At 36.0% G+C, this 60,948-nt stretch overlaps 5 protein-coding genes and 1 long non-coding RNA gene across 27 annotated transcripts; 3 read left to right on the top strand and 3 right to left on the bottom strand.

The window, feature by feature from the left end:
* Nucleotides 1–7,845: 7,845 nt before the first annotated feature.
* LOC112293835 (pentatricopeptide repeat-containing protein At1g11290, chloroplastic) lies at nucleotides 7,846–15,026 on the bottom strand. Of its 6 annotated transcripts, none has more exons than XR_012219300.2 (6): nucleotides 14,406–15,026; nucleotides 11,038–14,117; nucleotides 10,806–10,885; nucleotides 10,318–10,523; nucleotides 8,379–10,174; nucleotides 7,846–8,167 (listed from the first exon to the last, which is right to left on the bottom strand). XR_012219300.2 is itself a non-coding variant. In XM_073539889.2 (6 exons), the coding sequence occupies exons 3-6, from the start codon at nucleotides 11,213–11,215 to the stop codon at nucleotides 8,596–8,598; spliced, it is 2,043 nt and encodes a 680-aa protein (XP_073395990.1). In that variant the 5' UTR covers nucleotides 11,216–13,254; nucleotides 13,696–14,117; nucleotides 14,406–15,013; the 3' UTR covers nucleotides 7,846–8,595. The 6 variants fall into 6 exon arrangements, 5 of the variants coding, with proteins under 5 accessions (XP_073395990.1, XP_024399509.1, XP_024399510.1 ...); XM_073539889.2 differs by having other exon boundaries at nucleotides 7,846–10,174; nucleotides 11,038–13,254; nucleotides 13,696–14,117; nucleotides 14,406–15,013; XM_024543741.3 differs by having other exon boundaries at nucleotides 7,846–10,174; nucleotides 11,038–13,254; nucleotides 14,071–14,117; nucleotides 14,406–15,013.
* Nucleotides 15,027–16,901: 1,875 nt separating this feature from the next.
* On the bottom strand, nucleotides 16,902–17,899 carry LOC112293838 (uncharacterized). The gene is made up of 2 exons (XR_002973121.3): nucleotides 17,786–17,899; nucleotides 16,902–17,495 (listed from the first exon to the last, which is right to left on the bottom strand). It is a non-coding gene; the product is annotated as an uncharacterized LOC112293838 (long non-coding RNA).
* Nucleotides 17,900–18,636: 737 nt separating this feature from the next.
* Nucleotides 18,637–27,573, top strand: LOC112293837 (E3 ubiquitin-protein ligase UPL7-like). Its single transcript, XM_024543745.3, is given in 15 exon segments — nucleotides 18,637–19,859; nucleotides 20,311–20,433; nucleotides 20,530–20,791; nucleotides 21,167–21,834; nucleotides 22,033–22,367; nucleotides 22,574–23,660; nucleotides 23,867–24,201; nucleotides 24,472–24,747; nucleotides 24,876–25,128; nucleotides 25,334–25,504; nucleotides 25,700–25,792; nucleotides 26,093–26,200; nucleotides 26,316–26,432; nucleotides 26,603–26,692; nucleotides 27,056–27,573. Coding segments are annotated over 15 exon segments (4,053 nt in total). The 5' UTR covers nucleotides 18,637–19,808; the 3' UTR covers nucleotides 27,140–27,573.
* Nucleotides 27,574–38,048: 10,475 nt separating this feature from the next.
* On the bottom strand, nucleotides 38,049–40,361 carry LOC112293271 (uncharacterized). Of its 17 annotated transcripts, none has more exons than XR_002972948.3 (6): nucleotides 39,798–40,361; nucleotides 39,503–39,660; nucleotides 39,219–39,350; nucleotides 39,024–39,073; nucleotides 38,679–38,863; nucleotides 38,049–38,289 (listed from the first exon to the last, which is right to left on the bottom strand). XR_002972948.3 is itself a non-coding variant. In XM_073539514.2 (6 exons), the coding sequence occupies exons 1-5, from the start codon at nucleotides 39,835–39,837 to the stop codon at nucleotides 38,723–38,725; spliced, it is 480 nt and encodes a 159-aa protein (XP_073395615.1). In that variant the 5' UTR covers nucleotides 39,838–40,361; the 3' UTR covers nucleotides 38,049–38,289; nucleotides 38,679–38,722. The 17 variants fall into 17 exon arrangements, 10 of the variants coding, with proteins under 10 accessions (XP_073395615.1, XP_073395616.1, XP_073395617.1 ...); XR_002972950.3 differs by having other exon boundaries at nucleotides 38,679–38,830; XR_002972949.3 differs by having other exon boundaries at nucleotides 39,024–39,067.
* LOC112293270 (uncharacterized) lies at nucleotides 39,982–41,595 on the top strand. Its single transcript, XM_073539771.1, has 3 exons — nucleotides 39,982–40,108; nucleotides 40,358–40,861; nucleotides 41,380–41,595. The coding sequence occupies exons 1-3, from the start codon at nucleotides 39,982–39,984 to the stop codon at nucleotides 41,559–41,561; spliced, it is 813 nt and encodes a 270-aa protein (XP_073395872.1). The 3' UTR covers nucleotides 41,562–41,595.
* A 5,881-nt stretch (nucleotides 41,596–47,476) lies between these two features.
* On the top strand, nucleotides 47,477–49,498 carry LOC112293609 (early light-induced protein, chloroplastic). Its single transcript, XM_024543249.3, has one exon. The coding sequence runs from the start codon at nucleotides 48,538–48,540 to the stop codon at nucleotides 49,237–49,239; it is 702 nt and encodes a 233-aa protein (XP_024399017.1). The 5' UTR covers nucleotides 47,477–48,537; the 3' UTR covers nucleotides 49,240–49,498.
* Nucleotides 49,499–60,948: the final 11,450 nt, after the last annotated feature.

Raw genomic sequence — 60,948 nt, 5'->3', positions numbered from 1 at the left:
AAGAAATGACACAATCACAAAATGAGGAGTATGGCTATGAAAGAAGATAATATGTCGGAAAACCAGTTTGTCCAGCTACAATAGGGACCGTGCGGCTGGAACCTTGCACAACATCTAGTAAAGGTCTTATTCTTTCCTCGGAGCCTTCTCCTTGTTTTACATTAAAAGTAATTTTAGGACCTAAACATTACAAAGTCTCTGCCTTGTTAGATTCAGGAGCCTCAGCGTGTTTTTTAGATGAAGAATTTACTAAAAGACATAGCATATCTTTAGTAAAGAAAAGTAAACCTGTTCATGTAGATGTCATAGATGGTCGTCCATTATCTTTTGGAGATATTACTCATGAAACCCTTCCTATAGAAGTAATAATCAATGGTCATAATAATTTTGTAGTATTTAATATCATTAGATCTTCCTCTAATCCAGTCATTTTAGGTTTATCGTGGTTAGAAAAATACAACCCTCAAATAGATTGGATTTTCCAAACTCTTACTTTCTCTAAAAGTATAACTAATAGTGTAGTTAATCAAGTAGAGAGTCATAAGTCCAGTTCAATTAAACCTGTATTTATAGATGCAAAAGCTTTCTTGCATACTGCTATGAAAGAATCACCATATATTATTTATGCCACACCCGTTTTTACTGGTGAAAAGACTTCAAGTGGCATTCCAAGCCAATATCAAGAATTTTAAGATGTATTCGAAAAAAAGAATGTGGATACACTCCCAAAACATCGTCCCTATGATTGCTCAATTGACCTTCAAGAAGGAGCACAACTGCCATTCGGACCAATCTATGGTTTATCACAAAATGAGTTGACTGAACTCAAGGAGTATATTGAAGAAAATCTAGCCAAGAATTTCATATGCCTTTCTAAATCTCCGGTAGGAGCTCCAATTCTATTTGTGAAGAAAAAAGATGGATCATTGTTGATGTGTGTTGATTATCGAGGACTCAACAAGATTACCATCAAGAACAAGTATCCACTAGTTTTAATATCTGGACTTCTTGATCAGCTGAATCAAGCTAAGTTCTATACAAAAATAGATCTTCGGAGAGCTTACAATCTAGTACGCATTAAAGAAAGAGATGAATAGAAGAGTGCGTTTCAAACTAGGTATGAACATTTTGAATACAACGTCATGCCTTTTGGACTTACAAATACACCAGCAGCTTTTCAACATCTAATGAATGATGTTTTTTGAGAGTTTTTGGACGATTTTGTGGTCTGTTATCTAGATGACATCTTCACTATTCTAAGAATCCAGACGAACATGAACTTCATCTTCGTCGTGTGTTACAAAAATTAAGAGATGCAGGACTCTATGCCAAGATAGAAAAGTGTGTATTCTACACTACTCAAGTCGATTTCTTAGGTTACATCATTTCAAATGATGGACTTATGATGGATCCTAAGAAAGTTCAAATTATTATAAACTGGAAGATCCCTAAAACGGTAAGAGATGTCCAATGTTTTTTGGGATTTGCCAACTACTATCAGATCTTCATCAAAGACTTCTCTTGAGTTACAGCTCTACTTACACGTTTGACTTGTAAAGACAAACTCCAATGGAATCAAGAAGCAAAAGTTACTTTTTAATCTTTGAAGATAGCGTTTGTTTCTACACCAATCTTATATCATGTTGATTTTTCCAAAGCATTCTTTATGGAAATAGATGCATCAGACTTTGCTCTAGGTGTGGTTTTATCACAAATGGGAACAGATGACAAATTTCATCCAGTAGCCTTTCATTCAAGAAAATTCTCAGCAGTAGAAATCAATTATGGGATCCACGACAAAGAACTTCTTACAATTGTGGATTCTTTTTAAAAATAGCATCATTATCTAGAAGGCGCTTCCAATCCAGTCATCGTGTATATGGATCACAAGAACCTCAAATATTTTATGTCAGCACGCATATTAAATCATCGTCAAGCTCGTTAGAGCATGTTTTTTTCAAGATTCGAGTTCATCATCACTTATCGGCCAGAAAAACAACAAGATTTGTCCAATGCCTTGTCTAGATGTTCTTATCTTGCACCAAAAGAAGGAGATGCAGCTTTTGAGCAAGAAAGAACGGTTCTCTTGAAGCTTGAGTAATTTCATCTTCGAGCAATAAAATCAACATTGACTGTTGATTTAACTTTTTTTGGGCAAGTCCAGTTAAGTATGTCTTCAGACCTTCTTGTTCATGATATCAAGAATAATTCTTCTAAATCTCATGATCCCTCTAAATTTGAATTCAAGAACAACCTACTCTATTTCGAAGGACGCCTATATGTTCCAAAAGGAGAAGCATGTTTACATGTTCTTCAAGCTCGTCCCGACTTCCCTACAGCATGACATTTTAGATATAATAAGACTTCGGAGGTGATATGTAGGGATTTTTGGTGGCCTCAAATGTGGAAGGCAGTCAAAGATTTTGTACAATCATGTGATGTTTGCTCAAGATCGAAAACTCCTCATCATCGACCTTTTGGACTTCTTCAGCCATTACCCATTCTAGAACAACTATGGTCTTTTGTTTCTATGGACTTCATCAAGGATCTTCCAATCTCAGGTTCTTATGATTCTATATTCATGATAGTAGATCATTTTACCAAGATGGCACATTTCGTACCATGTACAAAATCTATCACAAGTGAAGAAACAGTTAAGCTCTTTCTTGACAATACCTATCGCTATCATGGATTACCCAAGGATATTATATCAGATAGTGGAACTCAATTTGTATCAAGATTTTAGCAGACTCTTTTCAAGATTCTTAAAGTGGATATAAAACTATCTTCGGCATTCCATCTTCAAACTGATGGACAAACGGAGCGTGTTAATCAAGTTTTGGAGCAATATTTAAGATGTACCATTAACTACCAACAAGTTGATTGGACAATTGTTTTGCCATTGGCAGAGTTTGCTTACAATAACACGGTACATTCTTCTACAAAATAAACACCTTTCTTTGTTAATTATGGTTATCATCCACGACTTGATACTTTTGACTTTTCAAAAGTTGATAATCCTACTACGAAAGATTTGGCGATTCATTTATCAGAGCTACATGTAATGATGAAGGCATAGTTAAAAGACGCTCAAGAACAACAAAAGGTCAATGCGGATGTGTATCGAAAGGAACAACCACTATTCCTCTTGGGTGGTAAAGTATGGTTACTTTGTCGCAATATCAAGACCACTCGTCCTTGTGACAAGTTGGACTATTGAAGGCTGGGACCATTTTTTATTTTTGCACAAATCAATTCAATTACATATTGTTTACATCTACCGGAGTCAATGAAAATCCATCTAGTATCCCACGTATCTCTTCTTGAACCATACAAGACAGTGGACATACCAAGAAGACGACAAGCTCCACCTCCTCCTATAGAAGTGGACAATAATGAAGAGTTTGAAGTAGAAGAAGTCTTAGATTCAAGGCGGCGCCAAAATAAATTGGAATATCTTGTCCATTGGCACGGATATGGTATTAGTGAATGCACATAGGAGCCAATAAATAATCTTGCAAATGCAACAAAGGTGGTGGAGGCTTTTCATTGACGACATCTATCAAAATCAAGATAAAAATCTTCTTTATAAAAGAAACAACATCTAGGCAAGATAACATTGTACTTTTAATCCTTGTTCGTAGCTTCTTTGTAGTTGTGACGTTCAGGAGATGGAGAACCAACAACTAGTAGATTCGACTCAAGAACCTTCATTTGTTGACCTGCTAGATGAGACATTACGATTGTCACAACCTTCAAGACGATGCAATCGAGATGAAGATCTTCAAGAACGACATGTTCTTCCTCGAATAGATGGCGAGATACAACGTGTTTGGTATCACGATTTGGGAAGGGACTCCCGATGTTTGGTGATTTTACTAGAGGTAGGAACAACTCCTGATGGTGTTCCAAATGTTCTATTCAAAGGAAGTTATGAAGGCCTCAACAATGATCAAATAACTAGGTGGTCTTCCCGCCCTGGTATGGGACACTACCGATGGTTGAGAGGCCCTATCAATCATCTTCGAAGAGAACAAAGATTAGAGTATGTGGCGAATATAAATTGTCGCATCATAGATTTTCTCAACATATGATGACCACTCCTCGTGGAACTCATCCCTAAAAGGGGGGGTAATGTCACGGACATACTCATGTAAGCTAGTAATTACATATACAAATAGGTAGAAGTAAGTAAAAGTAAATAAAAGTAAGTTAATTCTATAGTATTTAATATGAAAGCTTCCTAGAAGCTTCATAGATGCTGCTTTGACTTCATAGGTGTCTTTAATTGACTTTTTGGATTAAAAACGTGGTCAAAAAGTTGGCCATGTGCCACACATGTTGTTAGCTTGAAGATCAAGCTAACAATGTGGCCCACACGTAGAAAAACTTGCCTTGTAAGTCAAGGCATGTGTCCTACAAAGTCAATACATATTGGAGGTTCTATAGAACGTCACCACGTAGCCTTTAGTTAGATAGTATATATAGAGACAAGAATGAAGCCTTCTTCACTCTTGTCAACTCCTTTCTTGCTTCTAGTCTAGTTTCAAGGGTCTCTAGTTTTCTTGTCTTTTGGCAATAGCCATTCCAGCTTTTCTTTTAATATATATATTTATTTATATATATTTTGTTACCTCTCTTTGAGTGAAGGCTCACTTGTCTGAATTGTTTTTTCATCGAGTTCTTGTCCTTGACAACTACATGCTCTTCAAACTTGTCACAATTGTCCATTTGTAAAATTTTAGTTTTTATGTACTCTATGCTAGCAAAATTTAATATCCTAATAGTAAATTTTTATAGTTAGTATTCACAACTTTTTAAAGATTTTTATAGTGTTAACTTAAAAACTATTACGTATTTATGTTTTAACTTAGCTTGAAAGTTACAAATGTATATTTAAATAAGCATAGAAGTTTTATTTTTTAATCAATGGTACATCTTTCTATATAGACAATTATTATGAATATTGTCATATAAAAAATATTAATTAATGTTTGTTGTAACAAAGATGAGAGTTAATACATCATTATATGTGTGCATGTTTTTACAAAATTCTTTAGTTTTGTAGCTAGTACCTTCTAATCTAGATGCACAAAGCTTCTAAAAGAGGGTTGAAAGATTAAAATAGTAACTTTTCTATTAATCCAGCATATTCTAAAGTGTGGATTCATCTACAAAGTATCAATTTTATGTTCTTTTATCTAGGGAAGAATTCAACAATTTTTGTAAGGAATAGTTAACATTTCAAGTGAATGATAAAGATTACAAACTTGCATATCAAAAATATAGTATACAAGAAACACTTTATATATTATATATTTTGCTACAATACATGCTTTTGTATTTGCTTATGATTCTTATTGGTCTTACATCTTTTTATAAGATTTACAATAACCAATAATCAATTCAAGGCCTACTTCAAGGATTTGAGCACGTTGTATTTCATTTGTAGCATTGTGTTATAGGATTTTTTGCATTTCACATACTAAATTCTTTCATTTTCATTAAGATGTTATGTGTATTTCATGTTATCCATTAATCAATTGATTCTTAATATTGAAGTTAGTGATCCAAAGATTCAAGTTAAGTTTAATCTCAACCTAATATTTTGAATAAAATAATTAAATTACTAAAGCAAATATTGATCATTTGTTCATAAGTAACTAACAAAACAAAGTCTTAAAAAATAAAAGTTATTAAGAATTATTAACCTCAAAATTTTTAAATATGTATATATTAAAAAAGTATGTATTAAAAAGAAAATAAATTATATTCCTTCCAACAAAAAAACTAATTTATTTGCAATAGTAGAATCTTCTAAATATTTAACCTTGTTTGTATGTTTAGTAAGATTTTTCAATGGATTATTTTGACTTAGATTATTGTACAAAATATAACTCACAAAAAATTCGTTGGAAATTCAGGACTTTAATTTCTACATTAATAAATTATATACAACATAATAAAATAAGAAAAAAAAGAAAAGATAGAGAATGTAATTACTTTTTTTAAAAAATAACTTGTAAATAAAGTTGGCATACAAATTCTATTCTTGAATCATTAGAAAGTATGTGATTCCTATTAAGCAACATGTAGATTTATTCTATATACAAGTTGCAATAATAATTAAGCTTGAATTACTATGTAGCCACTTGGTTCTTGTTCATTACATGAACTTAAGTTATAACTTAATTTTTTCTCTTAATAAACCAATCTTGTTATATTTAGGCTTAAAAAATTGAAGATCTAGCTAATAACTTTTAAACTATTATATAAGAATGTTATACTGTTGTTGATAAGATGGAACTCATCAAATCTCAATAAATGGTTGAGTATTTGCGTGTTGCATTAGCAATCAATTGTCTTTCAATTAGGTGTTTTGATGATAGGTGAGTTGTATAGTGGACCATCTAGTGAACAATGTTAAAATTGCTTATAACTTTATCTTTAGCAAGATGAAGGAGCTAAAGGTGCTAATATCAATTTTGATAAAATCAAAAACTTTGTATTTAATAAATACAAAGTTTTTGTTGATTGGTAAATAGAACTACTTAAGCACAATGTAATTGCTCTTGTTGTCGTTACATTCCTTCAAATCTAGAAGCAACAAGCTTTGATGGAATATAATCAAAGTGAGTTAGAATAAAAAAATTCTTGCTTTGATAGATGTTAGAACTTTAAATTTTATTGTTTACAAATTTTGGAGCTAAATATTAGAATTATTATAAAATAATATTTACCAAACGGACACATATCTATTATATTATAAAAAAAATTCTTATGTAAATAATTATAATAAGAATTAACATATATTAATATGTATATTTATTGAATTAACATCACAATATTCTTTGTTGTCATTTTGATTGTAATTTTGATTTATATTATTTTATAATTGATATATATTTTAATTTTTTTATAGTTATTGAAGTATAGAATTTAATGCATAATTGCCACATATTAAATACATACTTGAACTTAATATACTTTTATATTAATAATTTGAGTCACCATTATATTATACTTAAATAAGAAGTACGTGTAATTAAAGTTTGATTTTTTTATTTAATTATATTTTTTAGAGCTTTTATAAAACTTATAAAATATATTTAAATGTAAATTTAATCATATATGCATACATACATACATACATACATACATACATGATAGAATTCAAGGATTTACTATAATTCTAGTAGCACTGAATTAAAAAATCACGAATCATATAAAAATTCAAAAATCTATATATTTTTTTAATACACATATAACTTATGTAATTCTTTTATTGAGTTAAACCAATCTGTTAGTTGCTAAAAATATTAATTAATCTAGTTGCATAAAATCTAAACTTGTTGAAATAATATTAAATATTAAAATTCCATGTGACAATAAATACACATGTGTAATTTTAAAAATTGACATGGAAATTTTTTTATATTACTTATTTAATGTACTATAGCCATTGATGCAAAAATGAAATTACCCCCCCCCCCAAATACATTTCTATTAAATACACTCATCTCATATATACATAATTACTATAAAAAATAACATTGATTTAAATATAACTTTTATTAAAGATATATGGATGCACATAACATACATTTACTTGTTTATTCAATTAATACCAGATTATTGTCGTTTGTGCATCACATCACATCCTTCACAAATATTAAACAAATCACAACAACAAACAAAGTCATTACTAGAAAATTTTAAAAATCATTGAACTTTCCCAACATCTTCACCATTCGTCCTGCACCAGCATTAAGGAATTTAACTTGCATAGAATAATGTTTTGGAATGAGATATCATCAAAACAGCACTTCAACACCCTTGTGCAACTTTTAGAGGAAACTACAAATTGAATCCTTGTCATATTAATGTGAAGGCATTTGAGTGAATCTTCTTTAAAAAATTCCACTTCTCTACAAAATTGAACTACAGCTACAGGCGAAGGAAACAACTGAAATGGGATAGTCTACAAATCACCTTCATTCTTGACTAATCAAATTAGAAACGCAATGACACTTGCTCCTATCTAGATAAAATGTATCTTGGTGCAAGAGTATTTTCAGCTTCAAAAGCAATTAAACAGCAGTCGATAACATTGTAAGCTTGGGGCTGCTTGCAATGTGTTTGGCAAGAGATATGCATGTTTGCTAGCCTGCATTGACTGCAACAATTGCCCGTATTAAAACGCAGCTAATACACAGATTAGCAAGCTTAAGAACTGATCACTGATTCAACTTGAGTTGAAATTTTATAGCCGCCATAGGTCACAATTGTGAATAAAAGCTGCAGCTTCAAACAGTCAACAGTATATATATATATATATATATATATATATATATATTGTTTTTGGCTTTTGCATCGACCTCCAAACCAACTCGAAGATGCTTCGCTCTGTCCTCGCGTCAACGATTCAATCCCACTCAATTCAATAATCAGAGATCATCCAGGTTGCATGTCACTGAGTCGAACCGAGAGAGAAACAAATGCCGACTATGGAATGCATCTTGAGCACATAACCCTTTCCAAAAGAAACCAGTCCAAACTGGAGAACATAGCGCTTCGAGGTTTCCAGAAATCACATCATGCATAAGCACCCACTTCTTGAGCATCGGTCCAGCTAGAACACTTCGCATACATATCAGCGAGAGCGTATTTGAGGCTGGAATCTTGAGCCAATCCAGCTTTAATAATGCTGGCATGAATTCGTCTGCCTTCTACAAGAGATCCTAAACCGGTGCATGCTTTGAGGACACCAACGAAAGTCACCGTGTTTGGCAGCACACCATCTCGTTGCATGCTACTAAAAGTTTGAAGAGCCTCCTGAAACCGACCCTGCCGAACATGCCCAACTATAAGTGCAGTATACGAGACCACATCTCGCTCATCCATAATTTCAAGTAGTTGGTGCGCAATGTCCGTTCTCCCACACTTGGCATACATATCAATTAGGGTACTATCCAAAATCTGATCTGTTGCAATGCCACTTTTGACCATGTGGTCATGTACTTGCTTTCCCTTCTCCAAGTCTCCCATAGTAGCACAGACATGTAAAACAGTTGTATATGCAAACTTGTCAGCCACTATGCCTTCTTTGAGCATCTTCTCATAAAAGATCCAAGCCTTCTCAGGTATACCAGCTTGAGCATACGCTGCGATCACTGAAGTCCAGGTTACTAAATTCCGCTCAGGGAGCTTCTCAAAGATTTGGAGTGCATCCTCTAGGCTCCGACAATTTGAGTACATGTTAAGCAGAGCAGTCCCCACCCATAAGTCAAGCTCGAGACCTGCTTCAATGATGTACGAATGTAGAATCCTTCCCTGCTCGAGTGATGAACACACATTAAGAACACACACATAAGTCACCTTGTCTGGCTTCAAGCCTGCTTCTCGCATTGCTTCAAACAGCTCAAAAGCCTCGTCGAAGTAGCCGTTTCGGGCTGCTCCAGCAATAATTATATTCCAAGTCACGACATCACGGTCCTTCATTTCTGTAAACATCGTGTGTCCCTGCCTTATATTGCCACATTTTGCATACATGTCGATCAGGGTGTTCCCTAGTATTCTATCTGAGTGTATTCCCGCTTTAATCATATCACAGTGTACCTTCTTGCCTTTCTCCAGCGACCTCAAGCTTGCACAAACGGAGAGAATAGTCGTGAATGTTACCCCGTCAAGTGGCAAACGCTCCTCAAGCATCTGCTCGTAAACTCTGTATGCTTCCTCAAGATGGCCTAACCTCGCATACCCCGTCAACATCATGGTCCAAGTGAACATATCTCGTTCTCGCATGTTGTCAAACACCTGACGAGCATCCGTAATACTACCGCACTTCATATACATGTTCAACAGTGCATTAAGTACAAAGGTGCTGGGGACAAACCCACTGTTTTCCATGTGTGCATGCACGTACTTCCCTTCAGCGAGGTCTTTAATGTTGGTACACCTCCTCAGCAGGCAAACATAAGCATAAGAACCAGGGTCGACTCCTCGTTTGTCTAAAACATGAAGAGCATGCTTAGGTCGACCATTTAAGCAAAGCTCCCTGATACTGTCATCGCCCCTAACAACGGTACGTATTCTCGGCTTTTTCATAGGATAAGAAGTTCCTGTTGAGACATCATCAAAGCGCTCTGCATGTGGAGCCCTGGTCTGCATCTCCCTGCAACGCACTCCAGATTCAGTTCCAATAATTCGTCGCAACACATTTTCGGCGAATTTGTAAGAATTGCATATACGAAGAAAGCTGAAATCATGCAAAAAATACTCACTCCAATCAAACCTGAGCTAGGGGTAGAACATCACATTGTTTTAATTGTTTCCGACTCCTGTAAGACATGATCCCCGGCAACGACTTCGTCATTCTCTACATTTATGATTCCATCTGGTGATGCACGGCCTGGAGATATTGCTGCTAACTTCTTCCGCACCCAAGCTGGATTGGACGCACTCTTCATCCAGAGGCGTTCTTTTGTTTTCATATGTATCCAATCTGGCTGCTTTGATTTGACCTGCAATTGCGTCCCAGTGGCGATGGAATGTCAGGTGGAAAGTCTTTCGAATCGCTCAGATAGAGACTCCTGTCGACTAAACAATTCTCTGCTGCACGTGAATTCCGCTTAACAAACCTCACAAATGTAGAAGCCAGACCTTCAGTTTTTCTCTGAATACGCAATGAACAATCCTCAATAAAACTCAAAATTAAACCTTTAAAGTTCAAGCCATCCCCTAAAATCTATTCTACGACAAGGACGGCTAATCCGCAACGATACTCAGAGGTAAAACGGCTGAACCTTTTGTGCTCTAACATCCGCCCATTGCGACGGATCAGAAAAGAACTTCCGCCACAGCCTTTCAGCCTTCACTATCTGGCCTGAACTCGACATAGAAAGTACTCCATTAGTATAGTGCAATCCACAAATTGTACACACAAACAGTATGCTTCTTCAACAATGTAGCTGCGTCCGCAATCTCCCCCACACCTTAGGCTAAGCACATCCAGGGGCCATTTACCCCAAAACGCACCTCTCTTCTTCGGCCAGGGCAAGTTCGAAAGCGGCACTTTCTCAAGGATTATCACTTTCTCGGCTCCAACCTGCAACTCTCCCAGGCCCAATGCGGCAAAATTTCTAGACCCAGCATAAGAGAAATGCCTTAAGCTCCGCAGGTGCCGGCTGGATTCGCCCAGCATCGCAACAGCCATAAGTACATCTCATGTATAGACATCACGAGCCTCGACCAAAAAACCTCTCAGACAACATGACCCAGATCACAAAACTCACGCACAGCATGGCCATGAATAACCGTGACCAACAGACTTCACTACGTTCGCTCCGAAGTGCGGAGTAGCAGCTACCGACATTGACTCAAAACCCTAATCCTGTTCCCTTCAGGCAAACACATTCATCCAATCTCGAGGACCTCAAGCATTTAATTGTTGCGCATGGATCTCTGAACTCCACACTTCTGCGAAGAGTTGGACCCGTGCACGCTGACTTCAATTACATCGCCCTCTTTCACTTGTATCTATAGTCTCTCCATGCACGTATTGACTAACCCAGCAGTCTGGGAGTAATGAATCATCAGTAGCAGAGGGGTAGCGACCAGGGAATGTATCTGAACTTGCACAATTAGGGCTAATGCTCTGTAAGCTTGGCATTCCCTGCTTTTAGTTGTGCGATTCCGAGCACGGCCACGGGAAGAGTCTGCAAGGAAGCGCAAGTTTGTAGGCAATCTTCAAATTCAGGGGGTAACAGATTGAGACGTTTTGATTCATATCACAGATCATGGTCGATAATCTTACAGAGGAATAGTGCAATGGTTCGTATCCATCAAGGATATTCAAAACACGTAAATTCTTCACCTTGTATCGAAGGGCTAGAATAACGATCATCGAAGTTCAAGTGTGCATGGCTCGAGTGTAACCTGCGAAACAGAATGCAATGGTCCAAGAGGTTTGCATTCGGAACAAACCTCAACCCATGGACTCAAACACTGTAGAGAGCGAATATGCGAAAGAGAGTATGCATAGTGTGATGATTTATATGGGGTGTACTTCGAGAGTGGAAAGGTGTGAAGGATGCGAATTGGGAGTCCGCTAGACAGCGTGAAGGACGCCCACACAGAGGGATGGGAGTGAAACAGGAAAAGCTTAAGGACGTCATGAAGCTCGGGGAAAATTCAGAGGAGAGTCGCGTTTCAAGCTTTGAAAAAGATTATCTCTCATATGTGTGTTTTTCTGTTCAATTGCATCATGAGCAACCTTCGTCATCTAAGTCAGAATTTGAAAAGGGTCACGACACTCAGGGATACGTTATGAAAGTGAGCGGAAATGAATCATGAAGATAGAGCTCCCACACCCTAGGTCAGGTACCACTAAGAAGTATGTGATGTTCACATAACTTATTCTTCCACAGACTTCAGAATCTTCTCACTTGTCCAGGTTCAGCAGTTATGATGCAGGTTGCGGCTGTTTGGGGAATAACTGCACCACCTGTAGAAGTGTTCAAGTGCACACCACCAACATGGTCGAAGAAGTTGTTGATGCTAGTCTCTCTTGATTCTGTTGCCATAAATTAACTGTAACGAATTCACTGCTATGGGAAATCAAATATTGAATGAATTGGATTTGAACAATACAACTTGCAGATGTAGGTCTCAGGGAGACAATGTGAGTGCTAGAAACGAATTCCTCCAAAGTTTCTGCAGGGTTATGCCACTTATGCTCTGTGACAAATAAGTCGTGGAACACATCAGCGAGAGCTTCACTCAACAAATATTCCGGATAGAAGAACAAATTGTTTGAATGGTCTTGTTCGCAAGTTCTATCTATGATGATCAAGTTCAATATTATCCAAGAACTACTTGCAACTGCAGCAGTATCCGATGCAGCTTCATCCATCTCCTCTTGAAATAAACAAAAAAGTCCATGCATTTTCAGAAACAATGCTGCACACATTCCTTATGTGGTAGAAGCACATACGCATAAACTCGCATCCTCAAGAGTTTTTACCCATAATCTGATTGTAACAGGATTCCGTAAAGAACTGATGAAAGAACGCTACCAACACACCCTGGAATCTATAGAGACAACAGAAATGTGTATAGATTGGCCAAAACCAAGTGATGACATGTTGCAATTCGTCTCCCTGGCAACCTCATGGAATAATGGACGTTTCGTCTGTATGAATTATTCAAAAGGGTGTATGCTCCAGAATGACTTTGTACACTGTAATCCATCGACTGCAAGATAGGAACCTAATTTCAGTAAAAAAGGACAATTAAGAGAGTTTAGAGTTTAGGGTTTACCTACACATACGCCTCAGACACCATATAATAACTTATTGCTGTTCCATAATGTTGGATCAGGAAAGACATTTACATCTATAGCAGTTGTTGAATCTCATAAATCATGCAAAGGGAGAGCACTCGTGCTCGTAAGAGGTAACATCTGCTGATAACTTCAAGGATCAGATTCGTAAGTGGCCAGGTGGAGAAGTAAAAGACTATGAAATAAAAAAGTATATATCTTTTGCAAATAAGCTAAAGAGATTAGACGATAATCAAGTAATGTCAAGCTTTAGCAATAGGATAATGATAATGGATGAAATTCATAACTTGAAACATTCTATGTCGGACCTTGATGCGGAGACTGTATATGGTCAAATGTGGAGATTATCTCACCTTGCTAGGAACTGTAAGATACTTCTTTTGAGTGCAACTCCTATGATAGACAAAGCTGAAGAGATCCTATCTATTCTTAATTTAATACTTGATGTTGATCATCAATTTGATACATCATTCTTTCCTACTGAAGATGACTTTAGAAGAAGCATAATGGGTAGAATATCATATCTCAACAGTAACCAACACATGGCAAAAGTAATAGAAGAAGGAGTAACTCTAGAAGGTTGTTCGGTCAAGGTCGTTCCGTCTTACATGGATGGATATCAGCTTGAAGCATATAAGAAAATAGATATTAACAATCTCGATGACAGTGTGTACAGAAAGCTCTTTAATGACCTTCTGGGATGGAACATATGGTTTGGATGAACTCACTCAATTGAATAATCCTTGGGTAAATAATTTAGGGCCGCAGAAAAAACCTACAAGCAATCAAGCAAAAAATAGCTTGAGAGATTGCTCCCACCTAAACTCTTCACATTGTGCAGAAGTTCAATACCTACTTCCAACAAGATCACTTTAATTCACTTCGTATTCAACATACGAGCAAAAGAGAACTCAGCAAGGGAAGAAATCGATCCCTACAGGATCAACAAAATTTAAACCCTTCAGAAACTTTGTCTTGTAATTTGACTATATAACTATACGTTGTTCATCATTAGTGGAATGGAAAATGAAGGAAACAAAAAGGACGAGCTCTGCAATCTCACCAACGCATGATGATGTGAATTCTGAATTGTCAGTGAGAACTGTAACGATAAAGCACGTGATAGATACTTGAAGTGACCAACGATTCCATCAGAGGCGCAAATGAGGATGAGACGTCTCTTTCCCCTCACAACATTCTCGAAAGACACAGCATATTCGAGGAGCAAACTCACATGTAGTCACGGCATGCAATGATTCAAACACGGCCGCCAGCCTCCAGCGTAAAAGAATGGAGACCTTTCTTTCAAACCGAGAGTACTTTTATCACTTCTAACCCGTCGGGGAGATTTCAACAACTCATCGCGATCGCCCGAGCAGCTCACTCTGCGACAAAGCGCTTAAACCCTAGCGACGAACTCCTAAACGATTGCCGAAACCAGATCAAGTCAAAAATTTCCTACCATTGCAACAGCATGTAGTGCGTGGAAGCTTTTACAATGCGACACGAACGATCCACGCACTGACGTGAATCCTGGCACGCACTGTGCCCTCTCGATCTGTCGGTCATTGATCCGCACTGACATCCCACGCCGATGGTCATGGCTCGTTCCGCACGAAGTGTAGGACCTGGGAGAAACTATTGGCGGGAACTCACAAAGGCGCGGGGTAAGAATGGCGCGAACAGACAGCCAAGTGGACACATCAGTGAAAGTGGCTGTCGCTCATTCATGACACGAAGGCTGGTGACGTGCCTGTATCAAGAGACGTGGCAGCCTCAATAGCTCGGGTAGAGAGGTGGTGATATGAGATGGCCAAGAATTTGTTAAAGTAAATAAAAGTGAAATAAGTTATTTTGTAGAGGATATTACTTTAAGTAAGTTGCTAATAGTCAAAGGATTGATTTTTGATGAATGAAAAGGGCTTCCTTTGGATGTAGGATGAGATCAAGGACCAAGAATCAAAGTCAAGAGGATAAAGTATTAATTAGTGAATATTTGAAGATTAAGTAAAGTAATTAGTGTTAAGCATAGAATACTCTTGTGATTAGTAAGATGCCAAAGGATCCTAAGACTATGTGTGCATAAATCAAAGAATGGAAGTTGTCATTTAGGGCAGCAACCACTACTTAAAAGTAATGGATATTGGAAGTGAGAAATATCTTATTCTATACTCTTTTGTATGCATCATTATTGATGCTATGTGTTGTGACTTCAAAGTTCTTTTTTTTCAATAGAATTGATGGAGTCAGTGATAGGAAGTGAAGCAATCACTCCACCTCAGCTCCAAGCAAATCATCATAAGTGGTATTTGAAATGGTATATAATATGGATATAATTAGTATACTTTAAATTAACTTCATGTTTGTTTAGTTGAGTTTGGGCTTCTCTTCAAATTCTGAATTTATTTTTCAATTGATTTTGGAAAAAATGGCATTTTCATATTTGAAAAAGAATAAAGAGGACTATGTTACCTAATGAATTAATCAGTAGAAGACTCTACTTCTTAGATTCAGATATTTCAAATATACATATATATATATATATATATATCACCAACGAAAAACATTGACAACAATGCGCTATAGTAATGAGAAGGATAGATTGCTAAAGATTCAATTTAAAGATTATAATGTTTCTCACCTAAATTTGTTTGATTCTTGAGAAATAACATATGTAATCTTTTTTTCTTTTTCTTTTTTTTTTTTTTCCCTCTTCTTTTTAATTTTGTTTTTAGTGATTATTAGGAAAAAAGAAAAAAGAAAAAAATCATTTTTATCCCGCTTTTTTTTGTTTCTTTTAATTTTCTAAATACATTAACATAATTTTCTTTGTTTTGTTTCTATTGATCAATACAAAATTTGAAATTCATAAATGATAATAAGATGGAAAAGAGAATACTCCAAACATTGAACTGAAATGTCAAAGACAAAATGATACATGTTTAATCATTCTAGAGTGTTTTTCACATATTGTATCAAGTTATGACAATTTTAAAAATTATATGTATTTCCTTCTAATAAATGCATTCAAAAGTTGAATGTTCATTACTAACAATACAATTAATCCTGAAAAAAACAATCATCCAATTTAAATCAGAGCAATTTCATGTAATAATAATAATATAAATAAAATAAACACAGAAGAAATGAAAAAATTATATAAAATATTTCACCTTTTTCTATGGTTAATCAGAAAATGGTAAAGGTTTCATTAAATACATTTCAATGCCATCTACATACTTTTCAAACATACATTAAAATACATTAAAGCATTATTATTATTATTATTATTATTTAATTTCTAAATAAATACATGTGTGTGTGTGTGTGTGTGTGTAGATATAAATATATATACAAATGGGCATCTAATAAGACCAAAGGCAAAAAAACAGTATATATATATACATATACATATGGGCATCTAATAAGACTGAAGGCAAAAAAACAATAGAGCGCAAGAAAGATAGAAGAATGGACAGGAGCAGGTACAGTGGAAGTCAAAAAGTGATTGAGACAAGGGAAGGCAACAAAGGAATCAGAAACACAAGGCAGAAGGGTATACACTTCAAAGCCATATTTTGAAATTCCTTGCAAAATTCTTCACCAGAACAGTAAACCCTAATGCTGAACCCAATTGCTATTTGGTGTTACTTTGTGTTTTCCCTTCACATTGCTCCTCCATTGCTTCTCACCAGCTCTTGACACACTCGTTTTCCATGTATTCCTACAGATTTTCGCTGTTGGAAACCTCAACCAATCCATACGGCAATTCAAGGAACTCAATCAGTACATGGCTACAACCAACAGCCATCTACAATGCACACATGGGTTCACACGAAATACAGTCAACCACTCAAACTTCGTTCAGCTACCGAGCTCCATGACATATCAGCGATCGCAATCTTAGATGCTTACTGAGTTTCATCACAAAGCCTCAGTCAGAAGCCAAAAAACTGATGTGAGATTCATGATTGCAAGCCCATTCGTAAAGAAAGCTCCAGCACAACAATCCATCAATGACAACCCATCAACATGGCTCCAGCAGAGTTTCTGTCTCGAAAAGTGGATGGTCAATTAATGTCAGCACCACCACAGCGCACTGATCACGTGGTTGTACCGGACAACGACCGCTTCCCTCACAATTAATCGCTCGCTGGTCATAACACAAACCGAGCTCTATCAGATCGCCTTCATCGCACTCACTAAACAATATCAATGACAAGGTTTGTCTAGATACGATCACATTCGTGGACTTTGAAACAGTGCTAGCCTAATCATGCGTACTACGTGGAACCATGCAAACATCGATTCATGCCACCCGTTCTTTTATGTTTTGCACAATTCTCTAGACCAAGACTCCGGAACTCACGATTTATAATTCAATTTGGAAGCCCAACAGCAGTCAAATCATTCTGACGATTCAAAATGATTCAATAAACTCACAATGGGCGTCCTCGCAAGTATCATGGCACGCTGACAGTCCATAGTGACTCATCACTTCGACATGACTAAGAGAATTCTGAGCCCATAGAACAGTATAGAAGAAATCAGCACTGCAGTGCTCTAACTGCGCTGCTTGCAGTAAATGGCATCATTTATAGCTCCTCAAACTTACAACCTAGTTGGGACCGACTTTGGCTACATACATGATCGCTTACTGCTCCCTTCAACCTCCTGTGCTGCTCCCGGACCGTAGCTGGGCACAGTAGGGGGTGGGGGTTTACAGGGTTCAATGCACTTGGTTGCTGCTCAGACAATCTACATTTAATCCCTTCCAGAGCTTTATAAGAGGGAGTTACAGAAACTTTGGCTTTTCTCAGTCCAATCAGCGGCAATTACCCAGGGCAGAGAATAAGGCATTGACTTTGGGAGGGAACCGAAAATGATTCGGTTCATTGACTTTATACGCCTTTTGTGGAGTTGAGGTGGTGGCCTTATCAAACCAATCTCCTAAAAAGAAAGATCTGATAAAACATCCACAGTTTCCGAAATTGGGCCTAATCTCACTTTGTGTCGAGACTCGGTCATAAAGTAACAGTGGGCGGAAAGATCGAAACGGCGAAGCTGTGCGTCTGCGAGGGTACGCGTCGGGATTCGATACCTCGTCGATCCAAACAATGTTTCAATCTGAGCCGTTCGTTCAAACCTGGATCCCAGGGAATCGACGGACGTCCCAAGATTCTGTGTAAACTTTGAACGTCGTTGCGTGGATGCAGGGACAGGCTTTCTCTGGAAACGTCACTCGCTGAAGGCTGGGTTGGATTAGCCCCATGAAATCGACCCTCCGCCCAGTGGAAGGACTGGTCACAAGCAAGGGAGAGCCAAAGGAAAGAGAAGTGCGCTCGTGCGCCGTCTTTCCCAAGCAGTTGGAATCGCTGTTTTCGGCCGTCGATTGTTGATTTCGATTCGCCGGAGCTCAAAGGTCGCGCTTCATGTGGTTCAGTCTCTTCCCTACCTCGGTGTCCTATTTTGTCGCTGGCTTTCTTCATCCTCGTTGTGGTGGCGGCCTCGCATTTTGCACGTCCAGCTTTGTCGCCATGGCCGAGTAGATGAAACGATTCTCTTGGCAGCATTAAGCTTTTGCAGCATGTGACCGAGGTTCGTTGGACTCGCCTCCAGCTTTTCCCAACAGAGAGAGAGACGCAGGGAAACAACACGACAGCCTAGTGTTGGATTGCGTTGCCGATTGATGCGTTGAAGTCCGGAGGGTGCTCTTTCTGCGTTGCTTCGTCGGCGAATTTTAGTATTTTATTTAGTACTTTTTGGGTGAGCTGATCTTGTGTTGCCTTTTTGGCGTTGCCGGGCATTGCGTTCTGTTGGCGAGTGCGTCTATTGCCTCGTTCGGACTTCTCGGATTCGCTGGACTTTGGAGAGGTTGTCGTTGTGCGCCAGTGTGCGCTGTGAGGGTAGTGCTTCATTTCTGCTTTCGGGTGTTTTTGTGAAGATTCAGAGGTTCGGGAAGTATATGATGGCACTGCACCGTCATGTTAAGGTGCATAGTGACGTTTAGGAGGCCCATTGGCGATGAATATATTTAGCATTGGCTCAACTAGGAGTTTTTTTTGTAAGATCTTTTTTGCTTAGCTGGTCGGGGGGGGGGGCTTTGCGGTTTTTCAGTGACTGAATCTGACAGGGAGGCAATATGTAGTGAAATTTAACTTTGTTATTGGCGAATGAATGGAAGGATAGTTGCTGCTTTGATCTTCCGCTGACAATGTATGCAGCAAATTGTGCCTCCAGGCAGGGGTTACAGGTGCGGAGTGCCGAAATTCAAGTGTTTCATGATTCACGCTCGGTCAAGTCAGACTTTTGTTCTCTTTGAGTCCATTGAGCTCTGGCCTTCCACGAACAATTATCAGTGGCTCCCATTTGTTATAAACTGAAGGAAGTGGCTGCTAGCCAAGACATCCTGGAATTCGTTCTCTTTGAGTTTGTTTCTGGTTATGAGGAGCATGAAGATGAGAACATGATTACGGGAACTATGCAACACGTTCCTAGAGTTACAAAAGTTCGCCAGGTGAACATCTCACCAAGCGCCCCTCTCGAAATCAGATATTGGAAATGTATTCTCGGAATTGGAGTTTGTTTAAGGTTACAGCAAATACCTCACGAGGGATCTTGACATGTTAGTAGGTCAATTCAGAGCTCCCATTTGATTGTTATGTACTGGACGTTCAGGACCGTCCGGTTTGAACGAGTGACTCCAAGTCTTGGTGTGGTTGTTTGAGTTGATAACTCCGCTACTCACTCTTTCATTCTTGGCAACTGAATCAGTTTTTACAGAAAAGATAATACTTCTGAGATTGATACCCCAGCTCTTGGTTGCAGTAGCATTCTGGTGGGAATTTGTAGTATCGGCATTGACATGAAATGGTTGGTATTAGTGGCGCTTAAGCTTGAGTGTGGAGTGAAAGGATTATATAGGCCAAGGGTTCTAATGGTCTTTTCATTATTTTCGATTTAATCAGGTGTCTCTTGGAGGTGCCAGTGCAAGAGAGCTAACTCGAGATGAGTTGCTGGGACGGGTGGCCCAACAGAGAGCAGTTCGATCTTTTGGCAAGCAAGCTACTGCCTCAGCGCTACTTATTCAGGTTCAATTCGCCTTGCAAGTGCATGCAAAGTGTTGCTCTGTTATTTGCAATCCGGATCGTTTTCAGAGAACTAACATCATCTCATTTGAATTGTAGAGGGTATGGAGGGGTCGAACCATTGCAAGGCAGGCTGCCGCTCAAGCCCGCACCGATTGGGACAAGCAGTTTTTTCTACGACATGGTGAATATCAAAATCCGATTTCCGCTGATGCAATCTCTAATCAAATGCTGCGTCCACTCTTCATGTTTCTTAGACATTCAAGCTGCTTCGATCTACATCAGACACAAGAAGGTGCTGAAGATGCGGGTCGTCTCGCGACATGTTTTCGAGTACTCTTGCAAAGCATCCACAATCCAGGTGTGTGCTGACCATCCTCTTAAACACGTTCTATATCAGGTCACACACAGTTGCACACTCTAAGATCAGATGATGGATAATCTAGTATTTTATCAAGTGCTTGAATATAAAGTTCTAGCATTATCCATGTTTGCGCAGGCACAAAGCAGGCATTTACTTTTGAAGCCTCACACTAGTTGTTGATTCTTAGGTTCTTTCAGCAGTTATTGACTCATTTAGTAGCCCGTGATAAAGTTTAAGATAGTTTTGGGAGTTTAAGAGAGTTGTTGAAGTTGTGCAGTGGTGGAATAGGCTAAGTTATTTCCTTTCCAATCTTGAGGAGGAGGCTAATGAGGCTCACTTTCTCGAGTTTTTGCGAAAATCATGTGCTTTCAGACATGCGGTACAACTACTGCGACTTATCTGTTGGATTTCCGGACAAAATGTCGAAATGGATCTACCAAGCTCGACAACTTCTGAGGCTTGCTTGTGCGGCTTTAGGAAAAAAGGGACATGAATTCGAACCGAAAGCGTCGGACAATAATCACATTACACTGGAAGCCTCCAATTTGGCAGGATTAGCTATACGAGTTATCATTGGATTAACGGACAGTGGTACATGGAAGTGCTTTGATGAGCCAGGGCAGGAATTCAGGAAAAGGAAGGCCCATCTTGTTGTTTTAGGTCTGTTGGAGTGGCTGGCTAGTGGAAGCGGTGGTCTCTACTTGGCTGTCCAGTCATATATATTGGCAAATTTTCCTGTTCCAGGCATAAAGGATGACCATGCCCGTTCCCGTGGAAAGAAAGACAAATTTATAATTACGGCGAGCATAATCACTATCACTTTGAGGCCCCTGCTGGTACTATCCGCAGAGTGTAGTAGAGACAGAGACGATGAGAAGACTTTTGAAGATAAGGACTATACAACTGCATCAAACAGAGCAGCTGCACAGTTTTCCGCGCACATTCTCACTATTCCTTTTCTACCTCAACGTTTACCTCAGCCGTTGTTGCCAGCATTGCAACATCCCTCAGCTTTATCTCCATGCCTCCGTTGTTTTGGGGTGCGTCTCATTTTATGTTACATTCGACAATGTTTTTTTTAATGTTGACAGCTCTCTTACTTGGAATTACTGCTCTTAGTGGGTCTTCTTCAGTGAAGAATTCTGCATGCCTGCTTCATCTATTTGGTTGCCAGTTGCTTGAAGTTTTAGTATATCTTTTTGGCACTGATTTTTGGCCCCACACTTTTTCAAATGCAGGTGCCCATCAGAAACATGATTCAAGCAGCTACAACTTCCTCTGCTTTACCCTCACTTTCCTCTCAGCAAGGAAAGGTTGATTGCAAATTAGCTGGTGTGCCACTCTCTGCTTGGGCTCTCTCCAATCTCGTGTGCCTTTCTTCCCATACTGTGAATGACAATGCTCGGTTTGTAAATGGCTTGATATGTCAAGAATATGTGCAAGCCTTGTGCTGCCTCATAGAGGACTTGAATCCATGGGTTGAATCTACTCGAAAGCGTAAAATGGCTGAGAAGAGTGCAAATGAAGAGGAAGACGACAGGGATGTTGAAGATAACAAGATTATTAGAATCAGGTAAGCAGATTTTGAAAAACTAATGCATTGCACAAACTAGTGAAAAAATTCTGTCCAGCCCTTAGTTCGTAATTGAAAAAGAAATTATGTAATTATGTGTATCATTCAATGTCTGCTATTTTAAAATCCCAGTCCTGTTTCTTTTGTTTATGATTTACAACGTGAAGTGTTGAGTAATATGGCACGAGGTTGAATTCTTCTTTCAGGAATGAGACTTCGAAAACACGTGAGACAATCATTTTCCAGTTACTTGTTGAGAGCTTAAGACCCCTGCATCAGCAATGGCACCTTCTTCAGCTCATGAACGAAGCCGCATTAAATGATTCTGCTCCCATGGTATTTTTAGTTGCCAAACGATTACCCAAGGGTGATACAGATAAGCTTTTTAGTCAATCAGATGTTGCACGTTTATATTCCAATTTGCTGCCAGCTTTTTCAGTCCTGAACCCCTTTGGAGGGGCATTACCAATTCTTAACCTTCTTGCCTTCACTCCTGGAATACTTCCCCAGCTTTGGGATTGGCTCCAAACCTCGCCAGGTCTTGCCCACCTTTTGAACTTAGATTACTTTCAAGGAGAACCGAGTATTGAACGATGTGTTGAAACCCAACTGAGTAAAACCCAGAAAGAATTATATAATTCTAAGAAGAGAAGTACAGGCGGTCGATTGGCTGCTGCTTTGGGGTGGAAAAGCAGGTCAAAATCGGCTTGTTTTGCTGGTAGTAATAACTCTTTCATTGTAGATAACCGCTCTTCAGGTAGGGCTCCTGAAAGACAGGAATTTTTACCTGGGAGATCGTCCATTGGAGGAGTTTCGTTAACAAGAACATTTGAACAATCTGGTATTTTGCCACCAAGGAGGTCTGTCGATCGAGTAAGGCGCACTCCGCGGCGCTCCCCTGTTGGGCGACCAAATTCAGATACTCCAAGACCGTCAGTCGACCAGCTGGTTCCCACATTTAGGGATGAGCGTCTTTGGAGATCTGATGTTATTAGTGATCGTCCTGACACAATCAGATTTTTGGAGTCACCTCGGGTGTTGACAAGGCAGGGTGCGAGTGTAGACAGACGAGCTGTATATTTATGAGTTCTGTAAATTATTTATGTTATTTGGTCGACTTACAGGGACACGGAGGCAGAAGTTGACGTGCCATATCGGATGGCGGAAATGGACTTTTCTAAGAAAGGTCCAGATGGTGTGCCGGAGGACGTCTTACCTGTTCTTTTGCTGTTTTGCGCAGCGTATTCCCATCTGCTTCTTGTTCTTGATGATGAAGAATTCTATGAACACCAGGTAAGCTTGTATAATGGTAATATGAACGGTATACATCTGCTACTGTTTCGTACTTCAACTCCTCCGACGCAGAGAATAGGTGTTTTCACGCAGAAAATTGTAGTCTTTTTTGAGGTGAAACTTACCACAAATCAACTCGTTTGTTTGTTTGTGTTTATTTTCTCATGTTCGTTTACCTTCGCTTTTGTATGGGGTCTTTTATACAGGAGCCGTTCACGTTGGATCAACAGAGAGTTATTTCAACTATGCTTAATACTATGGTGTACTGCGGGTTTTTGTCTACTTTTAAACGAAGAAACTCTCGTCTTATGAATGTAGCAATCAAGTGTTTGAGGTCATTATACGAAAGAGATTGCCGGCATAGCTTCTGCCCTCCAGGCTTTTGGCTAGGTCCAGCTAAGACCATGCGTCCTCCTACAGTTGCTGCAGCTCGATCATATGAAGTTGCACTTGCTCTGGAGAGGTCCGGTGATTCATCGCAGGCACCAGCCCTAGGGATTATCCTGAGAACAATTCCTCACGTAATTCCATTTGAAGAAAGGTAATGCCATTTGATTTTCTTGGTTCGTCTCACCTTGTTCAATCAGAATAACTGCGGAATACGTACAGATAATGTTTGTGAGCAGATTGCTGTCTCAACCGTTCGGAGTGGGAATCCTCTGTTAGCATCGTGAGTAGATGTCAATTTGAGACTTTTGTTTACCTGTCAATACTCTTGACTTGTTTTCATTCATCATATCTATGCTTACTGGAGTCTAAGTATGGATATGCATTCTCCCTTTGATTTAAAGATGCCTTTTTTTTGTTGCAGGGTACAAATATTTCGTGAGTTTGTGCGAAGTGATAAGTTGCTGAAGATGGGAGGAGATGCTGTTGGTTCAGGTCCAGGAACAATCGAAGTAACTGTGCGACGGGACCATATTGTTGAGGATGGGTTTGCTCAATTGAATGGTTTGGGATCGAAGTTGAAGTCCTGTGTGAATGTTTCTTTTGTTAACGAGCTGGGCCTCAAAGAGGCTGGTCTGGATTATGGTGGGTTGTTCAAAGAGTTCCTCATCGACCTCGCCAAAGCAGCTTTTGATCCCGGGTATATACTCTACTTTGATCGACTAGGTTCTAATGATGATGTTATAGCAATGAAGTGCAGTTTCCAGATTTCAGCAACACATTTTGGCTCGAGCATGCACTTATTCACTGATTTTATGCTGCATGTAGATATGGTCTTTTTTTTCAAACAGCCACAGAAGAGGGGTATCTTTTTCCTCACGCTGCTGCTGGAAGTCTGGGCCATGGATTACGAATGTTGGAGTTTCTAGGACGCATTGTGGGGAAAGCTTTGTATGAGGGAATTCTATTGGAGTACTCCTTCTCACCACTTTTCATCTCGAAGCTTCTGGGTCGGTATAGTTTTCTTGACGAGCTGTCTAGTCTAGACGCAGAGCTACACCGAAACCTTGTTTACCTCAAAGTAAGTTTATGTTTATGTGTGAATAGTGGTTCATACATTCATTTCCACCAAGATGCACATTTGCTTTTGGTTAGGTTCTTCTGGCCTTGTTGTGAACACATGCTGCTCTTGTAAGTGTTACCTTGAAGTGAGTTCGTTGAGTTCCCTTTTTTGGTATCTACTATCTTGCTATCAAGCCTTTATAAGCTGGATCACCTGGTTGCAGCATTATGGGGGAGATGCTCGAGACCTAGCCCTGGACTTTACTGTAACAGAAGAACTTTTTGGTAAGCATTATACTGTGGAGTTACGACCGGGTGGTGCAGATATGGTAGTGACAAATGAAAACAAACTGCAGTACGTTCATGCCATGGCCGATTATAAGCTCAACCGGCAGGTAAGTTACATATTCAATCTTGTCCTCTGCATCTTCTAGCAGAATCCATCACTCAGAGTAACTTTTTATAGTTGTGTGGTTTTTCCAATGCTCTTCCTTCGTATTTTGGTTCCCTCGATCCGTCATATCTTGCAGGGTGTGGGTCCTAGGGCCAGTGTTATGGATGGTTGCATAAGGAATTATTTTACGTTGCAGATGAGACCTTTGGTAACTGCATTTGCAAGGGGCATGGCGGACATTGTTGATCCACAATGGCTTGGTCTTTTCAATGCCAAAGAATTCAACCAGGTTAGATAAAGGATTCCTTGTATATTTTCCTCGGTATGAAGCATTCTGCCTACAGCTGTTTAGATGATTTCTAGTTGGGTAGATGTCACAGAATACAAATATACTCTGCACAAATTGTGGAATGTCTGATTAAATAATTATTTGTGAGCCTTTGAATAGTTTGTTGATATTCGCATCAGGCACAACTAGGGAGCTCATCATGAGAATAGCATGCAGACCTCAAATTGCCGATTTTGCAGCATCAACTTTCCTAATGCTTAATGCTAACATCAGTGGTTTATACCGTGCGGGCTAGCATAGCTGCTGTCAGGTGGTGACCATGATTTTGACGTGGATGACTTACGCGTTCACACTCGTTACACTGGTGGCTACACTGAGAGTAGTCGAGCTGTTAAGCTATTCTGGGAGGTATGTAGTTCGCTGTGAAAGCAGGTGCCTTTTGCATGAACATCATCACACTTGGAGGGGTTTAGTGGCTTTTTCTCTGTCTCTTGTATGAAGTGTCTGTATTTGCATTGTATAGGTGGTCCGAGAGCTTACAGAAGAGGAAAGATGTGCCCTTTTGAAATTCGTCACCAGCTGTTCTAGAGCACCCATTCTGGGATTTAAGCATCTCCAACCTGCCTTCACTATACACAGGGTAAATTACTTTTTTCTTGTGTATTACTCTGTTGGAGAAACTACTTTGGTCTATATCTCAGTGCTGTTTTCGGAAGAATCGTTAATATTCCTGAAGTGTCTGTGCGTGAAGTTTGAAAATCATTGATGTTCGCATACGATTCTCATCCAATTGGAAGCCAATACTTTCAGGTAGAATGTGAGGCATCAATGTGGGCCGTCATTGGTGGGCAAGATGTAGATCGTTTACCATCTGCTTCTACTTGCTACAACACCTTGAAGGTAAGATTTAGGATTTCATTTCTTTGTAGACAGCTACGAGGTTTTCAACTAGAATGCAACCCACGAGATCGAGAGAATGTATACTTGTTGAACAAAGAGCAGAACAATTTTTTTTTTTTTGAAAATTATGTTAATAAGTTAGGCCAGCAGAGCATCTGTTCGATCTGAGCCAAACCTGAGCTGCCTAAAGTTTTCATGGTCACCGGGAAGTTTCACGAGATGGGCTTTGCATTTCCATTATTCATTTCACCTTTTCAATGATTTGTATTGTCCATCCTCATTGTCAGTGTTTGCGCTGATTTGAGTTGCTTCTGAAAAACCTAATTGTTGTACTTATTTCTGTCCCCTGCATCATGATTTCAGCTCCCAACTTACAAGAGGGCACCCACTTTGAGGGAGAAATTGCGGTATGCCATCAAATCAAACACAGGCTTTGAACTCTCTTGATTTCGTTGCATTGGTGGAGGACTCATGGGGCTGGTAATTTTCTCATTCGTGTACAATTGGAAGGTAGATAGCAGAACACAGTCAAATGATGTATTGTGCCTTTTGACGCTCACACTTCGATGTACAGAATTTGTTGCTTGTCTGTGTTTCTACTTAGGTATGCATGATACAGCATTTGCTTGTGTCATAAGAACCTTCCCATTTTAGCCTTCGAAGGGCAGTGTGAAGCAATACCATACGATGCTGAGGATAAATTCTTAGAGCATTCTTCCAGAGAAGGTAGATAGTTATTTAGCTTGACCTGATGGGGAAGGGTCAGTGTGGTCCAAATAGCTTAGATTCTGTAGCATTGCAATCTTCATCTTTTTCAAGTTAAAAGGTCGATAGCAAAGGAAAAAAACAGAAACCTAATGGAAAACAACTATCATTCTTTACATATTGAATGATTGTAGAAATTAGAAGAAGTTGTGTAATGTTTTGGAAATAATCTATGTGTTATAATTCCAATCATGCATATAAATAAATAAATAAATAAATAAATAAATAAATGATTTACAAGAATTATTTGATAACCAATTCTAAATAAGAATTTATTTTCTCTTATACAATTGCATTTAGAAATATTTAAAGACAATAAGTACAAATAGAATTCAAGATTCAAAATCAAATAAAATATAACAATAGAGAATTAAAAAAAAAAATTGGCTTTAAAACTTAAGTCTTTCAATGCTTGTAATTTTAGTGATATAATAAGAATTCTAAGCATGTTTTAATATTAATAATTTAAATTATCAAAATCACCAAATGTTTTTTTGCACCATTTATTTTAATAAACTTATTCTTATTTTGATATTTTTTTAAAGTATGGATTCAAAATATTTAATTTAGATTGATATTTGTTAGTAGTATAGCCATGAAATATCAAGTTTAAAACCATGTCAATATATACTACTTACTATAAGTAGTAGTAAATAGATTCAATACTTTAGGTATTATTTTCAAATACAACATCTTTTTAAATCTAAGATTTCTAAGCATTCTCTTATTGTAAAATAACTTTATTTTATGTATGTATTTTTTAAATTCAAAGAATTTTCTAATTATATAGTTATTTCTATAATTTTAAATATTATTAATACCTATTTACTTTAAACAAATACTCAAAAATTATATTCCAACTACTATTCTGTATTTTATTTTAGCAAGTTAATCTATTGATAATTGTTATCTTTTCTATGAAGAGTAATTTTTATCAATTATAAAGATATGCTAATTAGATTATTAAAATGATATCTTTGACACTATTCTTACAATACAAAATATGACTAATATTACTATTTATAAATAAAAGTAATATTTGTGTATTTATCAAGGACATGAATTATAAAAAATCAAAGGATCAATATATTCTTATGTTGTTAGAAAAGAATATATAATCACTCAAAGATGTTTTAATATTAAACTAAAATGGCTAATATCAAAGATAAGAAAATTAAAGACTCTTGAAATAAGACTAATAAAAAAAAAGATATTGACAAGAGTAAAAAAGGCTTCACTCTTGCTTCAATATATACTATCTATGAAACAAAACCAAACTATCTCAAAAACCCAAGATACTTTTATTCCACAGCAACATAAAATCTCATCACAAAATAGGACAAAACAAACGAGAATAAAATTGAACGCAATTAAATAGAATTGGACATGATAGACAAATTGAACAAAGAGAAAGAGAACAGAACAAAACTAAACAAAAAGATGCAAAACCAAGCTTTACTAAAAAAAAGGATCTAAAGCCATATATACCCCAAATGCCCTAAAAGGCCTTGGCCAATCCTAATTATACCTTATCCTACTACCCTAGACTTTCTAAAATGTTCTTAGGTAGTGGATCCTATCTAGATAACCACCTTAAATTCCTTTTCTAATTTTTTTTATAGTAGGTTCTATTTAAATAATTTTCTAAATTTCTTTTTTAGAAGGTTCTATAGTGGATCCCACCTAAATAATCGTCCTAAGCCTTTTCCAAAAGATTTCATGATAGAACCCAGCTAAATAACCACTCTAAACTCTTTCTAGAATGTTCCACAATGGATCCTACTTGGTCAACTGACCTAACTCTAATTCTAAAAACTTCCATGATTCTATTTATCTATATAATTATCTTATCTATACCTTGTTACATTTAATTCTACTCCACTAATGTAAAACTTCCTCGTTTTGCTCCTGATGGTATCTTGAAATTGTTTCTTGGCAATGGGTGAGGTTTTATGCAGGTTTTTACGTTACATTGTGAATGGGATAACCTTTCCAAAGAACTTTGTACTGAAGTTGTGGACGACCACTACCATGATGAAGGTAGCGATATATCAAAATATTGTCCATTTCATATTCTTATTGGTTATCAACTACAACTAGTTGTGGTGGTGGTTGGTAGTTGATGCTAATTTCAAAAGTGCTTTGGCTCAATGTGAAATTTCTTCATTTGCAAAACATAAAAGATTGGATGGACTCAAATATATAGCGGAAGCTTGAGGTGGTATGCAACATCAAAAATCATTGTGAAAATGCAGAAAGATTCAAGCCATCGAGGTACTAGTTTATGAATTTGGATTGATGTAGCAAGTGGCAAGTTGGCATTGGAGAGTAACACCTAATCACCTTCTCAAAAGGTCTTATGTTGTCAGTGGCTATCTGCATATTACTTTTATCAATTTTGTGCAATAACAAGGCGGTGCCATGCCTCTCTAAGGCCATTGTAAGCCGTTGTATAAATTATTTTGTTGTTGGATTGTTGATATTGATGGGACGATGAAGAGTTATTGGCATAATTAGATGCTAATCGATATTCAAGAAAAATGATAAATGATTGGTACTTGCTTGAATACTATTATTATAAGCAAACTCCAAGAGTATCAAGTATTCATTCCAATAATTATGATGAACCACCACAAACACCCATAACATATCTTCTAAGGTTCAATTTGCTCTCTTTATTTGCCCATTTGTTTGGAGTTGGAAGGTTGTAGACATGGTAAGTCATATACCTAGTAGCTTAAATAAGGCTTGCCAAAAACTTTCCATAAAGTGTGGATCTCGATTTGAAATGATGATACGAGGTAATCTATGGTAACAAAAGATGGTATTAAAGAAGACTTGTGGAAGCATTGGCGCATCAATATTTGAGTGCACTGCAGCCAAGTAAAGTTACTTTGAGAGTTGATCCACAAAGATGGCAACTGTGGTATAATTATGAGGCATCTGCGATAAATACAAAATGAGATCTATAGTCACTTACTCTCAACGTTGTCATATTATAAAATGACTATATGGTGAAAGATGATAATATGGATCTTATTATAAAAGAACCAAGTTAAAAGATAAAGTAAAAAAATATGGATAAAAGATAGGAAGGTAGTAAAACTTTTAGTAGTAGTACTACTTTTTTTATAAAAGTAACTTCTATTTACTTTATAGGACCATAAATAAGATAAAATAAGGTAGATTAGAAAAATAAATGATATAAGTATCTTTAGGAAGAAGTTAAAAGTAAATTCTAGCAAAAATTACCTAAAAAAACTAGATATTGATATCCAAGGAGGGCCGGTTAGCAACCTAGGTCGAAATCAGATCTTGAGGCACAAAATCAAGCACCTATGGTAATTTAAGGATTCTTTTGTAGATCAAAGAATGGGATTTGATAGCAAACTAGATAGAATTTCTATGAACATTAGTTTTGGACAACTTGGATTTGTAATGACTTTGTAAGAGCTTTACAAATTTAAGTTTGTTTTTGGATGACTTGAGTTTTGTGAAATAAAATAGGATTGACGTTTTAAGTGATTTCAAGAGTTTTGTAACAAATCTATAAGTGAAATTTTGTGGATTGATGGTCATAGTTGTGTTTAATATGTGTTGTAAATCTTAGCTCAATTTAATAGTTGAATTGAGGATTATTGAGGTTTAAGTGGATCAAGGTCTCAGAAAGTAGAATTTTAGGTCTAATGAAGGTTTTTAAGATATTTTGCAATCTACTAATTGGATTGGAGTGAAATTTATGTATGAAAATATTAGAATTATTTTCTTATGTATATGAGAATTTTGAAATCAATTGAATGGTGAAAAGGAGAAATATTGGCTCTAGGAGATTGGCATTAAGCTCAGAGAAGGAGGTCGATGAATATCCAAGTACGTTTTTGAGGCTATCATCTATTTGGTAATTCCAATCTTTTTCAAATTTTTTGTGCTTGTTGTCAACTTAATTCTTAAGAAGTGTGCAAATTTTGAGTTAAGATCAATAGTTCATTCATTAGTAATCAAGGTTTAAATCTATTATAGGAATTACTAGGGCTTGATTTAGGGTTTGGTTTAGGATTTGGTTAGGATTTGATTTAGGATTTAAGATTTGGTTAGGATTTTATTAGGGTTTGATTTAGGATTTAGGATTTAGGATTTTATTAGGATTTGTTTAAGATTTAAAATTTAGTTAGTTTTTGGCCTAAAATTTGAATGAAGTCCAATAGGATTTTAATTAGGATTAAATTAAGATTGAATTGAGATGTATTTGAGATATATTTGTGATCATTCTAATGTTTCTTTAAGATTTCTTATTATTTCTTTGTAATTCTTTTAAGGTTTCTTTGAATTTGATTAAAGCTTACTTAACATTGTTATGGTCTAATTAGAGTTTAGTTAATATTCTATTAGAGTTAGGATTTTGTTGTTGCAATTCCCATTCTATCTTCCAAAGCCAAGTGTTCGAAGCATTCTCAAGCGAGACTTCACGTATCATAACAATGTGCCATAGGTAATGGAATTATTGCAATAGTCCAAGACACATTGCATTTCGTACTTTGTTACATTGAAATGACTTGTAGGAGCGTACAAGGGCTTGAACATCACAATCTAAACCTATTCAAAATCATATCCTTGAGATCTGTTTTAGGATCTTTTCTCATCCCAAATGTGCAGATATTGGGATGTTATGTTCTTTCTGAAGTATGTATGTCTAGAATTTAACATTATTGGGTACATAAATTTACTTCTTGAAATAGAGCAAGCTATTTTTAAGAGTGTAATCCTAATATTATATATTGCCTACCTTCAATCGATTGCTAACCATCTTGAAATAGGCATCCCATTGCTTAGCTTCTTTCCATTCTATTACTTTGGTTAGATCTGAAATGATACTAGTAATAGTAGCAGCTTCTCCCTTGTCTTTTGATTTGTCCTTCAAGTATGGTCTCCATGATGAACCATCTCGTATAATATGTTGTTGCCCTTACTACTACTCAAGCTAGATATCAAAAAGCTAAAACTATTCTTTTCAATGATGATGCCATAATTTCCTATTTTTTAGATAGAAATCATGTAACAAGGATCAATGGTCTATCAAACAACTATTTGCTTCCTCAATAGATAATATTACCACACCTTTGTGGCATGTACAATTGCTAATTGCTCTCGATCACATGCATAGTAATTGCACTTCTTCTTTTTGAGCTTGCATGATTCATATGCCACAAGTTGAAGGTCACTACCAAAGTCTTGTTGAAAGACCGCCCCAATAGCAAAGTTGAAAGCATCAATGTCAAGCGTAGAAGGGAGATTAAGATCATATCATTAGAATATTAGAGCAATAATGAGTGCTTCTTCAACTCATCAAAGGCATTTTGCTGCTCTAGTTTTCATTCAAATGATACACCATTTTCCAAGACGTTTGGCAATGAGATAGCAATATGAGTAAATTGCCAAACAAAATGGCAATAATATCCAACAATGCCTAAAAATGAGCAAACTTCAGAAGCATCTTTGGGGGTTGGTGAATCCTCAACTGCTTTCAACTTATCTTGCTCCATACTCACGCCTTCAAAGGACACCACTTACCTTCAAAAAAGAACTTTCAACTTCCAAAGTTCATATTTTTATTTCTTATAATAGAGGCAACTATCTTGTAGTTGATGCAACACCTCTCAGAGGTGTTGTTCATGTTCTTTAGAGATTTTATTATATATAAAGATATCATCAATGAAGACGACTACATACTTGTCTAAAAGGTCTTAAAGCAATTTGTTCATGTGACCTATGAAAGAGGCTAGAGCATTGGTGAGGTGAAAGAGTAAAATCACCCATTCAAAATATCTATAACGCGTATAAAATGCCATCTTTTTCACATCTTCTTTTGCAATAGATGTTTGCTAATAGCAGCTCCAAAGATCCAATTTACTAAAGATAGTTACATCTCAAAGTTGGTCAAGAAGATCATCTACATATGGAAGTGGATATGCATTTTTAATAGTCTACTTATTAAGACCTTGATAGTCGATGCAAAGGCAAAGTCCACCATCTTTTTTAGATGCAAAGAATACAAGTACTGTCCATGGTAATGTGCTTTCTCAAATGAAGCCTTTTTCTAAGAATTTGTCTAATGTCTTCTGCAACTCCTCAAGTTCTTTTGGTGTTAGGAAATAAATTAGTCAACTTGTTTGTTTGGCTCCAAATAATAGTTCTATTTGAAAGGTGATACCTCAATCTAGAGATATACCGCTAGATAGATCACTTGGAAATTCATCTTGATATTTCTATATGAGTTGCTTTGCATGTTCTATTCTTTTGGCTGTCTTTCTCACTATTGACATGAGAATTGGAACCACCATATATATATATATATATATATATATATATATGAGTTGCTTATGCTATACTTGCTTCTTTATAAAAGTCGTCCTTATTAATAAGCCTTTGGTTGTAAGCTGTCTTTCTTCTTCACTTGATGTAGAGGTACAAAGAGTCATCTTGCATCCTCCATCTTTAAAAATTTTTGTCTTTGCTACCTAATCAACTTTCTTATTTTCCATCTCTAGCCATTGCATACCTAGGATAGCATTATATTTTAGCTTTACTATCTTGAATCTCTTTCTTAAGATATTGGTGTTTGTTAATCTTAAGGTTTTTTCTTCACAAATCTCATTCAATACGTTCTTTTAGTCATCTACAAGGTATACACTTCTTCCTTTGATTTCTTTGGTTTTACTTCGAAGCCGGTTGGCGATTTCAATTGAGATGCAATTTTTTGTAGAGCCACAATCTATAAGCACTCAATATGATTGTCCTCTTCATAGTCTCGTAGATGCACCAATCAACTCTTTTTATAGTTATTCAAGGCTATGCCATTTTTCTTTGAAAGAAAGTAGCTACTCCTAATATTGACCCTTGTTGCTTTTATTTGGGAGCTTTGTTTTCTTACTCTAATTCATTATCGACTTAGTGAATTTTGAAACAGTAAATCCAACTTATCTTGCTGGTACTTGTACTTTGATATTTTGGACAACCTCCGATATGATGGCTTGACTCTTGACAATAGAAATACAATCCTTTTTGTACTAATATTTATTGTCTTTGTGGTGTCAATGATCCTTGTAAGGCATCAATCTTTATTAGTATTGGTTGTTGTCCCATAATATTAGATAGCGGCATATGACTTTGTGCTATAGGTCATGCTCCACGATTTCTAAAATCTATAGCATTGATCTTCTCTGTAATCCAAATTACCTCTTTGAATGTTTGTGGATCCCTTAGCTCTATCTCTCATTGGACTTCAGATTTCAAACCTCATAGGAATTGATCTACCATCTCCGCCTCTAAAATATTACCAATTTAGAGATATAAAGACTTAAATTGGGAGACATAATGTTAAACTGACTTACATTGTGTAAGATTTGTTAATTGATCGCGTGCTATCTTTTTTGCATTGATGGACCAAAATTAATTCGTAAACTTGGTCTCAAACTACTCTTAGTTTTAAAATCTATCTTGAGTTCTATAACTTTGAACTTGATATTGCTACCAAATGGCTGCCACATCTCTCAAATAGCTGGCTACATATATAATTCTTTCAATGATATTTGTCCTAGATAGTTGGAGATATTGTTGTATGTTGAAGAGCCATTGACATACATCTTCTCGTCTTAAAGTTCCAAAGTATGTACTAGGCTTATTCAATTTTAACCTAACAAATATCAACTTTCTTATCCTTGAGGCTTCTATTTGTCTTCATAAAGTAGCTATGTGGCCTAAGAGGTGTTGTATTTGAGCTTCCACCTAGGATTGCTCTGTCATATCTCCCTTATTATAATTTCTCTACTGTTATAATATCTTTTCATGTCTTGATTGATTTTTTTAGAGTAGCTCATGATAACCTAAACATAGTACTCTGTATAATAACAACAACTCATTTTAGAATAGATAATGACTATTGACATGCTACCAAAAGTAAACAGTCTAACACTCACTCTGATACCAACAAAATATGACCAAACTATGTCAAAAATCCAAGATCCTTTTATTCCACAACAATATAAAACCTCATCACAAAATAGGAAAAAATAAACCAAAACAGAATTAAACAGAACTAAACAAAGTAAGACATGAAAGATAAATTGAGCAAATAAAAATATAACAAAACTAAATTGAATAAAAAGATGCAAAACCAAATTTTATTAAGAAAAAAGGTTTGAAGCTATACCTACCTAGATGCTCCAAAAAGCCCTGATTAGTCCTATATATACCTTATCCTATCACCTTAGACTTTCTAGAATATTCTTAAATAGTGGATCCTACCTAGATAACTCTCTTAAGCTCCTTTTCTAGAAGGTTTTATAGTGGGCTCCACCTAAATAACCATCCTAAGTCTTTTTTAGAAGTATCCATGATGAAACCTACTTAAATAAACTCGTTAAATTCTTTTTAGAATGTTCCACGATGGATCCTATGTGGTCCACTAATCTAACCTAAATTCTAAAAACTTCCATGGTTCTATCTATCTATACAATTATCTTATCTATACCATGTTACAATCTAACTAGAAGCTATGTAGCAACATTCTATAGGACCTTTGATATGTGTCAAACTTATAGAACACATGTCTAACTTGCAAGATAAGTTTCTTACATGTCCACTACATGGCCAACATGTATCATAAGTCACCAACTTATGCAATATGTGGCCAATTTTTTGGCCAAGTTTTCAATCTATTAATCACCTACATATATTTATAAAATCAGATCTATATTTTTGAAGCTTCTAAGAAGCTACTCCATGAGATATTATTAAATTTACTTACTTCTATTTATTTTTATCTAACTTCTTTAATCTAGATAAATATAAGTGTTATTTATGTTTGCGACAATGCCTAAAGATTTTGGATTTGTAGATTTTGTTATGAAAAAAATACTTGCAAAAAATCAATTGATGTCTAATATTCTATTAATATAATTATTTTTTATATAACTATAATATTGTGAATCTTATAAGACTACTTCTATAAAAAAATCATTATGATATTTTATATTGTATATATTTTAAAACTATAATTTGACCTAGTACAAATATAATGGATAATATCAAGTATATTAAACATGCACTTTGATGGTAATTGAATAATAAATATAATTTTTAATTTATGGTTTGATACATTGGATTATTTTTAAAAGCTGGTTCTTGTATTTGTCTCTCAATATAAATATTTTTGATAAATCTTAAGTTTTTAAAAAATACAATAGATTATATTAAATAAAATAGAGAAGACTCAATAAATTTATTAATACTAATGTCTTTTTTCAAGCCTCTATTTATTTTCGTTTATGATTGTAGTTTTTTCTTCTAGTTATATTAGATATTTATTTTTATTCTGAATATTTATTGATTTATTTATAAATCAAAATTTGAAATATTAATATAATAGAAAACTTAAAGTGCCAAAGGCTGATTATACAAGTCTTTAAAATATAAGAACTCTCCTCAAAACACATTATTATAAACATCCTTGGAATTCCAAAGTATCAAAATAGTTTTTATGATTTGTATCAACAATATATAACCATTTTATCATATCTAAATCAAAATGTTTTTGAAATAAATTATATAATTTTTTTATAAGTCAAATGCAGTAGCAAAAAATAAATGAATAATTTAGTCATATTTAGCAAGACTTTTAAAAACAAAAATTAAGCCTTTAAAAATATATAGATTAAATTTATTTTATGTCTCTGGAAGAGATTTGATTAATTCTGAAAATTTTAATGGTTTCTTGCAACACATGATCTACCAGCAAGTATTGTTGTCTACAAGAAGAATCTTAAAAACAATACATGTTGAACAAATAAAAAATATCTTAATGTTTAATGTTCTTGTGAAAGAAGATTTCTTCATGTAGAATTTTGTTATTGGTTGCAAAATTTATAGAACTAAAATATTCACTTATTTATTATATATATATATATATATATATATGTATATATTTTGAAAGAATGAAGAGGAAGATAAAAATTAAGAAACTTCACATAATACATCATATTAATATGCCTTTTAAACAAGTACCTATTAACATACCTCTACTTTATTAAATTAGTGTTGATACAATAATTAATTGATATAATACTTAATTGACTCTTTTAAGTACAAAATCTACATCTTTCTATAATTGGGATATTTTTAATTAAAAATGTAATATTAATTAAATATATATTTTTTATTGTGCTACATTGTGTTGTATTGTAATGTGTTTATGTTTATGTTTTGTTTATGTATATGCTTATCTTTCCTCATTTCACACATTGTCAAATTTATTTATTATTTCTTTATTGCAAACCCCTTCTCTTTGTAATGTTGATGTCAGTTCTTTATAAGAACTTCGGTTTAATGGTGTTGGTACTGATTCTTCTTTCCAAACACCTCTTTATATAATTGTTTTGAATAGCCTTAGATTAAGCTTCAACAATGTGTCCATAAACAACCACAACATATCCATAAATGTGCTTTGCAATGCTTATTGGTGTAGGTCCTATCAAAGACAATGGGATCGTATAAACAAATAAACGTGTGGGCCAGAATACACCAATACAAGTACATATTCCTGTAACATAAGTAACATTCTGTTGAAGTTGTAACATGTTACATATCATTAATTGTGGACCCATTTGTGATTGGCATTGTTTGTCACTGAAATATTTTTGCGTCTCTATTTTTGCGTCTCCACAGATACAGAATAGTTACAAGGCATCCACAGGTCATCGTCCATATGTATTTGAAGGATCCTCCATGGGAGCAGGGAAATTTAAATTCCTTCGCGTTCATCGCCGAAGCGCGTCAACCTGATAGCAGGATTTGGTCTTCAGGATTAGAACCAGCAGTCAGACAAAATATAACCCATTTCTGTTCTTCACGCGGCACTTAATGAAGGCGGTAGCCCAGAAAATAATTCACATCATGAAGCAGTTCTGATATTTTGTAACCTCCTTGACCTAGCACACTGGGCTCTAAAGTTATTTATTTAGTCAATATTGTAAAACATGATTACGACACAAAGGCATGTTGCATCCTCTAACCATTGTTTAGTCTACAACATTGAGAGAAACAAAAAGAAAAAAATATATTTTCATTCATGATTCAATGTTCCAGCACCAATCCTATCAATCTGAACTTTTTCCTGCCAGTGACGCAAAACCACTCAGATATTTCACAGTCCAGAAAGACCAATTACCTTGTCCCTTTCTGTGCACCCAAACTTGCAATCGCAACGGACACTCAAAAGAGGAGAGATCCCCATGCAAGAATAAATGACATGCCTCCAAATGGGGCTGGCTTATTGAGCTTGCGATTTTCAGTCAGTGCCACGACATACAACCTACATGACTGGAGTATCCATTTTTGGTATTTTTCTGATAACTTCATTCGCATTGATCACAAAACAAGATTATGCAATTAGCGAGAAATTCTATGGACATACCCAAGAGTAAAACCGAAAAGATTCAGCGGCGAAGTTGAACCAAAATGCAATTTAAAAGCACACCACACACACTCTCAAGTTTTAGAACAGGTGGCTTACGTCCCCGAGAAAGCTGCAATCCCGAACGTCAGAAGACTTCCAAACTGCACCTGAAATCACCCAGTTAATGATACACCCAATACCTCTACATGGAAATTTCGGATACAATATAATGCTTCCCCTCGAGCTATCTCAGAACATTAAATTAGGCGTTGTGGGAAGAATGTGGAGCGTTCTTGGAAGCTGAGAACTTACCAAATGAGGGCGCTTAGTGTAAGGAGCAACAAGAAGGGCTGACGTATGAACTAGGTGATACAGGTTGCCTGTCTGCCACACCTGCCATGCCTCGAGGCACCAAATCATAGGTAAAGCGTCCGTGGAGCACAACTGTATCGACATTACAGATGATCACAGATGATTCTCTGCATGCTTTAGCTTTGAGATAGGAGTGAATTGATTACATCATAAGAATCGGTAACAGTGATCATTAAACGAGTTAATTTGGTCCTGCTATGAAGAGGTTAAATTTGTGGACTCACAGTTTTGTAAACCGGATCTGTCGGTTTGAACCCATGCGACCCAAATGTGCCAGCTACTATAGCTGTAATACCTGTGAATGTCCAGCATTTCGCCTTCATTCTGGATGTTGAAGATGATCTCTCTACTAGATTAAGAGCAACAGCCCAAATGGAAAAACCTAGCGACAAAATCAAAGTTTCTTCACGATTCACGAATCTAAAAACAGATTTCAATTGACGGTCTCAAGTTCGATTGGAAGCACAAAAAAAGTAAACTCAAAAGCCACGATATCCCCGATGCATTGCAGGTTCATACCAGAGATCGCAGCTACTTTGTGCCACAGAAAAGCTGCCATCGATCTTGTTGATCAACGCATGTTCCAATGAGTCACAGCAGAAAACCCAAACCCCTCAACACAAATGCGTTCCTCAGAGTTGGTCAAGACACCATCACAAATCTTAGAAGCATGGGTGAGTTACTAAATCCTAAACCCGGACCAATGCTGAATTTGAGTGTGAATGCCTCAATTCGGCACCACTGGTATTCTTTAGCCATCTTTATCCCTACACGTGGCTTTGAGCCCTCCCACACAAGCCGCGGTCGTGGTATGCTCACTCACGATTCCGGTAAGCAACTGTGTCAACTGAGAATATTATCTTGATCTTCTCTGCCAGTTTTCTCAGAGTGGAAGACCACTGATTGCGCCGCAATTAGGTGTAGGCATTGCGTAGTGTTAGCGTTATCCTCGCAGTGGTAAAGACAGACACGTAGTAGCATTACAAGGGGTGAAAGGGAGCTTGAAGGCAGAAATTGCAAACATGGAGAATGTGACTTCGAAGTGCGAGGGTCCGAGGAGGGGTGTGGATTATGAGGAGGAGGTGGAGATCGAGGGGGTGATGGATGGAGAAGGTGTCAGGTATTGGGAGGAAAGAACCAGGGTGTTGAAAGAATCAGGTGCGGACGCAAGATCTGTGAAGCATATCGGGAAAGAGAAACCAGTGCGGGAGGACGAGGGAGAGGGGGAGGGGAAGAGAGCATCAGGAGACGAGTTCTTGAAGGAGGTGATGGAGGCGGTGCGGCTCACACGACAACCGACCCCCTGGATGGTCCGGCGGGAGAAGCTGGTGAGAATCATAAAGCACGACATGGAGAGGATGAACTCAAGACCCGGGAGCTTTGTAGCGGAGAGCCTGCGCTACAACCAGAACTTGGCAAGAGCGTATCTGCGCTTCGGCTTACAAAGATGCCCATCGAAAGACGAGCTGGCGATCCGAGAGAATCGCATGCTGCGGAGGAAGATGATGATGTTGAGCCAAGAAGAGTAGTCACCAAGAACCCAAACATCAATCGAGTGGAAACCCGCACAACACAAGGTCAGGGTTAGTGCGACCCAACAACATGACCTCTCATGCTTATCCAACATCCACTTCACTTGCAATCTTTGCCAAGCAACCGCACTGCGCGAGAAAAGCTTCGAACCTCGCTAATACCCATGTCAATGAAATGACTCCTTCACAACTACAACAGCGGCTGCATGCTTAGTGGCTTTAGATCTCAAGTGGGCTTTCTTTCCATCGCCGTTACAATAAAGCTAGACTTATATGCTTTTGAACCCCTCAAACACAACCTCAAAGAAAGAAAAGTATTCTACCTGGGTTCATGTCTGCTTTCTTCACCGAAACTGTCGCTCTCAACTGAGCATCTTTCGGTAAAGTGGTGTCTCTGCAACGTCGTAGATTGATTCATCTTTTGTTACATTCCTGGCAGGATTAGTGTTGCGGTTTCAAGGATTCATGTCAAGCAGACTTCTTTCTTCTTCCTTTGCTTCATGCATGCTTGTTGCAAGAGTGTTTGTTTCAAGCAGCCATTGAAGCATAATCCTGCAAACTGTTTGCAGAGGCAAGTACGGAGGAGCAAGAGAGAGCAGAGCAGAAAAGCCTTATGAATGCTTGCTGGCTAAGCTCTGGAGCAGCATTGCAAGAATGGGTACAGTCATTGGAACAAAGCCTCACGTGCACATGCGCATGTGATGACGTATTTGCGAAGAAACGATTTTGTGAACAAAACCATGAATCATGACTGTGTGAATATGAATTTACGATATATTTATGTATGTATGCATGTAAATATATAAATCTATATATATATATATATATATATTTATTTACTCAGAATGTTTTTAGCCTATTGTGGTGGGAAAACAAAAGATTTGTATAGATATAATAAAAAAACATTTATACAATATTTCATTTTTATTAGCTATTTTTTAGCTATAAGCTATCATTTTAAAGAATACAACACCTTAAAATCATATATATATATATATATATATATATAGATGTATATAGAAATAAAAGTGTCTTTATGTATATTAAATCACATTCATGACTTTCTAATTAATTAAATTCAAAGGTCATAATACAGTTTGTACAAAGTTCTTATTATAGATTATTTATTTTCTTACTACGGTTAAAAAAGAATCATGAAAGATATAACAATAATAATAATAATCATATGAATATTATTACATAGAATGTATATATTTTTTATCTACTTAAAATCTTCCACAATTATATTTTGTAATCATGAAATTAACAAACCTCAAATGATTTTATAATGTTTTATAATAATTTTTTTTTGCTTTTTTTTCAATAAATACTATTGAAATTGAATTCATGTGGATTGAAACACCTATATATAAACTTCTTTAAATATTTCAGATATCAAATTAGAAGTTGAGAATATTTAAATATCTAATCTTTGTTTAACAATGATTCAATAAATAATCTCTTATAGATTTAAGTGATAATTTTATAACTATCTTAATATTATTTTAAAAATTATAGCCATGTGTTTTGTAATGCATGTAGTCATTTGAATTGGGCTATCCTTGCAAGTTCTTAGATATCTATTTTAACCTATTATTACTATTTTTACTACAAACATATAAAGCCAATCAAAGAGCCAAGCAACTGATGACATTGACACCACATACAAGAGCTTAGCCTCTAATAAGGAACTTCAAATACTATCATGAATACGCACAATACTGCAACAACATATTATTTCTACTTATTATAAAAACAACTTCATTCCTTTATCTTCAATACTTCCTCTCCATGGTGGATACTTCCAAAATTTCTACCCCTCAATATGAATACACCACATATTTGCATACTATGACTAATCTTTGTTTGCAAATCTAACAACTTCTACCTCAATTAATGATATTGATAGTGCTGCACACAATATGCTATAACCAACAACTTCAAACAATTTGTAATTAATTGTTCAAAAGTTGATACAAACAATACATACATACTTATCAAATTAGAATGAGTTTATTAATTGAACACTTGGACACATATACTATAATTATATAGTATAAATATAGTCCTAACAAAATACATACTACAATATTTATTGATGTCAATAGACCACCCTTATATTCTCTACACCAAGATACTTGGATATGTGAATAGTGCTATTATACAAACAAAGATGAATGAAAAGAGTATGGTAATCTTATAAAAGGTGAAGCTCAAAGATACTAGTAATGAAAGATTTGTAGATATGATGTTAAGTTTCCATCATGTAACTAGTGAAGTTTTAACTATTGTGTTTCTAATGTTATTGCAATGAAATGAGTAATTTGACTGAGATACGTGAGATGACATTGTGCTTGTAAGTGAGCATTCTAATTTTTGCTCTACTCATAACTATTCTTTAGTGGATGTTGGACTTCTTATTGAATGTATCAATTTGAGCAACATTTTCTTCTAAGAAGCATTTAGCTTCCAATAAAAATTAAAGAACAGTTGATGACACTCCAAGATTATAGTTAGATTCAAATGGTCTTCAAAGATTGTTGTTGGAAAGTCATATAGAAGTTAAATGTGATTCACAAGTACATATAAGATATTATACCATGAAACGTGAATTCTAGCTAAAAATATGCAAGAATTGGGTTGAATATGAGAAACAAATCAATGGATGCATCAATACTAATTTTTACAATTTCAGGGATATAGAAGAAGGAAAAAACTACAAAAAAAAATCCTAGTTATTTTCTAGTAGATTTACGTTTTTTATTCTAAGCTTGTTCTATAATTTAGTAAGCCTTTGTTTTTCTAATGGCTTTGTAAAGAAATCTACAATTTGATTGCAGATTTGAACATAAAAAATATTTATTATTTCTATGAAAATATTTACTTTAATAAAGTGAAGCCATAGCTCTATATATGTCATGGCCATAATCATGTAAGCTAATAATTACATATAGAAATAGGTTGAAGTAAGTAAAAGTAGATAAAAGTAAGTCAATTATATAATATTTAATATAGAAGCTTCTTAGAAACTTCCTAGACGCTGCTTTGACTTCATAGGTGTCTTTAATTGACTTTTTGGATTAGAAACGTGGTCAACAAGTTGGCCATGTGCCACACATGTTGTTAGCTTGAAGATCAAGGTAACTATGTGGCCCACACGTAGAAAAACTTGCCTTATAAGTCAAGGCATGTGTCCTACAAAGTCAACACATATTGGAGGTCCTATAGAACGTCGCCACGTAGCCCCTAGTTAGATAGTATATATAGAGACAAGAGTGAAGGCTTCTTCACTCTTGTCAACTCCTTTCTTGCTTCTAGTCCAGGTTCAAGAGTCTTTAGTTTCTTGTCTTGTGGCAATAGCCATTCTAGTTTCCTTTTAATATACCTACTTGTTTATATTTTGACTTATTATATCGAGATAGCCTTTTGGTGTATATTTTTCCTCATCGAGTCTTTGTCCTTGAAAATATAATTGATTATTTGTGATTAACAAGATTACCAATTATTTTTCAAATACTTTGATTGTTACAAAAGAACATGATAGGATTTGATGTGAAGCAATGAATTTTTGTTGAAAGTATGTAAAGCCATATGACTTTGCAGATTCTCTCCAAAAGTGCCTTGGCTTTGGTATCAATGGAAGAAATGGCTATTGTCTCTTATTTTTAGGAAGACCACAAGATGGAACCTCTTGTGGATTTAAAGATCCATCTTGTAATGGACTTTCTATCAATTTGATAATTTTCTTAGTCTGAGTTGGTGTAGCTAATGATTGTTGGGCTCACATGTTTCTTATAGAAGATTCTAAGTTCGAGAGCATTCTTGATATAGAAGAGCACTTGATTAATAACCTCTAGAAGTGGTGTTTTAGGACTATGCATGAATCGGCTCAATTCTTTACTTACAAAGAATAATTTAGATTTAATATTAATAAGATAGATTAATATTTTGACAAGATGCTAGAAGAGTTTTGCATTAATACTTGACAAGTCTTTCTTTAATTTCATCTTAATCTTTTGACTATGGGCATGGTTGTTGGTATATATTCTATTATATTAAATTCTTTTAGGATTTGCAAACAATACAATTTTTTTAGTAAGAAGATGCCATTTGGACTTTGAATGAATTATATGCTTAAATATAGAGCTATATTGTCTAGGTCAGTCATCTCAAATTTCTCCATAAGTTGTTTCTTGAGATGATTAATTTGGTTTGGATTTAGACCAATGTGTACTTATTGATATACAAAAGTGATATTGTCTAGCAAGCAAACAAAAGATTGTTTGGTTTAGATAAGTTGAACTTATTTCTAAATGAGTGATTGTTGAATGGTTTCATGATTTAAGAAAATGTATGTGCTATTGTGGTTTAGTGGTTTAGTAAGCTTAGAGTTAGCTGTTAGTAGAGTTGAATCATATATGGATGTTGTAGTAGATGGAGTATTCTCCATTACTAGTTGATGACGCTTAAAGATTTAGGTATCTTGTGCTCTTTAGTTTCCAATTTGGATACAAAATTATCAATGAAAGCAATAGCTAAATGGAGTATGTTGGACTCGTCAAATCAAATATTTTTGGTTATTATAATCTTGTGATCATGTGATAACCTGATCTAATATCTTTTGCTCTGGTTTTCATATCCTACTAGTAGTCTTATTTTGAATTTTTTCTTAAGTCTGTTGCAGTCTTTATTTCAATCTACACATGAGCATAAGATCCTTAAATATAGAAGAAGGATAAATTCGGTTTTTTTTAAATAAATATTGAAAAGAGATGAGTTAGATGGAGATGACAATTGTGAGTATTTGATTGAGGAGAAACATTGCTAAATTTATTGATTTTGTCTACAAAAACTTTGAAGTTATTACTTTGAGTACCATACATTTTATTGTTTTGAGGAGCTTGTAATTAGTATGTGCTATAACATTGTTTTGCTCTGAGGTTCTTGTATTTGTGAATTGGTCTTAGATTCCAATTGAATTCTAAAGTGCTATAAAGACTTTGGATAAAAACTCACCTTTGTGGTTGAATCTCATTGTTTGGATTTTTTTTATTAAGCTATAATTCAATCATGAGTTCAAATATTTTGAATTGCTAAAATGTGGAAGATTTTTCTTTGAAAAACATATCTATATATAATGATTGTAGTCGTCTAGAATGACATAGATGTACTTTGATCCACATATGAAGAGAATTGATATTGGCATGTATAAATCCATGTATAACAATTTGAGTGGTTTAGTCATATTGGATGTGTTTTGGCAAGGAAAACTATCTTGAACTTACTTTCTAACTTGGCATTTTGTACAAACCTTGTTGTGAATAGGTATGTATGAGATTTTTTTTGCCATAACTTTGGCTATGAGCTTGTGTAGGTGATGAAATCTAATGTGCCATAACTAGAAATGCTAGGATTTGATTGTATCTATTTTTATATGTATTAGCACTATTATAATATCATGGATATAGATTGCTAATTGATAGGGTTAATAATACTATTTTTGTATATCTTCCATAATAATTTGTTTGCTGTATTTATTATATAAGATGCATTTGTGATCATCAAATCATACTATCATGCCTTTGTTTGTTAATGAATCAATCAACAATAAGTTTTTCTTCAAGCTAGGTACATAAAAAAATACTAGAGATATTTTTTATTTTTTCAAATGGCAATAAAAAATAGACAGTTTCTCATCTAGAGATCACATAGCTTTGTCTACCAATAGTTTTAAGACTACTATTATATTTCTTTAATATAGAGAAAATATGTCAATTACTACTAATATATTGAGTATTTTTCAAATCTAGATACCATCTAAAATTGAGGCTAATTAGATCTAAAGAAAAAAAAAGTAATTTTGAACATTTTGTAATTGCCATTATCTAATGATTATATTGATTCAATAACTTTGTAAGTATCAAATGCTGGCCACTTCAAATCTTTGTTGACTATATTAGTCAAATATTGTGAACTAAGTTTAATTCATCCTTTTGCCTTGAGCATAAGAATGTTTGTAAGTCCTTTAAGACACATATCCTTGGGATGGCCGTGGCATCAATAATAAAAGCATTGAATGGTTTGATATGTATACCAAAAATTTGATGTTTGAGATTGAGTTTTGTGATAGTATTGAGAATGCAATTATTGATATCAACTTTATTCTCCACTTTAGCAATGATATTCACTTTTCCAAAAATAGAGCACTTTAGTGTGTGTACATTGAACTACAATTGATATTTGATTGTTAGTTTTATATTATCTTTTATTTTCTTCAAGAATAAATTGTACTTTTAGTTGATTAAGCCTTAGGAAGCTACCCAAGCTTGTATAATTTTGCACTCAATAATCATAGCTATTAGGCAAACATTTCATGGACTATAATAGATCAAACTAGTGAGCTTGACTTCTTTCAAGACAATGTTATCCCTTCACATGCTTTTAGAATTATTCACTAATATATGAAACAAAACTAAGAACGAAAGGACAACAACTGCTCTATCTAACATTGGATAAGTGTTTAGCTAACAATTTGGTTGCATTTCATAGTTTTTGCATACATAGAAGCATAGAAAGGATAAGCAACATAAGATGCAACTAAGTTTCAAAACTATGCTCTAATACCATGTTCATAGGATAATAAAAACAATACTTACATTCTTCTCAAACTATAATGACTTTATTATTCCAACACTTGGACACATATACAACAGCCGTATAGTATAAATGTAGTCCTAAAAATATACATACAACGATGTCTATTGAGGTGATCAGACCATCGTTAACACCAACAAAACCCTCCGAGTTGAGACTGTCCGATGAAGTCCTTCACTGTCCTTGTCCTCAGGCTTCCTTGTCACACGTGTGGTAAACAGTACACAGGGGTGCAGCTGTAACTAGACAAACAACAAATTCTCCAAGTTATCACAATTCCAACTTAACTCCGGAGTCCACAGGCCGACGTGAACCCACCGATCGCAACTTCAATCGACGCTTCATGCCCTGAAACGCAATCCATAAACCCAGTGAGCCCGTCGATGCGGAAGGGGACAAAAGATCTCGTCACTCGAGGGGAAAGCAAAAGCACATGAGCTCCGCAGCCAGCCTATGTGCGCCTGTTGGAGGCACACTCTTGCGGCCAATCCAGACGCGAGGAACAGGCGGTGCTAGAATGCCTCCGTGGTGCCTCCAAAACGACCGAAATGTGGAGGGAGTGCAGTCTGATGCACCACGTCGGCATCGATGCTGTGCTTCCTCCTGGCGTCTGCCCTGGCTCTCTACCATCCAGAGGCACTCGCCAAGATGCGCTTTACTCCACATATCCGCGGACGTGGATGTATTCCTCGCCCAACGCCCTCACTTTTGCGGATGTTTTCGATGCATCGCCACATGCCATCTACTTGCGCCCCCCCATCTCCATCCTGCCCTGTCGCGCGCTGCAGCTTGCAACTGGCCGCTCCCTCCGCATGATCATCTGCGGCAACCCTACCAGGGCTTCCTCAGATTCTCCCACTGGCACTTGCATATAAACTCAGGCGCTCCGCCTCCAGTTGTCAGAAGCGCAACATTCATCAACCTTCCAGCAGGTGGAGAACTAATCAGATCGACAACCATTCATACTTCGCAGTTCAGTGGCCTGCCTCTGCTGTATCTCGCATTATCTTCAGTCTTCGCGCGATTTCGGAAGCCGATTGATTACATCTCGTATTTGCCAGTAGAACAGGACAATGGCCGCCACGATGTCTCAGATGTCTGCTGCTGCTCCCATGGCCGGCGGTCTCATGGCCCTGACTCCATCCTCCACGAAGCTGTCCAGCGCTGCTTCCCGTGTGGTGGCCCGACCCAGACTGGGCGCGTCGCTGGCGGGGCGAGTTCGATGCGAGGCGGGCAAGGGCCTGCGGGAGACCATCGATGAGAGCACGAAGAAGGAAATCACGGAGGGCGAGATCCTGAAGAACATGGAGACCAACGAGTCCGAGCAGCGTTCCTACTTCGGCGCCAAGCCCACTCCCGGGTTCGACCAGGCAGTGGGGTTCACCCCCCGCCCGGAGATCGAGAGGCGGCCCGAGACCAGCGACAAGTCCTTCTTCAGCGTGTTCGCGTTCGACGGGGCCGCCCCGGAGACCATCAACTGCCGACTGGCGATGTTGGGCATGGTGTGGGCGTTCTTCGCGGAGAAGGCGACGGGGCTGACAGTAGCACAGCAGCTATTCAACCCCACCACAAGCGGGCTTGTGTATTTCGTGGGCGCGGTGCAGTTATTCACGTACGCATCGCTGGTGCCGATCATGAACGGCGAGTCGACGGATGCTCGCAGCTTCGGGCCGTTCACGGCGCGAGCTGAGCGATGGAACGGGCGTCTAGCAATGCTAGGATTCCTGTCGCTAGTGGTCACGGAGCTGATCCGCGGAGCTCCCGTGTTCCACTAAATGGATGCACATATGTCGGTAGGCGTGGAGAGAACAAAGGCAGTGAATTGCATCGCCGTGGGGTGGCTGCGTGTGTATGATACGGTGCCGAAGTTGTGGAATTGAGTGTACAGTTTGGAGCTAGGATGAGAGAGAGAGAGCTCAGGGATAGGTATGTGGGAGGCGAGGAGGATCGGTTTTGAAGGACCATGGAAGGATGTACAGTGTATTGTTGAGATGACGACGAGTGTGAGTAATTGGAGATGATGATTTTGAGAAACATGGTTTGTGTGAAGTGCGGATGTGCATGCAGTGGTGGTGTCAGTGCGGCGATCGTCGTGTGAATGGGGTTTCAGCTTTGCTTCATGAATGGTTGGATTTCAGGGCCTCGGAGGGGACGGCCATCGTGCGGCGTGAGGGTGCGCGGATGTTTGAAAGACAATGCAGTGAATGGGAAACGGAGTTGAGTCGAATTGAGTTGTGTCTTAGCAGCGTGGTGGGTGTGTGAAATGAAATGTGTAGTGATGTGAGTTTAATAGTGTGTTTTGATTTGCTGCATTGAGAGTGTTTGAATAGTAGACGTATTCTTTTTTGCAGTTGAGTGTTGTATGAATTTTGTTTTTTATTTTATTTTTTATATATTAATACTAATATGAATAAATATTTGTGTATGTATTTGGTTAAAAACTTCATATGCCATTTTAAATCTCCAACTAAAGCTTCTATAATTGTGAAGAAAAAAGACGGATATTTATTTGTGAAGAAAAAAGATGGATATCTATGGATGTATGTGGACTATTGAAGATTCAATAAGATCACCATCAAAAATAGGTATCTTCTACCTTTAATTTCAAGACTTCATGATCAATCCAATGAAGAAAATATTTACAAAAATAGATCTATGAAGAGCATAAAACCTAATGTCACGGACATACATATAATTACCTATATGAATAGATAAAAGTATGTAAAAGTAGATAAAAGTAGGTTAATTGTGTAATATCTTCTAGACAAGCTTCTTAGAAGCTTCATAGACGCTGCTTTGACTTTATAGGAGTCTATAGTTGACTTTTAGGTTAGAAACTTGGTCAACAAGTTAGCCATGTGCCACACATGTTGGAAGCTTAAAGAACAAGCTAACTACGTGGTCCATCCATAGAAAACTTGCCTTGCAAGCAAAGGCATGTGGCCTAGAAAGTCAACATATATTGGAGGTCTTATAGAACATCGCCACGTGGCTTCTAGTTAGATAGTATATATAGAGGCAAGAGTGAAGCCCTCTTCACTCTTGTCAACTCCTTTCTTGCTTCTAGTCTAGTTTCAAGGGTCTCTAGTTTTCTTGTATTTTGGCAATAGCCATTCCAGTTTCTTTCTTAATATACATATTTCTATTTTGTCCTATTTCTTTTTGAGAAAAGTCTCACTTACTCTTTAGCTTTCATCGAGTTCTTGTCCTTGACAGATTGACAAGAGTACACTTACAATATCAGAGCTTTGTCTTTTCTTGATTAAGAGTGGATTACCCCTTTTTCTTGATAAGACATAAGCGCATTAGAAGTTGCGGATTACCCTCTTTTAAACTGATATTGTTCTTAGTATTTTCTTTGTTATCAATTCCTCTCTTCTATTTGTTTTGAGCGTTATTAGACATCTTCTCTTTTCTAAGTGCTACTATGGCAGAGCTTGTTGAAATGAAGAGTGCAATGGCACAGATGCAAGAACAATTGAGGGAGTTAATGCTTGCGATGCATCAACTCAATTTACCACCACAAGGAGCAACAAGAATGGTAGGAAGTGAAGATATAGAGATGATTGGGGCTGCTTCAACATCTGCACCAAACCATGTCCCTTCTCCCAGAATGGAACACCCTTCGAGTGTTAGAGAACCGAGAGTTGCCTTGCCCGAGAAGTTTGATGGTACCAGATTCAAGTTTCGAGGATTCATCAATCAGGTCCAACTAGTGATTGAACTTCAACCCCAAAGCTATCCAACTCCAGGGTCACAAGTTAGATTCATTGGTACACTTCTTTCAGGTTCAGCATTGTCATGGTTTTCATCTTTTCTTGAACGACGAGATCCAATATTGGATAATCTGGAGGCTTTTTTGGCGGAGTTTCGATCCATGTTTGGAGAACATGATGCAATTCGTGTTGCAACCAACAAGATCCGTATTTTGCGACAAGGCAATCGATCAGTAACATTATATGCTTCGCAATTTCGACAACTTGCAACTGATATCAAGTGGGATGATGCCGCACTTGTGAGTCAATTTCTCTACGGATTACAATATGAGGTAAAGAAATTGATGCTTAATTTACCTGATCCTCAAACATTGAGTCAAGCAATTGACTTTGCTGTGAAGTGCGACAATCGACTTTTTGAATTTCGATCCGAGAGTTGCACAAGTGGGCCTCAACGTTACTACAATTCAATGGCAACACCGACGTCTCCTCAACACATACCTTCAGAAGTAGAGGATATGCAAATTGATGCGGTACGTTTCAAACCTCTTACTGAGCAAGAAAAGTCTCGTCGTCGACAAGAAGGATTGTGCTTATATTGTGGAGAACCTAAGCACACTGCTCAACATTGTCCAAAGAAGCGACGTAACTACAAAATGAGGAGTACGGCTGTCAAAGAAGACAGTATGTCAGAAAACGAATACGTCCAGCTACAATAGGGACCGTGCGGCTGGAATCTTGTACAACTTCTAATGAAGGTCCTATCCTCTCCTCAGAACCATCTCCTTGTTTTATAATAGATGTGCGTTTAGGACCTAATAATTACAAAGCCTCTGCCTTGGTAGATTCAGGAGCCTCATCTTGTTTTTTAGATGAAGAATTTGCTAGATGTCATAGAATATCATTAATACAAAAAACTAAACCTGTACACGTAGAAGTCATAGATGGTCGTCCGTTGTCTTCTGGAGATGTAACTCACGAAACACTTCCTGTAGATGTAGTAATAAATGGTCATAGTAGTTGCGTAATTTTTAATATAATTAGATCTCCCTCTAATCCAGTAATTTTAGGCTTATCATGGTTAGAAAAGTATAATCCTCGAATAGATTGGATTTCTCGTAAACTTGATTTTCCTCAGAGCATTAGTAACAGTTCTATTAATCAAGTAAAAAACCATGAGTCTAGTATAGTAAAACTCGCACTTATAGGTGCAAAAGCATTTATACACGCAGCAAAAGAAGGATCAACTTTTGCTATTTATGCTGCACCTATTTCTGAAAGCGTAAAGACTTCAAGTGGCATTCCAAGTCAATATCAGGATTATCAAGACGTTTTTGAGAAAAAGAATGCAGATATTCTTCCTAAGCATCGCCCATACGATTGTTCAATCGATCTGAAGGAAGGAACTCAGCCACCATTTGGACCAATTTACAGTTTATCGCAAGATGAGATGGCTGAACTCAAGACATATATTGACGAGAATTTAGCGAAGAATTTCATACGCCATTCAAAATCTCCAGCAGGAGCTCCAATTTTATTCGTAAAGAAAAAAGATGGATCTTTACGAATGTGTGTTGACTATCGAGGACTCAACAAGATCACAATCAAGAACAGGTATCCATTACCTTTGATATCAGGACTCCTTGACCAGTTAAATCAAGCTAAGATCTATACAAAAATAGATCTAAGAGGAGCATATAATCTAGTACGGATCAAAGAAGGAGATGAATGGAAGACTGCGTTTCGAACCAGGTACGGGCATTTTGAATATAATGTCATGCCTTTTGGACTCACGAATGCACCAGCTGCTTTTCAACATCTCATGAATGATGTATTTCGTGAATTATTAGACAATTTTGTCGTCTGCTACCTAGACGATATCCTGATTTATTCTAAGAATGTTGAAGAACATGAAATACATGTTCGTCAAGTATTACAAAAACTCAGAGATGTAGGATTGTACGCCAAGATGGAAAAGTGTGTATTTCACACTACTCAAGTTGACTTTTTAGGATACATCATTTCAAATGATGGTCTTATGATGGATTCTAAGAAAGTTCAAACAATCATGGATTGGAAGATTCCAAAGACTGTAAGAGATGTCCAATGTTTCTTGGGATTTGCCAATTACTATCGGATCTTCATCAAAGATTTTTCACAAGTTGCAGCTCCACTTACACGCTTGACTAGTAAAGATAAATTCCAATGGAATCAAGAAGCGGAAGCAGCATTTGAAGCCTTGAAGACATCGTTTGTCTCTGCACCAGTCTTATATCGTGTTGACTTTTCCAAGGTATTTTTTATGGAAACAGACGCATCGGATTTTGCCTTGGGTGCAGTTTTATCACAAATGGGAACAGATGACAAACTTCATCCGATAGCTTTTCATTCAAGAAAATTCTCAACAGCCGAGATCAATTATGAGATCCACGATAAAGAACTTCTTGCAATCGTGGATTCCTTTCAAGAATGGCGTCATTATCTAGAAGGCGCTTCTAGTCCAGTCACTGTGTATACAGATCACAAGAACCTCGAGTATTTCATGTCAGCACGCGTGTTGAATCGTCGTCAAGCTCGTTGGAGTATGTCTTTGTCAAGATTCGACTTCATTATCACTTATCGGCCAGGAAAACAACAAGGTTTGTCCGATGCCCTGTCTAGACGTTCTTATTTTGCACCAAAAGAAGGAGATGCAGCTTTTGAGCAACAAAGAATGGTCCTCTTGAAACCGGAGCAATTTCATCTCCGAGCAGTGAAATCAACATTGACTGTTGATTCAACTTTTCTCAAGCAAATCCAGTCCAGTATGTCCTCAGACCCTCTTGTTCATGATATCGAGAATAATTCTTCCAAGTCTCATGATTCTTCTAAGTTCGAGTTCAAGAATAATCTATTATATTTTGATGGACGCCTATATGTTCCAGAAGGAAAAGCACGTTTGCGTGTTCTTCAAGCACATCATGACTTTCCAGCAGCAGGGCACTTTGGATATAATAAGACTCTGGAACTCATATCAAGAGATTTTTGGTGGCCACAAATGTGGAAGTCAGTCAAAGACTTTGTACAATCATGTGATATTTGTTCAAGATCAAAAATTCCTCGACATCGACCTTACGGACTTCTTCAGCCATTACCTATACCAGAACAACCATGGTCTTCTGTTTCTATGGATTTCATCACAGATCTTCCAAACTCAAGATCTTATGATTCTATATTTGTGATAGTAGATCGTTTCACCAAGATGGCACATTTTATGCCATGTACAAAATCTATCACAGGTGAAGAAACAGCTAAGCTTTTCATTGATAATATCTATCGCTATCATGGATTACCTAAAGATATCATATCGGATAGGGGAACTCAATTTGTGTCGAGATTCTGGAAGACTCTTTTCAAGATTTTAAAAGTGGACATAAAGCTATCTTCGGCTTTCCATCCTCAAATTGATGGACAAACAGAGCGCGTAAACCAAGTCTTGGAACAGTATTTAAGGTGTACCATCAACTACCAACAAGATGATTGGACAAACCTTCTGCCATTGGTAGAGTTTGCTTATAATAATACGGTACATTCTTCCACGCAACAAACACCTTTCTTTGCCAATTATGGCTATCATCCACGACTTGATACTTTTGATTTTTCAAAAGTTGATAATCCTGCAGCAGAAGATATGGCAAATCGGTTGTCAGAGTTACATGCAATAATGAAGGCGCAGTTGAAGAAAGCTCAAGAACGACAAAAGATAAATGCAGATGTATATCGTAAAGAGCAACCACAACTCAACGTGGGTGATAAGGTATGGCTACTTCGTTGCAATATCAAGACCACTCGACCTTGTGACAAATTGGACTATCGTAGGCTTGGCCCCTTTTCTGTTTCTGAACAGATCAACCCAGTTGCATATCGGTTACATCTACCGGAGTCAATGAAGATCCATCCTGTATTCCACGTGTCTCTTCTTGAACCATATAAGATAGTGGATATACAAGGAAGAAGACAAATGCCACCGCCTCCTATAGAAGTAGATAATAATGAAGAATTTGAGGTGGAAGAGATATTAGACTCAAGGCGGCACCGAAATAAGCTGGAATATCTTGTTCATTGGTGCGGATATGATATTAGTGAGCGCACATGGGAGCCATCCAGGAATCTAGCAAATGCATCAGCTAAAGTCAAAGTTTTTCATCAACGACATCCATCAAAACCAAGATGAAAACCTCTCTTATAAAAGAGACAAGATTGAGGCAAGATAACATTTAATTTCCTATCCTTGTTTGTAACTTCTTTGCATTTTGTGACGCTAATTAGATGGAGAGCCAACAACCAGCGGATTCAACTCAAGAACCTTCGTTTGCTGACTTACTGGATGAGACATTGCGATTGTCACAACCTTCAAGACGACACAACCGAGATGAAGACCCTCAAGAACGACATGTTCTTCCTCGAATAGATGGTGAGATACAACGCGTTTGGTATCACGACCTTGGAAGAGATTCTCGATGTTTGGTGATATTATTGGAGATAAGAACGACTCCTGATGGTGTTTCAAATGTATTATTTGAAGGAAGTTATGAAGGCCTCAACAGTGATCAAATAACAGGGTGGTCTTCTCGCCCTGGAATGGGACACTATCGATGGCTAAGAGGACCCATCAACTATCTTCGAAGAGAACAAAGATCAGAGTATGTAGCAAATATAATTCGTCGCATATTAGATTTTCTCAATATATAATCACCGCTCCTCGTGGAACTCGTCCCTAGAAGGGGGGGTAATGTCACGGACATACATATAATTACCTATATGAATAGATAAAAGTATGTAAAAGTAGATAAAAATAGGTTAATTGTGTAATATCTTCTAGAGAAGCTTCTTAGAAGCTTCATAGATGCTGCTTTGACTTTATAGGAGTCTATAGTTGACTTTTAGGTTAGAAACTTGGTCAACAAGTTAGCCATGTGCCACACATGTTGGAAGCTTAAAGAACAAGCTAACTACGTGGTCCATCCATAGAAAACTTGCCTTGCAAGCAAAGGCATGTGGCCTAGAAAGTCAACATATATTGGAGGTCTTATAGAACATCGCCACGTGGCTTCTAGTTAGATAGTATATATAGAGGCAAGAGTGAAGCCCTCTTCACTCTTGTCAACTCCTTTCTTGCTTCTAGTCTAGTTTCAAGGGTCTCTAGTTTTCTTGTATTTTGGCAATAGCCATTCCAGTTTCTTTCTTAATATACATATTTCTATTTTGCCCTATTTCTTTTTGAGAAAAGTCTCACTTACTCTTTAGCTTTCATCGAGTTCTTGTCCTTGACACCTAGTACGTATTAAAGAAGGAGATGAATGGAAGATTGAGTTTTAAACTAGATATGGCCATTTTGAATATAATGTCATGCCTTTTAGACTCACAAATGCACTAACTACTTTTCAACATTTAATGAATAATGTCTTTTGTGAAATTTTTGATGATTTTATTATTTGCTGTTTAGACAACATCCTAATCTGTTTTAAGAACACAAAAGAGCATAAAATTCATGTTTGTCATGTATTGTAAAAACCAAGAGATGTAGGATTATATACAAAGCTGAAAAAATATGTATTTCACACTACTCAAGTTGACTTCTTAGGATATACCATTTCAAATAACGACCTTATAATGGATCTTAAGAAAGTTTAGACTAGCTTGGATTAGAAGAATCTAAAAATAATCAAAGATGTATCATGTTTTTTGAAATTTACTAATTGTTATCAAATCTTCATCAAGAGCTTTTTTCAAGTTGCAACTTCCCTTGCATATCTGACTTATAAAGATAAGCTTCAGTGAGGCAAAGAAATTGAAGAATCTTTTAAAACCTTAAAAATAACATTTATTACTACACCAAATTTATATTGTATTAACTTCTCTAAGGCATTTTTTATGGAAACAAATGCATCAAACTTTACTATGGATATAATTTTGTTACAAATAGGAATAGAACACAAACTCCATTTAATAGTTTTTTATTTAAAGAAATTTTTAGTAGCTAAGATTAATTATGAAATCTATAACAAAGAGCTTCTTGCTATTGTGGATTCATTTTAAGAATGGCATTATTATTCAAAAGGCACATCAAGTCCAATCACCATATATACAATGTCATATAGTAACATGACTATATAGTAAAAAAATAAAAATATGGATGTTGTTATAGAAGATCCTAGTAGGAAGATGTGGTAGAAAAATAAGGATAAATGATAGGAATGTAACAAAAGATTTAGTCTTAATGCTGCTTTTTAAAGACCAAGCTTCTATTTGCTTTATAGGGGCATAAATGCCTTAAATTAAAATAAATAAGATAAGTAATTAATATAGATATGTTTAGGAAAGAGTTGCCAATAGGTTCAAGTAAAAATTATCTCAAATTATCAAATATTGATATCCGGAGATGACTTGTTGTCAACCTAGGTCGAAATCGGACCTTGAGGCACAGAATTGCATACCTATAGTTATTCCAGGGTTCTTTGGTAAATTAAAGAGTGGGATTTGAAAGCAAAATAGTAAAGAGATTTTTGAGCATTGGTCTAAGGTCAATCAAGTTAATATTCAATTTTTGGAAGATTTTCAAAGTTAATAATTTTCTTAGTTGGATTAGATTTTAAAAAATAAATTTATGTTTATAAAATTGAAGATTTCTTGAGTCTTGTGGTGTATGCATAGATGAATTTTGGACAATGTATTGATGATTTAGTTTTTAGTATGTATGCAAATTTTGAAGTCAATGAAATAGTTAAATCAAAGTGTGTGAAGGTTTTTGTGGATCAAGGTCTCAAAAATTGGAATTTGAAGGTTGGTAAATATTTTTAAGATCTTTAGCAATCTATTAATTGGATTGAAGTGAATTATTTTTATGTAAAGACTAGACTTGATTTTCCATAGTTTAAGTATATTTTGGAGGCAATTCAATGGTTCAAGAAGGAAATATTGGCACTGGAAGTTCAACAATTAGATTGGAATAGGAGGCCAATCAATATCCAAGTAGAATTTAGGGTTAATCTTCTATTTGGTAATTTCGATCTTCTTCAAATTTTGTGTACTTGTTGCTAACTTAGTTTTTAAAAGGTGCATAAAATCTTAAGTAAGATTAATTATATAATTGATAGCTATTGAGGTTCTAAACTGTCCTAAGATTAAGTTAATTTGATTAGGATTTGGTTTGGGATTTAGAAATTAGTAAGAGTTTGGGATTTATTTAGGACTTATTTAGGATTTAATTAGGATTTGACTTAGGATTTAAGTAGAAACTATTAGGATTTTAATTAGGATTAAATTAGGATTTGTTTGAAATTTATTTAAGATATATTTTGAGATTTATTTTAATACTTCCTTTGAATTTCTTTAGGATTTTTTCATGTTTCTTTTGTAATTTCTTTGAGATTTTTTTAAATTTATTAAAGTTTAATTAACATTATTATGATTTAATTGGAATTATTTAAGATTCTATTAGGGTTGTCAAGATCTTATTATTGTAATTTCCCTTCTATCTTCCACAGCCATGTGCTCAATACATTCTCAAGGAAGGCTTCACATAATATGACAACAAATTATAAGAATCTTGAATACTTTATGTCAATGCATGTGTTAAATTGTCACCAAGTTCGTTGAAGCATGTCTTTATTAAGATTTCATTTCAAGATCATTTATTGATTAGAAAAATAATAAGGTTTATTAGATACTCTTTTTAGACATTTTTATCTTGCATCAAAAAAAAGAGATGCATCTTTTGATGAACAAAGAATGTTTTTCTTAAAGCTAGATCATTTTTTATCTTTGAGCAATGAAATCAATATTGACTATTGATTCAATTTTTTTCAAGCAACTTTAATTGAGTATGTCTTTTGATCTTCTTGTTCATGATATTAAAAATAATTCTTTCAAGTCTTATGATAATTCTAAGTTTAGGTTTAAGAATAATCCACTCTATTTTGAAGAACAATTATTCATTTTAAAAGGCAAAGTACAATTATTTGTTCTTCAAGCTTCTCATGACTTTTCAACAGCCAGACATTTTGGATACAATAAGACTTTGGAGCTAATATCTAAAGATTTTTGGTGGCCTCAAATGTAGAAGGCAATAAAAGACTTTATACTATCATGCCATATTTTTTTAAGATCCAAAACTCCTTATCATCAACTTTATGGACTTCTTCACCCATAACCTATTCTGAAATAATCATGGTCTTGTGTTTCTATGGATTTTATCATGAATCTTTTAGTCTCAAGTTTATATGATTCTATATTTTTGATAGTAAATCATTTATGAAGATGGCATGTTTTACACAATATACAAAATCTATCACATATAAAGAAACATCTAAGCTTTTTTTTGATAATATCCATTACTATTATGGATTTTTTAAGGATATTATATTAGATAGGGAGATTCAATTTGTATGTAGATTTTAAAAAATCCTTTTTAAGATGTTAATGATGGATATAAAGTTCTCTTTGACTTTTTATCTATAAACTAATGAACAAATAAAATAGATGAATTAAGTTTTGAAGTAATATATGAGGTGTATCATCAACTATCATCAAGAGGATTCCTTAATTCTTTTGTTTTTGATAGATTTTGCATATAATAATTTAGTACATTCTTCTATTCAATAAATATTTTTCTTTGCCAATTTTGATTATCATCTACAACTTGATAAGTTTGACTTTTCAAAACTTGAGAATTTTTCAATAAAAGATTTGATAAATTATTTGTCAAAGCTACATACAACAAAACTTTCTATTTAAAGTCTTTTCACCATTAGAAATAGATATAGCATAAATGACACTAGGTGATCTTTCTTTTGCAACATACAAGAAAACTTTTGTACCTACAAATATAGATTTGATGATACTAAACATATAATTTTAAACTTGATTAACTACATTTTTAATTTTTCTTTTAAATAATATTAAAAATACAAGAAATTCAATCTATTTGAGGATTATATTTTTATAATCACAATAAATCTTAAATAATTAGATTAAAAAGAGATTAAATGATATTAAATACCACAAAACTACTGTGACCATTAGTTACTACTTCTAGAACAAATGTTTCATGAATAACATCTCTAAAGGACAACAGATGACCATCCATGACTTCTATATGAATAGATTTTGTTTTTTTTATTAAAAGTAAGTTATGTCTTTTAACAAACTCTTCATCAAAAAAAAAAAAATTGATGCTTCTAAATCTAATAAAGCAAAGGCTTTGTGATATTTAGGTCCTTAACTAACATCTATTCTAAAACAAGGACAGGTTTCTATGGAAAGAACATGACCTTCATTAAGTATTGTACAAGGTTTCAATGACACGTTCACTATTATAACTAGACAAACTTGTTTTCTAACATATTATCTTCTTTGATGGTTGTACTTTTTATTTTATGATTTTATTACTTCTTTGGACAATGTTTAATAGTGTGCTTTGATTTTCCATAATATAAACATAATTTTTTTTATAACAATGAGTTTTTTCTTGCTCAATAAGCGATTTGAAACGTATTGTATTAATTTGCATATTTTTTACTTTTGAAAGTATGCATTGAGAAGACATTGGTGTTGCTATTGAATTATAATAATGTTAAGGCTTACTTATAAGATTCTTGGATCAAAATTCAAAAAATTCATTGTCACACTTTACCGCAAAATCAATTGCTTAACTCAATGTTTGAGAATCAAATAAATTGAGCATCAATTTCTTTACCTCATACTATAATCTATAAAAAAATTAGCTAA

The sequence above is a fragment of the Physcomitrium patens genome, chromosome 16, assembly GCF_059467195.1.
Source record: "Physcomitrium patens ecotype Gransden chromosome 16, ASM5946719v1, whole genome shotgun sequence".
Classification (NCBI taxonomy): Eukaryota; Viridiplantae; Streptophyta; class Bryopsida; order Funariales; family Funariaceae; genus Physcomitrium; species Physcomitrium patens.
This window is presented reverse-complemented; position numbering and strand designations above follow the sequence as displayed.

Coding starts and splice junctions, on each gene's coding strand:
- LOC112293835 (XM_073539889.2), bottom strand. CDS start 11,215: ATGGCTGTTGCGATGCTGGGCGAATCCAGCCGGCACCTGCGGAGCTTA. Junction 10,886..11,037: donor GCCCTGGCCGAAGAAGAGAG/GTGCGTTTTGGG, acceptor TGTCGAGTTCAG/GCCAGATAGTGAAGGCTGAA. Junction 10,175..10,317: donor TCGGAAACAATTAAAACAAT/GTGATGTTCTAC, acceptor AGTGCGTTGCAG/GGAGATGCAGACCAGGGCTC.
- LOC112293271 (XM_073539514.2), bottom strand. CDS start 39,837: ATGGCAGCTTTTCTGTGGCACAAAGTAGCTGCGATCTCTG. Junction 39,351..39,502: donor CAGATCCGGTTTACAAAACT/GTGAGTCCACAA, acceptor ATGTCGATACAG/TTGTGCTCCACGGACGCTTT. Junction 38,823..39,023: donor ATTGCAGCTTTCTCGGGGAC/GTAAGCCACCTG, acceptor CCAGTCATGTAG/GTTGTATGTCGTGGCACTGA.
- LOC112293270 (XM_073539771.1), top strand. CDS start 39,982: ATGCTGAATTTGAGTGTGAATGCCTCAATTCGGCACCACTGGTATTCT. Junction 40,109..40,357: donor TATGCTCACTCACGATTCCG/GTAAGCAACTGT, acceptor GATTATGAGGAG/GAGGTGGAGATCGAGGGGGT. Junction 40,862..41,379: donor CCGCACAACACAAGGTCAGG/GTTAGTGCGACC, acceptor AACTGTTTGCAG/AGGCAAGTACGGAGGAGCAA.
- LOC112293609 (XM_024543249.3), top strand. CDS start 48,538: ATGGCCGCCACGATGTCTCAGATGTCTGCTGCTGCTCCCATGGCCGGC.